We start from the raw sequence: 56,371 nt of genomic DNA on the forward strand, positions 1-56,371 counted from the left end.
CCTGCCATGGTTATGGCATTCAAGAATAAGCAGTGATATTTCAGGAAGTATTTATGTCTTTCTTCTCTAACTTTTCCACATGCACATAAACTTCTAGTTCCCTGGACAACAAAATGTCCTGCCTAAAGGTTTCTGTCACAGCTGGTAAGTGGAACAAGGGTTTTCAAACCACTGGATGCAAAAGCTCCAAGGTGGCTGCTGAATGGAAAAATTGGCATAAATATGTGTGTGCTGATTGCCCTGACTCTTGTATCTTGTGCCTATTCTTTCCAGATATTTGGCAAGAGAAGGGAATTGATGATGTCTTTGAAATGCGGAGCTAAGAAACGGCACCGCAATCCAGTCGACAGCATCTGCAGGAAGATCAAATCCATCCAAATGATGGACCAAGTCTCCAACCCAGCTTTGCAGATACCAAAATTTCAGTCCCGGAACTTCGACAGCCCACAGAGCAATACCAAAAAAAACCTGGAAGAAATACTGAAAGGGAGAACCTGCAGAAATCGGGAGAGTCCTTGTTCACCCTTGGTCAGCCCTGACAGTGACAGTGTTTTCTCTGCAAACTCACCTTGTCTTGGGGCCACCTCTGACCCCTACTCTGCAAACACCACCTTCTCAATCCTTAAAAGCACTGAGAGATCCAGCAGCCCGTGGATGCCTCCCTATGCCATGGAGAGCTCTTCTCCATACTGCTTTGGATCCAGGGAGGCCAATGCCCAGAACAAACCATGTGCTCTAGCAAATGCTGAACCTAAAAATGTGCAGTCCAAGCAGAAATATCTGACATCAAGTCCAAATTTATATTTCTTCACATCTGAGAAAAAGCCAGAAAGTGCTGTGGTCCAACCTCCTGTGCCGAAGATGTTTCCTTCGAGCGAAAGCGGTAAAAATGCTGAAGAAAAACATCCCCTGATTCAAAATCCTACACATCTGAACACTCAGCCTACATAGACAACATTTATTTACCACTTAAACTGGTAGCAACACATTTTAGTAGCACTCAAATCTTATAAGACTGCAAAAAGAGCTGAGGAAATTCCAAAGATTTCTCTAAAAAATATTAATGTGAATGTAAATAGTAAGGAATTAATAAAGCAAAAACTTTTTCTAATTTGGTAATTAACTTTTGGTTTAAGAGATGGAGATATTTTTAACAGTTTAAAAGATTTAGACTACTAGTAGCTTTGTTTTTATAACCAAATTTTATTTGGCTATTAATTTAAACTATGATTTGGCTATTAATATAGACTAACCTAGAAGATATATGAATTTGGGTGTTGCTCTTAGTTTGGGGGTTTTGTGGGTGTTTTGTTTGTTTGTTTTAGGGACTGCTTTCTTAACAAGTTGACTCAACTATAATGATTTCTCTACAATATATCTGGAGGGGGAGGGAAGAAATACCTGGCCTCTTAAAATGTCCTGTTTCATATGTTTACTCCAGGTGAAAGAATAAAAAAGTTTTTCAAAAATGCATGTTTAAAAGTAGATGCATGAAGTAATTTCCAGCTCAGAGGCTCAAGTTAGGGCCAGTTCTGGTTGTTATTTGGCAGTAAAAGCTCTGTTTTTATTAGAGGGGAAGCTGCTTAGTTGGTTTTGTTGTTTCAGTCATCTGGAATGAAAGTTATCATGAACAAATAAAAATGGGCAATAACAGATTTATTCTTCGCAGGAGGGAGGCAGACACTGGCCTACAAAGCTGAAAACATGTACGATGTGAGCTTGATCTGTGAAGAGGACCTGCTGACCACCATCTTCTGTGCATGTGACATCCATCACACAGGTTTGCCAGGGATTTTTCAGTGCTCTCTTTTGGTCTCCTCTCAACAGATTTCCAAGGTTCAGATCGTGTTATGATTCCTGAGGGATGCCAGTCTCTGACATGCTTAGGTGCTTCTGTTGTGGCAGATGCAGAATAGAAGTATAAAAGAGTCTGTGCCTCTTTTGCATGGTGCCTGACCCTTCCCCTGCTCTTCTTTGCAGTGTTTTAGTGCAGGAGAAATAGAGGAGCAACATGTTTCTAGGAATTACCCTCACTGCAAATGACTGTTTCTTTCTTTCAGCCTTTATGCTGTTAGAAACTTGGGACACTTCAGAGCATGAGACAATTTCTCCCAGTTCCAGCTCAAACATGGTAGAATCATGGAATGGTTTGGGTTGGAAGGGACTTTAAAGATCATCTTGTTCCAAGCCCGTGCCATGGGCAGGGACACTTTCCCCTACCCCAGGTTGCTCAGAGCCCCATCCAGCCTGGCCCTGAGAGAAAGGATTAGTATTGTGTGTCAACTTTTGTTTCTCTTGAACTGAAATCCACAAAATTAGGAATGTAAAAATCAAGTTTACTGTACTAGAAAAAACCCAAAAACCACCACCACCAAAAAAACCCTACAACACAACAAACAAGATCTCTAAACCGTTTTTTTCCAGGACACACTACAATTGCAGGGATCAGTTGCTTGTCTGCAGCTCTTGAGGGCACTTGGATGCAGTGCAGTTCAGTAGTGTGGCCTTTTACAGTTTTTTTTATAATGCCTTGCCTGGCTTTGGAGCCTGACCCCTGTTTCTGCTTTAGGAAAAGTGGCAGTGTCCAAAATAGTTGATTATTTGAGACATACAACCAGTCGGGGATCAGAGGACAGTGGTCTTGAGGAGCTGTGCAACATGCTTGACCCAGAGCACAAAGATATCTCCATGGATCTGGAAACATATCAGGCCATCATGGGAGAGTGGATCGAAGACCGTAAGAGGAAATGGTAACAGCATTTTAATAAATTTCTCTCATAATGCTTCTGTGAAAACAGGAGATATAAACTTCCCCTGTGACTCTGGAAAGAAGGTGTTATTGGGGCACCATGTCCACAATACTGGGTTTGGCTGAAGTTTTGTGTTACAAAGCTGGTAAGCAGCCCAGTGTCCTGCTGATTTTGTGACCCTTGATGCTCCCTTCTTTCAGGGAAGAAGGTGCTACTGAAGAATCATCAGCAAGCATGGAGGACCTGGAATTTCAAGTACCTAGAAACATCTCTGAAGGTGCATGATGTTTTCCTCTGTTTCTGTTCAGGAAAGCTCCACTTTCTTGCTTTATAACCAAAACCCCCACCTCTTTCAGCCAAAAAGACACATGTCCGGATGAATGTTACGTCAGGAAGCCTGGAGGCCTTTGGGGGTGATGTGTCTAAAGGAGACATGTAAGTCCACTTAAGCAATTCCTTCTCAGAATGTAGTATTGAATTACTTACAGAACTTCCTAGAACCTCTGTTTTGGAACACTATCCTGGCAGAGTTTAATGTTCACCTCAGTCTGCAGGAGTTCTTGGTGCTGTCACCTTCTTCCTCACAGCTTCTGCTCAGACTTAAAAACACACCAGTAATTTTCCTACTGAGAGCTTGGTGCTTCTGTGTCCATTTGCCTTTTTAATTCCCTGTGGTCAGAGATTTGCCATGTGTTTCCCTGTTTAAACTGGTTCCTTCCCTTCACCAAATTCTTAGTTGTCTGACAATAAGACATTATGCCCTGAAAAATCTGATCTTGGTTTTGTTTGGGGCTGTTTTTCTTATGATAGGGAGCTTGTTGGGTTTATCGTAGTAGTAGCAGTTATGTCTATGACTTGGACTCCGTTAATAGCAAAGCACTTAACAAAGAGGAGAAGTTTCATTTGCAATTCATGCATAGTCAGAAATCCAAGATCTGCTCTGTAATGCTTGCCTATAATTTCTCAGGATCTCAGAAGAGTGATCCTCATTCAAGTTTTGGTTGAAAGCATAAGTGGGGGATGGCTTGGGGAAAAGAAAGGATCCAGAAATTGCAGAGTGAATACAGAAGCATAGTTAGTGGCCCAAGAGGTGATTAGTTTAAGGCATTTTGATACAGACATCCAGCTATGGCACTTGTCTGGCAGAAAACTTCAGCTGTAGGGAGCAGAAAAAGTGCTTAAAACCAAAACTGTTCTTGGTGTCCATAAAACTGGAGAACTGACCTGAAGATGCTCCACGACCTCTGTGCAGAGCAAATGACTGGACACTGCAGCATCACAAGTCCTCTGTGGGCTCTCCTCTGGCCTCTGATCTGTGCATTAGGATGTTTTAAAAGTCTGCAGTAGATCAAATCACCTTTCTCAGTCTTTCCTGGCTTTCTTACTGGGACAGGGAGACCTCTGACTTGATAGCCTGTGTTGCGGACCTGCAGTACAACAACCAGAAGCTTCAGGAAGAGAACAACAAGCTGAAGCTCACCCTGGAAGCTGTGGATGAGACCAACAACAAGCTCCTGGCAGATAATGAGCATCTACATCAACAATTAAAAAGGTGGGGGACCCTGATGGCACCAGGCCTGCCATGGGCAGAGCTGTGTTCTTCCAGCCTTGCTTTCATGCTTTTCTCCTCACCAGTTCTTCACCACAGTGGCTTTCTTGACTTTATGTAATATCTGTAAGGTTTAGCCCTCTTGTCTGATTGTTCTGCTCTGTCCCTCCTGGTTCTTAGAAAATCATTCATCTCAGAGCCAGGTTTCTGCAGCATGTGGTGGTGTGGGTACACACAGGGAAAAATCTCAGGGTAAAACAAACAAACAAAGTAACAACCAAAAAAAAGGAAAGAAAAGGGAAAAAAAAGGCTTAATATTACCAAGAGAACAGCCAAGCACTGGAAGGCTTCCAATCCTAGACCACACTCTTGTTGCCAAGCAGAGGGGAAATGAGTGTCTGAGAGCTGTTTTGCTACTCATTTGCAGGACTGAGGTGAGTTGTGTCACTTGTTCAGTGTTTCTGTAGCCTGGGGACATATCAATGCCACAAGTACAAGCCTATTTTTCATTGTGTTCATCTGGCCTAATTAATTACACTGTGATATGGCTTGGTCCACTGCCAAACTGCTCCCAGGATTTTTGGGGGAGATTAAGGCAAGAGTTGTGCAGGGTAGCTGGCATGGGACATGTGCCCTTCTGTGGGACCACCTGCTCTGGGATGCTCTGCAGGATAGAGTTAGCTTGGAAAAGGGCCTATTGTGACTTTAATACACATGATTTGGGGTTTATCAGATCAGGGTAAGAAAATGGTGCAGAGCTTATCCCGGAAAACTGAACTGAAATGGTTTCTCCAACTGTAAACTGTGAAGTGTTGTAAAGATGGGTTTGTGCCCAGGTTGCCTGATACATTTAACTGTAACAAGCTAAAATTTTAATATGTTTAACATGGCTTTGTTTGCCTGGGGTTTCATCCCTCACTGTAAGGGTGGAAGGGGGTGATAAATAGGAAGTAGAACCATGAGCCTTTGCTTCCTGGGCAGAAATGATGGGTTTAAACTTGATTGTTGCTCTTCTGTTAAGTCTCTGTGCCAAAAAATAAGTCCTTGGTGGCTTCTAAAAATATTCTATTTCCAGCCTATCTAAACAACCAGCATTAACTGGCTAAAGTTTCTCTGAATTTGCTTCCCCCTGTGCAGCATCCAACACTCTGTGTTGAAAGCCAAATCACTGGAAGAAGAACTAGAGGAAGCAAGAAACAACCTGAACCTGTCAGAAGAGAAGAGAGAGCAGATTCTCTGGCAGAACAAACAGCTTGTAGGTGCTCTTCCTTCTTGGTTTGCCTGGTACAGCACCTCACACCTTGCTGTAACAGTGCTGTGGCCGCTCAGGCTGCTAAAAATCAGAAGTAAGACCTTCTCTGTACCTTCAGTGAGGGTTCATGAGCTGCACCAGCCTCAGCTGTCCCCTTACTGTGTGCTCTCTGAAACAAAGGGATTCAACACCACAGCTCTGGATGTGTTTGTGCTCTGTTCCTTTTTGAATTCCTTTTGAATTTGACATGCTAAAACCAACTATTTTGTTTTTCTCTTTTTCTATTATTTCTTTTCCTTTTTTTTTTCCTCATAAACTTGATCAGGAAAAAGAAAATCAGTCTCTCAACATCAAAGTTACTTCTCTCCAGGAAGAGGTAAAATAAAGTCATGATTTGATGTGCTCTTGCCTAGCTAAAATTTGCCATTAAGAAATTAAATGTTTGTCAGACTTTGAAAACTGGCATGCTAATTAGGTTATCAAAATATGTAACATTTTAAAAGGACGATTTGTCATAAAACTTTGTATCTTGGGGTTGTGCTGTGCTTCAGATTTTCCACTTGCTGGATAAGTAAGGATATGAGGTTAGGGAAGCATAGGGACAAGCTACTTCTCTCCCACCACCACCTTTTTTCCAAGATTTATAGGCAAATTCCATGTATTTCTGGTTCCCACAGCTATAAATACACAAAAGCTATATTGAAACAATCTCTATCCAGCACTTCATTTCATATTCACTTCTGTTTTCCTCCCTTAAGATACAAAGGAGAAACCTTGTATAGAGCTGTAACATTAAGATATGCAGAAAAAAAAAAATGCAGTGGGTGGGTCTCCACTCACAGATGGCTCCACTGACACTGACCAAGGACGTACAGGAGGTTTTTAGGGAATGCAGCTACATTAGCAGTGTATCCCTAAGCTTGTTTTTTGTTATTCAGAGGAAACCTGTTCATTCTTACTCTTTTTTTTTTTTTTTTTTTTTTTTTCCTCATTAGAGCAAATATTTTATAAACCAGTTTTTATCAGGTGATAAAACATTTTAATGCTTGCTTACTGAATGTATTTCAGACTATTCAGGGGGAAATGGAGAAACAGGTTAAATCCAACATAGTAATGAAAAGAAGCACCTTAAGATCAATCTTTCTGCAAAGCTCCTTAGTCCAAATAGCTATTAAACCACATCTTTCTGAAAACAATGCTGCAGGGCATTTTCTTTAGCTTTTGAGGTCTGGCAGTGGTTATAAATCACATTTTGAGGGGTTTTCTCTTTTACCAGTGCTCTGGGTGGGAAAAGGAGCAGAAGCAGTTTTGGTGGGGCAAACACATGCAATGTATGTGCAAAAATGCTGGTAGTGCTCGAGAGTAGGCAGCAGCTTGGGGGTGGAGATGTCAGTTTTTCCTGGTTTCTTCAAGGAGAAGCTGTCAATCCATTCAGCTGTGCCTAAACACTCTCTGTCTTGTTTAGATTATTAGGAACAGCATGGACACCGATGGGCTGCAAAAGAAGATTTTGGAGCTGTCTAAAAATGCAGCACAACTTCAAGTAAGCATTTTGAAGCTGGGAGGAATAAAAAGTCAACCTGTAGTTCATTTGGGTCTAGTGAAGGGGGAGTTTCTGCTGCTGGAAGGCAGACAGCCATGAACCTCTCTACATTGAAGGACTGCAATGAAATAATAGTTTAGATAGTGTGACAGCTTTCAGTAAGGAAATTGCTGTCTGGAGGCTAAAAACTGGGCTGATAGAAACAGTCCAAAGTTTTGTCCTTTCCTCCAAGTTAAGCTTTTTTTGGATACCTTTCCCTCACTATTCAAGAAAGTATATTAAGGTCATGCTTTGGGAGATGTTGCTGGAAATATTGGCCTGGACAGATGAGAGGAAACAAAGGTGTCTGAAAGTTGGGAATGCTTTCATTCTTTGGGTACAAGACTTGTACTTTGAAACAAATACCACACAAGGTACTCAAAGAAAAATTTGATTTTTCTAAGCAAGGAACATTGATACTCTTTTTCCCTTCCTAATAGCAAGTAGGAACAGACTTTTATTATAGTCTGTACTGATGGCTGGGTTTACTTTTGGTCTTTTCGTTCTTCAGATCCAAGCCCATATCTATGAGAGCACTGTGCTGAATAAAGAGGCAACCCTGATCCAGGTTAGTTGCTTTTACTTCATTACTGACTGAAAACCACACAATCACAGAATATTTGGGGTTGGAAGAGACCTTAATGATACCTTGTTCCAACCCCCTGCCATGGGCAGGGACAGCTTCCACTGGCCCAGGTTCCTGGTCTGCACTGATGGGATGATTTGTAAAAAGGCAAGGCAGTAGTATTCACTGTGGCACTCTTATTTCTACTCTTCTCACACTGCAGAACCTGATCCTATAAATGGCTTCAAAGTAGGCGAGCTCTACTTTAGGACCTGGTTATGAGTCAGCATAATTAAAGGTTTCAGGATTTTACTTGCTTTTTCTTTTTTTTTTTTTTTTTTTTTTTTAAATCACAACCTATTAAAACAAACTTGCAAACTTCAGACAAAATGTCCAGAAATTTCTAAAGTCTACTTCCTTCAGCAGGGACCTACAGAAGGTCTTTCCCTTCATGACTTTTACTGAAATTGTTTGTGTCAAATTAGAAATGGTGGCTTGGAGCCCACTGGAAAAGGAAATCTGTCCTTTTATTACAGAGGTGTAATTGCCTAGGCTTTGCTGAGGACTGAACATTTCTTGCATTATAGACAAGAACACAAAGATATAAGACTATACAAACGTGTTGGCTTTCTCTGGATTCATGAATTATGCAAAGAGCCTTCTATGCTAGTGGAGTTTCTACTTAGCAGAACATGGTATAAATCTCCTGATAAAATATTTGACTCTTGGGCTCCCTGCAAAGTGGCTGCAGCTGAATTCAAATAGTAACAAAGAGAACTGAACTCCAGTGTGATTCAGCTGATAACTTTGTAGCTGTTTTAATAGTTTTGGTTTGGTTGATTGTTTTTCCAGAAGCAGCTTAAGGGTACAAATTTATTAAATTCTTTTTTTTTTTTTTTTTTTTTTTAAAGTACCTTTCACTTTCTTGTAGTTGAATGATTCAAAGCTTTTGTGAGCTCTGTAGTATCATTTTATTTCAACAAGACTCTCTTAGTCTATTGACTAAATGGGAATTCTGAAAGTAGACTGCTAAATTACGTGTGGATAAACGTGTGTGGTTGGTGTAATTTTGAAGAAACTGGTGTGGAAAACTGGCTTTACTTGTTGGCATTAGGATAATGTGGTTCTAAAACCTCACTTTTCCTGCTTAGCTTTCTGTGCACTTCATCTCTTTCAAAAACCTCAATGATTTTTAAAGAGAGAGTAGGAAGAACTCATAAAGGTGTGAGAGGACAAGAGCTCCTACTCGAAATTCCTGTTTTCTCTTATAAATTCTCTGCTGTCTATGCAGTGCCTTTTATTTGAATGGCATAACCTGACTGGAGCTCATTGCTAGTTGCTAAGAAAGGTTCTTCTTCTACGAATTCCTCATTTCTACCATGAGGGCTGACTCTTTTTCAGCCCTTCTGTTAGGTCATGTTTAATCTATGGAGTGCTACACTCTAATAATGAAAAACAATTACAGTAAACTTGGAACATTGCAACTTGTTCTCAGGGTCAGTTGGGATTAAAACTCATGCTGGAATATAATATAGATCATGTTTTAGGCTAAAACTAGAGTGCTTCTGTCTAACTCTAATTTGTTGGACCTGAAACTAGGTAAGTAATAAATTAAAGTACAGCACCTGGAAATGAGGGTTTGTCTCCTTAATTCCAGCAGTTAGGTAGAAAAGAACATCTGAGTGCTTTTTATTAGTTAATATGCATGGTAACTCACTGTATTCTTTTAAATTCACAACTATTTTTATGTCATAATCAGATTGCTGCTCAAGCTAAATCATACCTCTCACTGCTGCGATGGAGGATCGAATATAATTTTTTTGTTGTTTTTTTTTCTCCACAATCTCTGCAGAAGGAGCAGAATATCAAGGAACTCAAGTTAACCATTGTGGAGTGTTCCTCGATAATAGAGGTATGGGTTTGGTTTGGGCTGTGTGAGGGAGGGCCTGTGCTGATCCTGTGTGGCAAAGTCAGCCTCTGACGAAACCCCACGGATGTTTTAGACACTGCGGGCTGAAAAGAATAAACTGCTGGAGAACATCCAACACATGCAGCAAGAGCTGATCTCGTGAGTATTGTGACCAAATCCCAGGAAAGGTGGCCCATCAGAAATCCAAAAAAGACTGACACATAATTTTTTCCTGCCCCTTTCAGGAATGGGTTGAGTTTCCCGTTGTTGTGTAAATTTAACAGCAATATTCCTGAAGGGTTGAAATCACTGCACTGTGAACTGGAGCTTGCACAGTCTTCTGAGGTATGAATTAAACCTTAAATTAATCTCTTGGCAGTTGTCTTGCATCAGCAGAGGCATAACAAAGCTCGTTCCCTGTAGATGATTAGACAACTCTGGAATCTGAAGCCGTTAATCCTAGCACGTAAGCACAGAATGAGGAGGTTGCAATATTGTCCCAAGCACCTTGGAGAAAGCCCAAAGAAGAGCAAACAGAACACTTGTAGATATAAAAAATTAGCTCATAGTATCCTAGAATGGCCAGGTTTGGAAAGAACCTTAAAGATCATCCAGTTCCAACCCCCCTCTGCTCTTCAAAGTAAATCTGGAGGAGCTTGGGTCATGCGTTTAGCTGGCAGAAGAACAGACTGATGGGAAAAGATATCAGTTTTCCAATATAAAAAGGCTTTTATGCTGCAGAAAGTAACTGACAGTCTGCTTCTTGTGCTGCCTACACCAGACATGAACAATGATTTTTTCAGTTGTGAAAGAGGAGACTTCTTTTTTCTCTGAAGCCTAATGTAGTGAGAAAGGAAATTCAGCATTAGAGTGAGCATCTTAATAAAGTTGTTGGGTCTTCATCTAATGTATTGTTAAGGGACTCTGATAAGCATCTCTGGCAGTAAACCAAATGTATTTAAATGAATAAAATATGTTATTTATATAAATAGAGGATAATGATTAGACTAAAAGACTTTAATCAGAATTATTTACTTATAACTACTTGTACAGTGCACTAGCTATTAAATCAATAATTTCAAAGCTAGCTTAATAATTATTCAATAGAGTTTGTTGTTACTCACCCATGTTGATGACCATGGGCAAATCTTCTGTTCCGCTTTGAGGAGTAACTTTGAGGGGTGTCCCCACTTGAGGGAGGGATGTCCACACACACCTTGATTGAAGGGGTGTGTCAGAAGCCCCTGACTTTAAAAAGTGGGACTGGGCTTTTATGGTATAAAGTGATCAACTGTCAGACCTTTCCAGGCCAGCTGTGCCAGCTCAGTTGGTTCCCTTGTCAGGAGCTTTACCTTGCCACTTCCTGCCAGTTTCTGTCAGGAAACAGTGTTCTTCACATCCTCAGAACTTTTCATTTTGGGATCGAGGGATCAGGCTGGTCTTGGCATTCTCCAATGCCAACAGCAGCATGATTCCCCTTCTCTATCCACCACTGATAATTTTTGCAGGTAGGGTATTGCTGAAGCTGTTTTACCCCAGTTTAGGTGGAGCATCCTGCTACAATTATGCCTTTGGTTCTGATTTTAAACTGAGCTATCCTGTTCCCATTTCCTTAGACAATCCATGGAGTCTCATCCTTCTCTGTGTGCTGTTTTCCCCTCAGATACAAGCTGTACAGCACAGCTGACAGCAGAGAGATGCTGCTAAGCAATTGCTGCTTATTTTTGTACGAGGTGCATTTGCAGAGTTCACATTTGTAACAACAACCAGAAAAATGTACAAATGGACTAAAACTTCAGGCTTGGGAAGGAGAGGTAGGCTTGGCTAGGCAGCTTTGAAGAGTTTAAGGTATTATCCCAAATCGCAGCTCCCCAGAGCTCCAGTGAGTCACTGTTTGCCCTTCAAACACTGCAGTGAGACACGATTCCACCGAGTCACCTGTAAAGCAAGGAAGGGCTCTGCTTATTCATCACTTGGTAAAGCCTCTTCAGAATCAAGATAACTAATTACTGATTTCCTCTTGCCTACCCTGACATGAATATTTACACTGGATCACTCAGCAGCTTGGCTGGCTTGCCTTTTTTTTGGTTGGTTTTTTTGTTTGTTTTGGGGGGGTTTTTTGGGGTTTTTTTTTGTTTGTTTGTTTGTTTTTGTTGTTGTTGTTGTTGTTTTTTTGAGTCCCCATTGATGTGATGAGTTTGACAAAGCTTTTCCAAGCCTGAAGTTTCAGTAGCACTGACCTTCTGGTAAATACAGAGCAGTGGTACTTTAGGAAAGTCTAAATGTCACTGATGCTGGTTTCTAATAAGGGGATGTCAAAATAAACTAGCTGGGTCTTCCATCTCTTCAAAGATTCTCAGGACTGAATGGACATCCCTGGATGAAACACTGGACCGTGAAGTGCTGCTTTTGCTTCAGGGGCCTGAATATGCAGGAGAAAAATTCAAGACTATCATGCAAAACCTGGTCAGTGGCAAAGCTTACATGGATAACGATGTTGTTTTGATCAGCAATTTAACTGGGAATTTTCCAGGCATTGATAATCAGATTGTTTACTCCTTTTGCAAAAATAAGAATAGTTTGAGAGTAGAGGGGGGCATAGTTTAACAATATCACTTGGCACCTACTCTAACTTATATCCTGGGTAATTCTGGGCAGAGTTGTTCTAGATGAGCACTACAAATGCCAGAGTTTGGGGGGAGTTGTTTTGAGGTTTATTTTGTTTTTCAGCAAGAGGAAGCCTCTGAAGCAGAGGAGCTTGTCACGGCTTCATTAGAATGGGTAAAAGACCCTGATGAGGACATGCAAGAAGCCTGGGAAAGAAAACTTGTGGTGAGTAACTTTCTCTGAAGCCTTTAGTGAAATGGTGGGGCTGTGCAAAAACTCCAGGTGGGTATCTTGCTGCTGCATGATGCGTATGCTAATTGCTGGAGATCAGAGTCTGTGGGTCAGAAATGGAGAGAAATATTTTTGACTGGGTTTTTTTGAGGAAAAGGATGATCACTTACATGCTGTGCTCTTGCTGGCTTGTCTTGGGCAAGAGCTCCCTTTGTTCAAACTGCTTGAAGGAAAGGGCAGATGGAGCAGGTCAATTAGCAGAGGAAAATGAGGTCAGTGGCAACACCGTGTCCTGTGAACAATGAAGCTTTTCTGCCCACTGCCTGTTTGTGTGCCTTGAACCCACTTCCCCCATGCTCTGAATTTGGTGATGGCACTGGATGGTCTCACCATCAAGAGGAGTGATGAGGCTTTATAACCAAATTTCCAGATCAAAACCTTCACAGGGTTTATTTTGTTGTGAAAGGCGAAGAGTTCTGCTTTTACTGGGTATATTCCACAGGAAAACTTTCAACAAAACCTTGTTTTACAATTTAATCTTGCATAATGCACTTCTCCTGTTCCTCATACCTCTTGTGAGGCTTGCAAGTAAGGACTTTTGCTCAAGGTACTGGTAGAAATATCTTCCCCATGTAGTAGCAGGTGCCTGTGGACACAACTAAACACTCTTGTTCCTTCCTCCTCTCCCCTGTAACAGCACAGTTTCTGAAATTTCCATCTTATTGGACGTGGCTTTTTCTCTAACCTGTTTCTTCCTGCTGATCTGTTGTTAGGAATGCTCGAACAACCTCAAGCTGTACTTTAATGCTGTTTTTCAGCTCCGTAATGGATGTCAAACCCCTCAATCCATCTCCCTTGGGTGACAGCAGGTGCCACCAGGGGATGTGCTGCTTGCAGTTGTTGGTTCTTTGGGCAGAAAACTGCCCTTCTCTTTTCTTCTGGTGCTGCAGAATGGTGTAGCTGGGCCTCTTAATGTCTCCTGGGCAGGGCTGCAGCAATCACTGGGAGCCATCCAGTCCAGGAGCCAGGTTTGTTAATAATTTTTCTTTAGGTAAATCCTGAAACCTTCCTCTTAGAGAAGGTGCAATCATCTCAGTATCTTCACCCAGATGTGACTTTGGGTAGACTCAAGGAAACTGCTGGCTCATGAATTGCTGTAGCTTTTTGATCTTGACTGGAAACCTCCTCCTTCAAAGCTGTCAGAGCTGAAAAATGCTTGTGAAGTTACATTCACGTTGGGATCATATTCCTGTTAAACATGTGAAGCTAAAAAACTTTCAGTGTGGGGGTTGGAGTTGATTGTGGCAAGTGAATCCTATTCCGGCTGCTAAAGAGTGATGCATTTGGAAACTGAGCTAACAGAGGATCAAGAAAGAACAAAATCCTTTAAAAATAAAAGGTCTCATCCTTTTATTTGGTGGGGGATGAGAAGTGACTTCATGTCAAAAATTATCTTCAACTAGACAGAAGAAGCCAGATATGTGTGAAATTTTGTGCACGGAGCTGAGCAACAGTGGATCCGATAAAAAAGAGATTCAAAGTAGCTTCTTCCAGCCTTAGAGGAAGCACATGGTCCAAGATTTAATGTTTGACAACAAAAGTTGTCACTAGAAGCCTTGCCCACCATTTCCTGTGAAATACATTGTGGCCATGTTTTATTGGGTTTAGTATTTCCAAGTATGTCTAAAGGATATTAGGCATTAAAGTGAATTTGAAATGTGCTTATGTTTTTGTGCATATATATACATATTTAAGTAGATATAGACAGCGACAGCAAAATATTTTTCACCCTTCTACTGGCAGATAAGACTGGTACACGTGCCCTGATAAGCCTATACCACTTAAGTGTCAAAATCATGGTATTTCTACTAGTGAGTGCTGCCTGCCTTGGCTGAGAAGCAGATCCTCAGGATGTGGGCAGTTGCACATGGTCACATCCCATGTCATCCTAGGAAACCTATCAGCAAAAACCGCTTTTGGTTTTTTGTTCTGGTTTTTTTTTTTAAAGCATGATACTTGATGTGCTATTTTTTTTTTTTTTTGAAGCTCATGAACATCTGACTCCAACTTGCAAGCAGATAACGTGGCCTGTGTTTGTAAGATTGATGTTTTCCCCCTAGAATTGTTGCAAAATCCCAGGAATATAAACTTCATTCTTTCCTGACCTCTGTTTGACTCTCATTAAGCATTCTTTAAAAGCTGAGGACACTCTTTCATGTGTTCAGTTGAGCAAGGTCAGAGAGAGAGTACTGGATTCTTCTCCTCAGTACTTTATACTCCAAGTCGCTGTTCAGAGAAATAGAGGGCTCAGTTTTACCTAATATTTAATTTTTACCCTTTTCTTCTTTTTCTTCCTACAAACCAGAGGTAAATCTAAAAGCCTGTGTTATGGGGATCATCCCTGGAAAAGATCATCTGCTAGGCATGTACGACAAACTGAAATATGATTTTATTGGTTCTTGGTTATTTCATTTATTTTGTTGTAATATGAACTTAATTTGGTACCAGTGGACTTAGTTGTACTTTGAGGAAAGGGCCACAGAAGCCTTAATTATCAATTTTAGGGCTTCCTGCAGGATGGCCATTATTAAAACTTCCTTTTATAAGCTACAGGTTTTGTTGCTGTGTCTGGGCACCTTGCTGGTGGAGCTTTAGCTTTACTGCTGACAGTGTGGGATGTAGGTGATGATATTAATTGCTGCAGCAGGGAACTCAATCCTCACCATGTAAATTGAGGCTCTGGCTCATTCTCTGGCTCTGCTCCTCCTCTAACCACATGGCAACTTCAAAATTCCACAGGCTCTCAAGCAAGAGCTAGGAGAAAAAAGACATCTTTGGACCCAGAAACTCCAGCTCTTGGAAAAATGCAAGGATTCGTTGGACAAGGATTTTATTCGAGTGGCAGGCAACCTGAGGAGAACCAAGACAGAACAGCTTCACCTAAGGAAAGAGCTCTCTGCTAGGTACCCCTTCAAAGCCATGTGTGTCTTTTTTTTTTTTTTTTTTTTTTTTTTGGTGGGGATTGGGTTTTGGTTTTTTGTTTTGTGGGGTTTTTTTGGGTTTTTCACTAGTTGCTTAGCTGTTTAGTATTTTATTTTGGGGGGGTTTGTGGAGCAAAGTCTGCTGAATTCTCAAGAATTTTTCACACAGAGGAAGTGATCTTCTGTTTTGGAGAGTGGATCTGGTTTTAGCACAACGTCTACACTGTGTGGGAGTTAAGGTTTGTGTCTGAACTGATGTACAGTCTTGGAGGTGTCTTTGAAAACACCAGGGAGACCACAGACTGAGAAGTTAAAGCATGAGGGCACTGCCTATTGAGCAGGTGCAGCCATTAAAAAAAACTGGTGGGTTTGTGTGAAGCAGGAGAGCTGTAAAATATATCTGCAGGTATTTTTGCTTTGGGATACAGTTGCTAGGCTCAGGGAAGATGATGTCTCAATTCCCCAAGGGTGTAGCTTAAATGACTTGCCATTAAATATGAAAATGTGACTTTATTGGCATAGGGCTCTTTCTATGAGTTGTCATCTTAGAAACAAGATCATAAAATGGCCTGGGCTGGAAAGGACCTTAAAGATCATCTAGTTCCAAGCCCCTGCCATGTGCAGGGACACCTTCCACTATCCCAGGTTGCTCAGAGCCCCATTCCTGTATTTGGGATGTCCCTAGGGCCTGGCAGCCCCAAGAGCTGATGCAGAGCAGTTGTACCACACTGACTTTTGCTGACTTACCTTCCACTGAACCACCTCCCACATGCTCTCCCTCCGCTTGTAAAAGAGCTGATAAAATACTGATGGCTTGGTTTCTTAAAGCTGTCTCTGTGTCAAAATTGCTTGTGATGATAGCAACCAAAAAAAAAAAAAAAGTGAAAGTGAATTAGAGGGGAAATGGGCAAAGGTTTCTGCAGTGGGAAAGAAGGGTTTCACTGAAAGCTGTCCTCTTCAGCACCGGTTCTGATGGTATCTGCTTGCAGTCAAGTGAAGTTCCCTCCAGAACACTAAGAAATCAAACCAGTGAAGCAGAAGTAGCCCCAGGGTACCTTTTTCTAGGATGACTGACTGTATCCAACCACTATTTCTCCCAAACCCTGAGAAAAACACATTCTTTTGTCCATTGCAAAAGCTTGCCCCACTGAGCTCTTGCTCCTTGTGAGTTCTCTGGTGATTCCTCTGTGGTACCCAGACACATCACAGAAAGCCTTCATCCCTTTCCTGCTGTAGAAAAACCATGTCTGATTCCCTGGTTCTGGATCCTGGGGAGCTGCAGTGTGTAACAGCTGACTTTTGGTGCGTGTCCCAGTAACCAGAGTGTCACCTCCTGGGCCAGCCTGCTCCAAGACGTCACTAACGGGCTGTGGTTTGTGCTCTCTCCCCTGCAGGCAACACGAGTTGGAAACTGTCAAACAGCTACAAGAAGAAACTGCTGGCCAGGCAGAAGCCCTGGGTTTAGAGCTGCAAAAAGCCACCAAGAAGCTGGAGGATGCCAGCAAACATGTAAGGGGCAGCCCAGTTCCCTCTGTGCGGGGCACCAGGAGATGCAAAGGGCCACGACCAGCGCACGGCTGCCCTTGGGGAAGGGAATCGCGTATTCGGAATGGTGTGCCTCCCTGCAAAAGTGGAACCAGCAGAGGAAGTAAAATTTGAGGGGGTGGTGACAACAGTTTGCTGATGAAAGAGGCAGCATTGCATATTTGTGGTGGCTTAAAAAAAAAAAAGAGAGAAAAGAGAAAAAAAAGCCCGAAAATAGCCTCCATACACAGTCCACCCCAGCGTAAAAATGCAGAAGTTCAGAGGGAGCTTTATCACTTCCTGAGAAAGAACAGATGCAGTTTAGTTTCATTTACATGAACTGTAGAGGCTCCTTGTGCTAGCCAGGCTGCTTTATTTTATTTTTTTTTTAATTCCTTTCTTTTTTCCCTAAATATTGTTTTGTGCTTAGGCGGAGGATCAAGTTGAAGCATTTCACTCTGCCTGTGAGGAAGCAGCATCCTTGAAGAGCAAGTTGGAGGAAGCCATTTCTGAGCAGCAGAAGCTCAGGGATGTGAATACAGCTTTAGGAAGCACTTGCCAGTTCCTTCAAGAAAAGGTGGAAGACCAGAGAAGTGAGTAACTCTTGGCAATGTGCCAGCATTCACTTTTTGCATGGGCAAGTACTTTAGGGTTTAGTTACATCAAGGGAGAGCAGGATCGATCTGTAGGTCATCCAGTAAAATGCTCTGTGGAGTCTTGCTTTTTGTTTTGGGGCTTTTTTCCTTTTTTTCTACTTTTCCTTCTCCTTGAAGAGATCTGCCACCATCTGAGTTGAGAAGCAGGTGGGATCCCAAGGGAGTGGATGTTGGGATCCACCAAAGCTTCAGAAGCTCCCGATGAAACCCCTAGTCCTAGGAGGGAAGATCAGTAACTCCATGGGTGGCAGAGGTACTCCTTTACCAAAGGTGTTGTTCCCCACCTTATCCCTAACAAAGCCATCCCTCTTTCTTAAGCTTCCTGAACCAAATAGACCTGATTCTTGTACACTCTGTGTCCTGCTTGTGTTTGCTCTGTGTTTTTGAATGACTGCGTGGTGTTAGGCTGCTCTGTTTAGTGGAAAGCAATCCTGTCACTGCCTCGTACACGTGCAACTTCTGCCAGAGCCATGGAAACTTCATATTGCCTCTTTCTTACTCACTTCCTGACATCAGCACCTCAGTAGCCTGGGCAATTAAATAATGCAGTGGTCTGAGTCCAGAACACGCAGCTTTTTCTTTCCTAACCCTGGAGTCTGATCACTTTCTTATAGAAAAGAGATTTGACTGATTGAAACCCTCTGAATGTTTTGGCCTCAGGCATGCACTTACCATATATGCCCAACATATATATGTGCATAGCAAACAACTCCATGTGAAACCACGGTTTGTCTTGCATGAAAAATTCCCTGGGACCCTTTGCTTTAGCTGTAAGGCACGACTTTGCACTGATGTGGCAGAAACAGCCCCAGACTCTGCTTGCCCCACTCTGATCAGTGTTTTGGTGTTGTTCATGTGTATGTGCTCAGGTTGCTTTCATGCTTCCCTCAAACTGTGCAGCTGCTTCAGTTTGCTCTTAGCAAGAGGCATGACAGTGGAAATAGTTTGTCATTTTCCAGCTCTGAATAGATGAAGTTCTTCTGTAAAGTAAGCTTGAGTAGATTGAGAGAGAACCCCAGATATGTGAGACTGGTGCCACTGTGACTAAAAAAAACTCAACAAAAAAAATCAAACCCCAAAGAGACCCCCAAAAAAACCCCACAACCCTTAAAATGGCTAAGACCTTGGCTTTAAATGACTCCAGTTAATTTGCAGAAATCTCTTTCTGTAGATAAATAAACTGGGAGAAGTGTAGAAAAGTTGCAAAGTGTTATGATGAACAGAGCTGACAAACAGGGCTAGCACTGAAGGAAAGAATAAAAATGCTTTATATTGGTTCCTGCAGAAAGCCAGACAGGTCTGGTGCCTCTTCTGACTGAAGGGCTGGGCTGTGGTCTCCTCCCCACCTACCCACTCCAATCCTCTACTTCCTCTCACCTGCATGGTAAGAGGGGAAAATGCTTCTAAATATAAAGCCCATGGGCTTTAAAATGCCTGTACAGGATGTCAGCTTGAAAGGCCAAATACTTCTCTTCCCCTAAGCCGTAAGTGAGGGATCTGTTTCCACAGGGAACTGTGGCATCCTAACACTAATGATGGGGGAAAGCATTGCCTGTGATTTGCAGGGGAAGAAGTCCAGTGTTTTCTCTTTCCTGTGAAAAACTGTTGCAGGCTTAACCAGACTAATGCAAACTGCAATGAATTTTGATAACGAGTAGTTAGAGATGCTGTAACATCGTTATCAAGTTGTAAGGAACCCTGTTAGACTTGTAAATGTCTCTTCATAGTAACTGCTAATGCACTGAGATGGGAACTGCTGCAGAGGCGGCTCTGTGAATTGCTGTGCCAGGTATGGTGCCCTTTGCTGGGAGCAGGAAAGATGGGCTTGCACAGGAGGGGCTCTGGTGGAAGGACAACCCAGCTGAGACCAGCTGCAAACAATTTGGCAGCACCTGGTATCTTCTTTTCTAACACGTACATAAGCTGCATGTACAAATCTGCACATTATTTTCCTTATTCAGCCTTCTGGGAAAAATGTTGTCAAGACTCTACAGGTGTGGTGTTGGTCTTCACTGTGAGCAATTCTTTGGTGACCGTATCAAAAGCTGCTGAGGGAAACCTTCCCTGATGCATTGGTGGGATTTTTGTCCCACAACCAGCCCTCACTTCTGCAGGCTGGCTTGAAAACAAATGTTTAAAATCCCATAATGTAAGATTTTTTTTCAGTACCCAGGAATAGACAATGAAAGAGTTATTAACTTTGTGGCCCTCTATGGAGAAATACGTTGGAAATTACATAACTCCGGAGTGCTTTGCTTTGAATAAAATTATTTGCTTCAACTTTGGGAGGGGGTGGAGGGGGAGACATTGTGGAAAGACTTTTTTCCCAACTGACTCTAGTAAGGAATGCTATAGCTTAGGATCTGAGAACTCTGGAGTCAACACAGAACAGCAAGGTATTTATAACAGCAAACAGAAGATCCCGAAATGTTCCCTAGGCTGTGACAGGGGCATCAGAGGAGCAGAGTCAAAACTGGGCCAGCTGCACATGAATAAAACTTATATTTGTGAGTTAGGGTCTGCAGAATTAAAGGCTGAGAGTCACAAGGGGAAACAACTGCAGAGTTTTGCAGTTGCAGTTTTGCAACTGGTAGCTGCAAGTTGTTCCGTTTGAAAGATAAAGTTGCATTTTGCTCAGGCTTGGTGGCAGTGCTCCTTCTCATTTTTTCATCTTTGGTTTTTTTTTTTTTTCCTTATCTTACCTGCCTGCCTTAAACTCTCTCTCTATTGCAACAGTGCTGTGCAGAGTTAGAATCTGACTACGCTCTGCTGTCCACATCAGCTGAACACGTAAAAGGGAAGGTAAGTGTTCTTCCTGTGACCGCTGCTGAGCCTGTTAAAATGGGATGCTGGGTTAATTTGGGGTTTTTTTTCTTCATCACCTCAGGGAAATAAATAACTTTCCTCGTGAGAAACTTTGCCGAGTTAAACATTCACTAAAAATAAATTTGAGATCAATATCTGTGTGTATGTGCATGCAGGTGTTTACATGCATACAAAAAGCATATTCCAAACCCTATTGCAATGCCAGGTTCCCATTGCCTCTGAAGCATAACACAGCTGTGTGGCAAATTGCTTTTTGAGAAGGATCAGAGGCTGAAGATAGCAATTCTTCCAATTTCTTTTCCATTTTTCATTGTTTAAGCAATGCTAGGTCAAATACAGCTATGTACATGTTGCTTCAGAAGTTTTCCCAGATGCCTTCTTCAGATGACACCTCTTGGCTTGGCTGAAATAGTGTGTTTTGGATTTTTTTTTTTTTCTTTTTACCCCCTTCACAGGGTTTCAGTGGCTTCTTTGGTTCTCCCGTTGTGCTCATCTTTCCTGGTTTTGTAGTATTTATTTCCAGACCTAGCTTGAACCAACACTTTTGTTGCAAGTGTAAAGTTTAAGTATCCTATCTCTTCCTGTAGCTGTTCTGCCCATTACAGATACATCTTCTGTGGCTTTGTTGTCTAGAAACGCAGAAGAACTTGTATTTGTGTAACTGTTGGTGTTACTTTATGCAGATGCCTGTGTGTGGGGGGAGTTGGTGGCATTAATGTATTCAGTGTGGTGGAACAGCAGCAGTTCTTTTTTTTTTTTTTTTTTTTTTTCAATTAGCAGCTCCATTGCTCCAAACAACCGTGGAGTGAAGGACCCACCTGGTACTCTGACTTTCCCTGGGCACTGCCCTCACGTGTTTCACACTGGCACAGCTCCCCTCTGCTAGGTAAGACTTGGTAGTGTTGGACATTTCTGTCTTTCAGCTGAAATATAGAAAGAGTCGACAGAACAGTCTAAATAGTGCTGAATGTGCTCGTAGAGTGTGGAAAATCTGTTGTGGGCTTTAACCTATTTCTGCGTGTAATCCAGGAATCTGAACCATGATTACAGTGCTTGCAGTGAAAGGCCTGAAAAGGTGGCTGTCTGTCAACCTGACAGACAGTTCCCAAAACCTTAAGACTATTGGTATAAATCATACATCCAAGTATATTCCTGACAGGATGCTTGTCAGTCTGGATCTAGAGGGCATGGGTTATGTTCTTCCCATTCCCTCTGACTGGCACACCTTGAGGTGTCCTGCTCCTTGGCTGCTGAGCTGAGGGCAATCCTGGTTTAACAACCTGAACAGTAAGAGAGCTACTGAGAATAAAATCATAGACAGAATGGTTTGGGTTGGAAGGGACCTTAAAGATCAGCTAATTCCATCCCCCTGCCATGGGCAGGGACACCTTCCACTATCCCAGCTTGCTCAGAGCCCCATCTGGCCTGGCCTTGGACACTGCCAGGGATGGGGCAGCCACAGCTTCTCTGGGCACCCTGTGCCAGTGTCCATTCAGCCTTCTCTTCTCCAGGCTGAACTGCCCCACCTTTCACAGCAGATTGTATTTGCTACTGTCTCCTGCATTCCTGAGTTGTTTGAACTTCCCTGCAGTTCTCAAGCCTTGCAAGGATTGAAAGCAGCCACTGACAGCTGTGCACTGCAGGGCTGCAGGGCGCTGCACTTGGGGTTTCACACACAAGCATTTCTCCCAGCAGTGAGCTGGTACCACGCAAAGGCTCTTCTCACACAGACTATAAATGTTCAAGTGTAATTCCAGGCCATAGTGATGGGAATGGAAGTAGATCTTGTTTTGCTGTATGTACTCCTTATCAGAGCAGTCTGCTACTCTGAAAGTGCTGTTTCAGTTTGTCAAACTCTCCATCTACAAAACAAGTGGAAGCCACACAACCAAACCCCTTCTTAGCAAGATGGAAGTTGCCTTATTATAAATCTTTGCTTGGTTGGTCTGCTTGATTATTTTAGAGTTAAAATTTTAGCTGAAAAATTGACTTGTAACTAAATCAAACTTTGCCAAGGACTACCTCTCTTCACGCTTGTCCTTCTTAACAGATGCTCTGACCTTGGAGATCTCCTGCCCAAATAACCCTCCTGGGCACAGCTGGGACCAGCCTTGCAGGCAGAGCTCTGGCAGCTGCATCTTGGACAGGTGTGATGCAGGACAAGTGTCCACCTCAGATGTGACATCAGGAGAATGCAGGTAAGGTGGCAGAATAACCTCTTTGGGGTGAAGGGGGGAAGAGTCCACAAGGTCTAGCAGATTCCATGTGCTGAGTTCAGCTGCAGGAGCCTCCCTTAGAGGGAATACTGGACACCTGGTGATCAGCTCATGGTAAACCAGGGCAACACTTTGCTTCTATTCACAAATACCAAAACTCTTTAATGGAGCTGCTGTAACCAGCCAAATATAGTGATGGTGTTTCTATTTCATACTGGAGAACTGAGATGTGATTTAGGTATTCTTGTCTATTTTTCATGTTTAACTCACAATTGACATTCCCATTAGATGCCAAAATCCTATTGGCTTTGAGGAGTCACTTTTTTTTTTTTTGCAGAGCTTAGAGCAGGAATTCTGAGGTCTTTGCCTATCAAGCTGCCTCCTTAGATCTTTAAAATAGAGACTGAACTGCCTGAGATTATGAAAGCTGTAGTGAATTGCAGTGAATATTTTAAAAGATAAGGATGTTCCTGAAGGTGCAGAAGCAGGCAGTCTGCAGCAAGAGACTACTCAGCAGCTCTCAAAGCTTTTGACACTGGTTTTCTGTAGAATTGTGCAGTGTGGAGGAGGTTGGGAAAAGGACTGGTGGTGGTTCTTGCTGCTCGGGGGAGGAGGGATTGATGTTGGTGATGAATTTGTCTTTCCCTGAGAGACCAGCTGACTGACTACACAGAGAGTGGTGACTTCAGTTGTTATGTGCTTAAGGAAAATGGGCACTCTATCTCTCTGTTGTTTGGGCAATATGCAAATAAAGCCTGTGTTGCCAGGTGGAAAATATGCTCTGCTGATGACTACACTGATGCAGACCTTCCTGTTTCCATTACAATGATGGACTCTTCACTTGCTGAGGTGAGTGCTGGCTCTGATGCCCGAGATGTGGTTTTGAACAGGCTCAAGCAGTTCATGCCTTGCTCAGACCCAGGTCCAGATGGCTCAGCTATAAATCAGCACTGCTCCACGGTGGATGGAGCTGGCATCAGTCAGCAGGGTGCTGTGGGGGGTGTTCCCTTCTGTTTAGGCATGTTTCTGCAATACCTTGGTTATAAATCTAAATGTCTCAATGTTCACGTGCAACTGGGTCATGCTTTTAGCTGTGGAGTGTTTTAAATGTGGTTTCAAGGCTGGAGACAGTGCTGGTTCTGCAGTGACAGTTGGTTCTGCCAGGGAAGAACTGAGTGTTTTCGCTCTTTTTCTCCACCTGCAAGAAGCCACAGAATGCTTTAGCTGGGAGTACTGCCTTTCTTTACACTTTCTCCCACGGGCACCATGTAACAGCTGAAAAATGCCATCTTTGCTGTATGGGAGCTTTCCTTCAGCTGATGTACTCAGCTATGCCTTCACTGCTGCCCTGAATCCTGCATCTACTGCTTGAGCTTCAGTTTTCTTGTGGCAACAGCAAGAGAAACTGCAGCTCAGCACACCTAAGCTGTGCCTCAATCCTCACTATTGAAATCTACACCTCAGCTCCACCACACAGGGCTTCTAATGGGCTTTACAAACTCCAGTATTAGTGGGGATGGTGGAAGAATATTGGTCAGTGGTTTCTGTGAACCTGGAAATAACCTTTGGGACTAAAGAGCAGCCAACCTCAGGGTGATCCTGGCTGGTGTGTGGTACCTGTGAGTGCAGCAGTGGTCTGGTTGTAGTGGTAAATCAAAGCAGAAAATGCAGTGAGGGTAGAAAGTAAGAGTGCTGGGGACTCTCTGTGGTTTTAGCACACTGGGGTAGAGCAGGTGAAGAACTCCCAGCTTGTGCTGCTACTACTGATCAAAGAGGATCATCTCAAGGGTTCTTACTTTACCGGGTCCTTCTGGAAAGTCACGTCTGTGCAAAGGTGTGTGAAACATCTGTGCTTTGTTGCTCTGGAGCTTTCTATAATTCCAGCTGGGCTCAGAAAAGTAATTTTCTATTCTTATCATTTTTTAGTATAAGCTTTGCACATGAATGTTCTGAAGGGGGAAAATGAAAATGTTAGTTTGCCCCGGAGAAAAGGCAAAGGGACTGTGTCCGGTATTTGTTCTAAACACTGGCATGCAGGAGAATTCGTATATCCTTGCTCAGTAGAAAAAGTCCCTCTAGTTTTCTTTGGAGCTTTATTTCACTGCAGTTGCAGATGTAGTTGAGCAGATCAGCATGTAAGTAACTCAAATTATTTGTGTCAAATCATTGTCACCATAGAAGTTTAGGGGCTACTTAATAAAGGAGAACTTGCAAGACCCAAGTGAAGCTTGGGGGCTTTGTTCTTGTTTTGACTTATAAATGTGGAAGCCATACCCCAGTCTGAGAGCCAGATGAGAGGTCTTCCAAATGTTAGTAATTGTTTCGGATGAGTTGTACCAGACCGTGGCCAGAATTCGTGTGCTGTGATAGAGAACCCTTGGATTATTATGCTGCTCAGAGGGATGCAAGTGGGGGAAGTGATCGGGGATGGACCACAGGATCTTCTTTGGCCATTCTTCCTCATAAAAGGACTGTGCTATTCTCTAAAATCCTGGGCAAACAGATTTTACTGTGGGGGTGCTGAGGCCCTGGCACAGGTTGCCCAGAGAAGCTGTGGCTGCCCCATCCCTGGCAGTGTCCAAGGCCAGGTTGGATGGGACTTGGAGCAAGCTGGGATAGTGGAAGGTGTCCCTGCCCCTGGCAGGGGGTTGGCACTTTGATCTTTAAGGTCCCTTCCAACCCAAACCATTGTATAATTCTATTTTATTAAGAAATCTAGAATGTGGTGTTTCTCTTTTATTGGGTTGGGGATTTTTTTCCCTTTAAGTGGAATCCATGGGAGTGTACAATCCTGGTGGTCAGCTTGGGGTTTTAAAAACTGAATTCAGGGTTGGCCTTCATTGCAAACAGAAACCACTGACCACGTGCCCACCTGGGCAGGGACAGATCATGTAGCAAAATATATAATTTCAGTGAGTTCTAGATGATGCAAGGGCTTCTCTGTTTACTTGGGTGCTGTGTGTTAGTTTTAAAAGCCCTTTAGATTTCTTTTCTTTCCAGCATGATGTTATTCTCCCTCCCCAATACTCCTGCAGACCCAATGGCCTAACAAGGCAAATGCAGTGCTGCACTTCCTCAATCTTATGAGAGAATTCAAATACTAATAATAAAAATAACCTGAATTTGCATTAGAGGAAACATCCACCTGACTGGGGCAGGGCTATGCAAGAGCAGCCCAGCTCTGATGGGGCAGGGAGGAGGGAAAAGGCACTTACTGATGCTGGGAGAAGTTAGTCACTCTTAAGAATGACCAGGGCCCTTGGACAGCTCCTGCTCTCATTTGCTGGGTTTCCTGTGTCCTCTGAGGGCATTTGAGGGGGGAAGAAAGATACCAGAATGCAGGCAATCACTTGCTGATGTGGTTTTTCTGTTGTTTCTCCACACGTACTTCAACAGCGCTCTTGGGTGCTTGATGTGTAGTGAGCTGTCCGGCCTTGTTCCTCCTCTTCTTGGAGAGACAATTGGGTTTGGGGTGGTTTTGTTTTCTATTCAGCACTTCTCTTCAACAGTGGGTGTAATTCAGCAAAAGTCATTACCAGCTTAACCCTTTAAACCTCAGTTCCCCCCTGTATTTTTACCCATAAAGAGAGACCAACCTAACAACTGAATGAGTGAGCTGCAGCTTTCCAGGATGAAATGAGGAAGAGGGATAGTGCACATATAGCACTTCCCTTGACATTAAAAGCCTCAAGAGGATATTGGTTTTGTCTGTGATGTGATAAGACTCGGGTCCAAAACCGCACTGTGGTAGCTCAAGAAACATGAGCAAAACTGCCAGCTTCTAATTGCTTTGCTCCTCTGCTGTTTGCACACCATGGAGGCCTGAGGCCTCTGAAGAGGCTGGGTAATTGTTATATGTAATATTTTAAAACTGGATCCCTTGAAAGGCAGTCACTAAGACGTACAACGCAGCACACAAGTTTTCTGTGTTCTGAACCATCTGCTTGCTCATTGATGTGACTATTAACACTTTTATTTACCTAATGAATCTGATCCCTACATCCAAGTGGAGCTCTGTGCACCTCACTTGTAGGGTTTGAGGTCCAGACTTTGCAAGTGGATCTCTCCTAACGCACAGAGTTAAGATGGAACAGTGGTGCTGCAGTAACTCGTTTGTTGGTCATTGAAAATGTCTGTTAGGAGCAAACCATGGAGTCAGGAACCAAACACATCTGAGTATGACATTCCTGAGATGGCTTCAGACTAGTGGGTGAATCTCTGCACTTACCAGCTAGTTCTTCACTGCTGGAATAGTTTTTGACATACAAGTTTTATACTGGCGCTTATCACTCTGATACTAACTCTTCTCTCTCTCTTTGTGAAGATTGACTGTGGGGAGTCAACACTACCAGCCACTCTGATCCCATCCAGGTCAGGTCTTGTGCAAGATTTAAAAGCCTTTATCAAGATCTGTATCACGTGGATGAGTATCTGAAAGGGTTTTGTTTTGGCAGTGATCACTTAACGTCAGCCCGAGAAGCTCTTGCATCCTCAGTGGAAAGCACAGCGCCGGCACTGAGTGAGTCCTTAACTTGGGGCACTGAAAGTCCTGGATGTGCCCAAGTCTGTGTGTTTACTGAGCAATAAAAACCGTGTTTTCTGCTGTCTGATGTTGCAGGCTGCTTTGTTATGGAGGAAAGATCACCCAAGGGTTTACATGAGAGAGGGGAAGATGTGCCAACTTCTGCAGCAACGGAGACAAACAGCGATAAGGACCCAGCTGCTCCTGTGTCAGGTACAGTGGCTGCTGCACTGCCTGGCACTCACCCACTGAGGAAATGGTTTGCTTCCAGCACATCTTTGAAGTGAGGAAGCTGAGTAAGAGCAACAACTTGAGAATTTCTATTTTTGAAAGTATTTTCACTCACCAGTGCTCTCAAGCCTCCCTGAAGCTGAGTAGGAATAAAGTTTTTTACCCACCTTACAGACAGCACTGCAGACAGGGAGCATGAAAGAACTTGGTGAGATCTTGGGGCTTGCTCAGCTGGCAAAACCCTGAGTGGGTACAAAATCCTAGACAATTCTGACAAGAGTAAAAAAAATGTTTTTATGGGTTTAAAAAGTTATTTAGTTCAGCAGTGCCACTAAACACTTTCCTCTCTTTTAAGGCTGTTGCACAAGAAGCTGGGATGGTTCAAGAGGAGAGATGAGGGGAGAGGCATTTGTGTATGGTTCTGTCTTTTGCGAGAGCCATTAACACCCACCAGATTCTTACTAGATCTGATGGTTTTCTTCCACTGAAAAACCATAAAACCAAACCAAAACTGGAGTGTGTGTACACACTGTATTTAAGCTGGTTTTGTAAAGCTGATCTGAATAAGCAGCACAGAATAGCTGTGCATGCTTGTTTGTAATTTTTTTTTAATCTTTACCTCAATATAAGACTATAGTTTCTTGTTTGGTTTTGTTTCTTTCCTCAGTACTATCTTCTAATTATCTAATTAGAAGATAGTATATAGATAATTATCTAATCTAATTATGTCCCTTCATTTAAAAGCATTTTCTTTCTACTAACTTCCCTCTACTGTTAATTTTCATATGTGGTCCAGGTGCATTTGGCAAAGAGAAAACAGATATGCAGAACAGATCAAAAAGAGCCCCAAGAGCTTTACAGTCTGAGAATCCAGTTGCTTGTTGCACATATCTGAAAAGAAAGTGTTTCTAGTATTAGAGCTGATAAATCTCCCCTTGCAGGCTTCAAACCTGAAGCTGGAGTTTTGGTTGGCTTTTGTTTTCTTTTTTGTTTTTCCCTGTGCCATTTCTTTGTCTCACACCTGTGTGTGACTGCATAAACAGACGAGAAAACAAAATATTCCAGATCTTCTTAAAGGTATAAATATTAATTATAAGCTGCCTCTTTAAACAGAAAACATAACAACAACAAAAAAACCTCCATGCTGGTAGCAAGATAATAAAATTTATTCATCCGAGGGAATATTACTGCAACTCTTGCAACTTCAGCTACAGGAAGTACATGATATTCTCAGCTGTAGACATATAACACTTCTTACTGGGATTTTTTCCAATCATAGTTATCATCACACTTCTTCCTATGTGTATTTGTAGTGTTCTTTGCTGCTGCCTCTCTTTCTTGGTGGTCTTTCCTGGCATTTGGTGCAGTTTTTCAGCCCTGTTGGCCCATGGCTAAAACAGTGCGTGTTGGAAGATTGGTGTGTCTTTTTAATTGTTACATTTGGGTTTGGGAATGTTTCTCCACAGGACGAAGTCAGATCAAGAAGGAATCCTGCCTGGTGATGGAAGAACACAAGCCTGTGTTTCAAAATATTTTGAAGCAAGACCTGGTAAGAGTCCTGGTGACAGTGAAAAGCCAAACTGGGTTGGCTGAGCATTGACAAAGGAGGGGACAGGCCCTTCCAGGGATGGTATGGCTGCTCTCTCGCTGTAACTGCTCTGATGTGCCTTTAGGAGGTGGACCAGGGAAAGAAAAATAATAAAGAGCGGAGTGAGGAAGCACCAGCTGTGGTTCCCAGCAGGAAAGGTAAGAAGGTTTTGCTGAACAAATTAACATTACTGGAGTAATGAGCCTTGGTCAGCTGAGTTCAGAGCTATGTAGAAAGATGCAGAGAGCTGCCTGTCCCACACCAAACATGACCGGGGCTTTTTTGTTTTAAGGCTTAGTAGCTGCAATTGGAGGTGAAAATGAAGAGCAGGACAGTGGTGTCATGAAAATCTGCTCCTCTGATTTCTGCAGACACTCATCTAACCAGCTCTATGTTCCTCTAGACAGGAGGAAAATTCTTAGCTGCAGAGGAGTTTGAGATATTTGAAACAGTTCTGGCACTCCTGCTCTCCCCAGAGATTTGTAAAAGAAGCATCTCTGTGTGCTATAGATGATATAAAAAGGCAGGATTTTGTTTCTCCTTAGACATCTCCACTTTTCAAATCACCTCCTCTTTTCCCTTTGGAGCTCACTAAAAGCTAATGAAGGTAGTAAGTCCTACCTACATAACATCCTGAAGCCAAAACCTGCAATTAACCATTTCTGTGCTAGTAAGATGCCAGCTGAAGTCCCCTGAACAACTGACTTTTTGGGTTTTGTACAAGTGGCAGTGCTGTGGTGTCTCGCAATGAGCAGAACCTGAGGCACATGAGTTGTTTTCAGTGGCAAGAGCTCAACACTGGAAATCTTGAACAGGGGCTTCTGTGGAAGCTTAAAAGACTCTCACAGATTGGTTTGGAGAGGCTGTTTTTTCACATTGGTCTGAAAACCTTTTTTTTGGTCTCTTCTCAGGGAGTTCACCCACTGCAGGTGGCATTAAAGGAGATAAAACCAAGCAAAATGAGCCGTAAGTGTTTTGACTTTCAGCGATCACCTGCAGGTATGAATTTAAAGCCACAGTCTGCTCCATGGTTCTTTTTCTTCTCCTACAGTGACTCCCCAAATGAGAAGGAAGTGGAGGTAAGCTGCTTGTACCCTGAAGTGTCTCGGACAACAGATTTTGTAGCTAAACCCTGATTAATATCTCCTCCTGTGTAAAAGAATGTTCCAGATTAAACTGGATGTATTTCTGTAGGTTAACTTGTGAAATCTTTCTTTCCAAGCCTAATGAAAATTTTTGCAAGAGATGGGATGGAGAAAGGTGGAAATCTGTAAAACTGAACAAAGACTTGTCACTACTGTGACATTTGTTTGCAAGCTTCAAGGAGCATAGCTGTGACCTCCTCCCAGGCAGAATGTGCTGATTTAAGACAGTTTTGTCAAAAGGCACAGATGGCACAGTGTGCTGCCAGGATGTCACCTCTTCTGGCTGCAGAACATTCCCCCCATCACTACAGATGGGAAGACCTTCTTTGAGGAAGTGGGTCATGTTCACTTACTCTTCTGCATCTCCCCTAAACTTTGTTCCTAGGGTATAGTCCCAAATGTTATGTCAGTGTCCAAATCTACTTAAACTTCTGCATCATTTGGATTACCCAGAAATCTTTTCCTCTCCCACAACAGGCTGAATTTCTGAGGCTGTCTTTAGGTTTTAAGTGTGATTTGTTTACCTTGGACAAGAGAGTGAAGCTCGAAGAGAGGTCTCGAGACTTGGCTGAAGAAAATTTGAAAAAGGAGATCACAAATGCTGTGAAGATGTTAGAGGTCAGTATTGGTCAGGGCTGGTAGGGTGGATGGGATAAGTAGATGTGAGTGTCTCTCTTGAAACACTCCCCCGGTATAACAGCTCTTTAAAGGGGGTGTGTGTGCATGGGATACATGACCAGCAAATCTGAATGAAGTTCGGGAGCAATGCAGTTGAAATATGAGAGATTGAGGGATAACCTTGATCCAAGTACATTCCCTGCTCAGGCAGCAGGGAATTTTTCTCTTGCACAAACATTTGACCCCTGCTTCAGCTGATTTAATGCTCCAGACTCTGCCCACTGGAGCTCTCTATCTCAGTTACACTGATTGAGGATGTTGATGTGGGCCTGAACACAACTCCTCAGTGCCATCAGCTCAACCCTTCATTCTCTGTTAGTAACTCACACCAGTTTTCTTACCACTGTGTGCTCTTAGGCATTAGCTCCTTTGTGTGAAGAAGATAACCAAGCACAGGAGATCATTAAGAAGCTGCAGAAAAGCCTGCAGTTCCTTAGCCAATATGCAGCCCGAGTCGCCAGCAGAGCAGAGATGTTGGGAGCTATTAATCAGGTAACACTTTCCATCTAAAAGTACTTTGTACAAAACTAAAATCTTCCAGATGTAAAGGGATAGCCACATCTTGCTTTCTGGGCTTCTGGTTCCAGGATTAGATTTGGGAATCTGATGTAGGTAGTGTACTCTTCTCACTCTGTGTTATTATAAGGAATCCCAGGCACTGAGAGCAGCTATGCTGCACTAGAATTGTGCAAAAACCCACAGCAGAAATAAGGTTCTGGTTGAAAAAAACAAAAGATTTGGCAAGTGGGATGTACAAAATAGCAAGCAGTGGGTAACAATTGCCTTGATGCTGCAAAAGTTGTTCTGTGCCTTATGGAAAGGGCAGTAATCAGCTAAATCTATGGAAAATTACAAAGCCCTGCTCAAATGTTAGGTGTAGTTGTGTATAATACCCCAGAGCAGCATGAAAATGTGACTTGGCAATACCAGCAAATGCATGGTGGCAGCTGAGACTGTAGATCAGAGGAGATGAGGATGATGACAAGTTGTAAGGGCTTGGAAAACTGAAGACTAATTTATTTATTTTACAACAAGAGTGATCCCTGGCAAAAAGAAAGCTGTGTATGTATTGGGTTGTGGGTTGTAGTGAAGCTTTGAAAGGGAGGACAGAAGTGAGAGGCTCTTGTACCATGGTGATACCAGAGGAGAGCAGATGCTTGAGGGGGAAATCTCCAAACATGAGGCAGTTCCTGAGAGCTGCTCCTTTCCCTGCTCCCTCAGGAGAGCCGGGTGAGCAAGGCCGTGGAGGTGATGATCCAGCACGTGGAGAACCTGAAGCGCATGTATGCCAAAGAACATGCGGAGCTCGAGGAGCTCAAGCAGGTCCTGCTCCAGAACGAGAGGTCCTTCAGCTCTCTTGGAGACAGAGGTAATCAGGAAAAGCCTCTTTTTCTCCTTGCTAGCACCTGCCAGCCAGGCCCTTACAGCTGCAGAATAATTATATAATCCCTCCACATCTTAGGTGGTGGGATTATATGGTTGTTTTATCCCCTCTTCTAAAAATGGGGGGAAATTGTAATTTATTAACAGTATTAAAAGCAGCTCTCTGAAATTGAACTTGTACCTAAACTGTCAGGGATCTGAGAGTGTGGGGGGGGGGGGGGGGGGGGGACCATTGCAAATACACAGGAATGTTCTGGCTCTCAGAAAAGTGCATGGCATGTGTTGGTGATAATCTTATTCCTTGTGAGCAGTAAATTTGGGTTCTTGTTTGCGCTGGAGTATTCACAGTAGCTATTTCTAGGTAGCTGAGCTTTGGCTGCTCTCTACAGATGCACCCTGCCCTTTTCAAAATGGGAATTACAAACCCCTCAAGTGCAGGGGGTGTCTATTTCCCCCTCTAAGCAGCCAGGTTTGCAGACAATGCTGTGCACTTGTGGTTTTGCCAGAGAAGTATTAAATTCTTCGGAAAAATAGGAGGACGTGTCCTGTAAAAACCAAAAAGGAAGTCTTGCACACCAGTAAAATCCTTGCAGGAGCCTTTTGAATCACAGTCCTGACTGTGAAAGTCTTATAACAGGACATTGCCTCAATAATAGAATACATTTGATGATAGTGACAGAAGTAGATGCTTGCAGAGGATGGGTAATGTGTGAATGCTATGAATGTCAGGAAGCTTTTCACTGAGGTCTCATTTCTGCTTTCTGAAAGTGCTCTTTGCTTAAACACTGCAGAAAGTCAGACCTTAAGCTGCAAATTAAACTCACTGCACTCCTGTAAGCAGCAAACTCCTCCTGTAATGCTCTGATGTTTGATATCTTTGCAGATGAATCTACGAATAAAAAACTACCAAGTCCTTTTAACTTTAAGGTAATGGCCCTTATATGAAATTTCAAAATTTTTTAAAGTGTGTGTGTGTGTGTTTTTCTTTGCTTTGTCATGTGCTGGTGCTCTGCTGCATGCTTGATGTGGTGCTTTTCTGTCACAAATATGGGCTGATGTAATCAAACATGAAGGTTTACTTTTCAGTCACCCCACTAACTTTCTAAGTGGTCCCCCTTAGAAGATGAAGCTGAAATGGTCGAGCTCTCACTCACTGGTTAAGAAAAACTGTTCATGTGGGATTCTCTTGGGGTTAAAGGAGGGCTTAGCACAGAAATATGAGAAAAATAGATGGGAGTAGTTCAAACTGAGTGTAGGAATTCCTGTAAGCAAGATTAGGGGAATTTAGAGACATTCAATTTTGGTATTTTGCTGGAAGCTGTGTGCAGCCAGCTTCACTCAGGTGGGCAGAAAGCACTTGGTGTGGAAAGATGCTGCTTTCAAAATATTATTTCATCTGCACTTGAGATTGGATTCTTTGTGTGTCATCTCAAGCTAAGCATCAACATCTCTTTTTTTAATATAGCTTGTGTAAAACAGATGGTACTTTGTGTGGTCAGTGGGTAACCCAGTTGTGCCCTGCTAAGAGCCAGTAATGCCTCTTATTTGTATAGCCCTCGTCAGCCCTGCGGAGAGTTAGCATTGCAACAGTGCCCAGGAGTGCTGGGAATGCAGGGATTGGGGTGCCACTGGTAAGTAGGGGCTGCTGGAGGGATGCTGAGGTGCTTCACCTCCCCAAAACTGGCTGGGATGAAGCATCAGAATGGCAGTGCAGTAAATGTGGCAAATTTCTCCTCCAGGCCCAGTTCCACGAGCCTGATGGAGATGAACGGACTGACAGATTCAGCAGGAGATCAAGCAGTTGGTAAAGTCACCTGGGCTTGTCTTTGAATAGGGGGAAATATTTTTCAACTCTAACTGTGCCTGTATTAAGCAGTTGATGGAGCATCTTGAGGTATAATGATGTTTAGGCTACACCTTTCACATTAGTTTTATGTGCTATAATAGGTAAATGAGGCTCATGAGCTCTCCTATTTTATTTATTGAGCATTGAGAGCTTTAAAAAAAAAAATCCCCTCAACTTTCTTGCTTTAGAACTAGAATGTGAAATCTAAGTATGTGCCATTGATGAATCTGTAGTTTTGTTTGGTTTTTTTTTTTTTTTTTAATACTCCTAATTTCAAGCAATTAAATTTGAAAGTTATTTGTCTGAGCTCAACCAAATGAGTAGGCTGCTGCTAAATTTCTCATTTCCTGCTCTCTATCTGCTGGGGAAATTTAAACAAACTATTTTAACATATGGCAGGGGCAGACTAGGGGTGAAGCAGAATGAGAAGCGTCCTTCGCTGCAGAGGTTCCTCAGCACCTATTCCTGGGCAGAGTATGAAGAGGAGCATTTTGAAACCAAGTAAGTTCAGCAGCAGCCTCCTCCCAGATATGCTGCTTTGTTTTTTGAGGAGCTTTTAATTCACCACCTGGTCAGGGCTCTAAAGCCAAGCTGTTGTGAATTTGGCAAAGCTTTGGAACTGTTGATTGTTGTTCACAGAAATGAGCAGTCAGAATTGCCTGCTGAAGTACAGGAACAACCAACCAGGAAGGAAAGTGTCTCTGAAAAAGGAAAATATCCATCCAAATGGACCTTGGAGTCAGTGTAAGTGTTTTTCACAAGTTAAAGCCGTGTTTGGTAGGTGCATGGGGGAAGAGGGTTCAAACTAAAGGCCAGGACTTTTAGTGCTTTCTACAAGCAAGATTTCTTGCTGCTCTTGCAAGGCAGCTTTTGTGAATCCTCTTCAGAAGCAGTGTGAGGTACAGGGAGCGGGGGTGGACTGCTGAGCTGGGTCAGCTTATCAAGGATTTGCTTCCTTGACCATGTCTTAAAGCCAGAACCGAAGCTCCCTGCACAGCTCCCAGAACAGTAACAACCTGTCACTTGTGAGGATGTTTGTTTGTGGGATCTCGTTTGTTTTAAGGCTTTTTGGGGTGGGGTGGGAAGAGCTGCACATTTTGAAGAAACACTGAAGGGTTCTGTGCTTTCCTGTCCTGCTCAGGTACAATTTGGTGTCAGCGTGGGCATCCCACTTCAAGGCTTCCTTTTCCAACGCGAACAAAACCCTCTGGGTGTCCGTGTCCATCCTGGTCCTGCTGGCTGCTCTCACGAGCTTCCTCACGGGGCTGTCCCTGCAGAGACCGGCAGATGCAGCCCCCGTAGGCACCGGGGACTCCTGGACGTCGCTGCAGCAGCTGCTGTGGCCCTACACGGGACTGCAACACAACGGCCCTCCCCCGGTATAACCCCGGCTCCCCTGCTGGAGCTGCGCTGCCGCCGCTGCAGACAGGAGCTGAAGCTGAGATTTATTTAAGGTTACACGTTTCGATTCGTTTTGTTGGGTTGGGGGTAGTTTTTGGGGCGGAGATGAACTTTTTTTCTTTAAAGCATGACTTGAAATGAAAAAAATATATATATTTTTTTCCCCATTCTGACAAAAGTCATCTTTAAAAGTAGCTAAAAGGGCCTCAGTTCTGTTGAGGTTTACAACAGAACAGCAGTTTTGAACATAGCTAACAATAAACATGTCTAGGTGGTCTAGCCACAAGAGAATAAAGAATTTATTTTGCTTGAACAAAGATAAAATGTTTGCATTTTAGAACCTGTTTCAATGATTTGAATAGAAAAGGATGAAATGTAACTTTATTGAAAGCTTTTGATAATAAAGTTTTAAAGGAAAGCATACAGTATCTAAGAGAATGCTAAAACTCTGGTAGCAAGGAGCAGCTGATACACAGAATCAATAAACAGGCTGCCAGCTCTTTCCACTTTATCCATGGCTTCCTTGCTGGCAAGATCCTTGAGCATATGGTAGAGTGTGGAGTGAAATTCAGACTCTTCTTCCAGCTCTTCTGAAAAAGCTTCACTGGTTTCAGTGAGCTCAAGGGTTTGTACTTTCTCACCATTAAACATATAAAGAGACCAGTGGTTGTCTTTGGCAGAATCTGCTTTCAGATGCTCACTTACCTAGGGCAGGAGACAATGCACTGTGAGGTGAAGCCTGTGCCATTGACAGAGCACAAATTGTAATATTTGTGGCACATGCATTGAACCTGAGAGTGAGAAAGCTGCTCCAGCTTTCAGCAGCGTGGTGTTACCTATCTCCAGCCACACCTGGGAGTGTTTGGCTGGCTGGGAGAAGTTTTAACTGTGTGTTTAAGTTCACAGCTGGAGACAAATCAGCTCTGAGGCTGCTTAGTCCCTCCTTTGCAGTAGGGAGCAGAAGAAACCCTACAGCCAGGAAGAGATTTCCAGCTGTTCTCTAAAAAGCTGGCAGAGCAGATTGCTGACTTCCAAGGGGCCTCTGAAGAGCATGAAGCTCTGTCACCCCAGCTCTGGCTAAAGCCTCCCTTGGTGACTTATCAGTTCCATTTCCTGCCACCTTAGCAAGTGTCTCCGTTGCTGAGCCTTGTGTCCCCTGAGAGCTGTCTCAAGTGCAGTCTGTGACACTGAACTGAGGCAGGGGCTGAAGCCAACATGGCTGAGTTAATTGTTTGTCTAACTGGGGAGGGGTGAGTGCTGGTCTGCTCTGGAGGTTTGGTCTGACTCCACAAACCTTGAACACGACTTGCTCTGGCCCTGCTTCTCCATTCCACTTGCTGTGAGCAAAAGCAAAAGCAGCTCAAGCAGAGCCATCTGTTCATAGGCCTTCCCTTCTGCCAGGGCAGCCTGCAGAGCAGAAGGACAAGTTAGACAAAGTAGATCTCACTCTCTTTCCCTGGGTTACAGCAATGCTTTACTCAGTCCCCTGGCTCAGCTGGCAGCACAGCAGGCCCCAGTGCAGGAAAGGGTGACCTGAGTGAAAAACGGGGAAAAGCCAACAGGAAACTCTTTGGCACTCACCTTCCTGGGCACAGGGACATACTTGTGAGAGTGCTCTGCTGGGAAAATGTTCACTCCAGCTCTTTTCAAAGCTTCTCTGAGGGCAAAAGGACTCATCCATTGTCCTGTGATGTGGGAAAGCACCTCCTCCTCTTCCACCACTACTGAAGACAACATACACTGATTATCCTGTTGTACAAAGCAGTGAAAGCAACTTACTGGTCATGGAAGCCGTTTTCTGCTTTAGGCTTCAAATACCTTTGCTATGCTGGCTGTCAGCTACATCATGTGCTACTCTGGGCTTTGACCTTTCATTTACAGACCCTGAAGGAGCCAGCTTTGTGTAGGAATTCAGAAGTGACACTGGTGTACTGATAATCATGTGTAGCTTGAACTTTTAGAAGAAACAAGGAGCATTAGTAGCAGGGTGCTAGGAATGCTTTAATTTCTCTTGTTAAAATTGGGAGGGGAGAGGAACAATTTTCAAGTCTAACAGGTGGAACAGGCTTGAATGCAGCAAGGCACCACCAACAGCAAAACACTGACTGGAACTGTTCAGAGCAAATGCACAGATGCTGTCTCATAGGAAATAACTGAAATTAAATAACCAGTACAGTGCTTGGAAAGGAAAAGACAGAGATTCAAACTGCTCTTGTGGAAGCATCCCAACTTCCTAATCAGGGACACTGTAATAATTATGGGAGGTTTTAATTGCAAATGGCTGATAAAAAAAATATTTACAGTACCTTAATTTGTATCTGAATGGTTGCAAAGACTGCAGTGACTGTGAAGAGCCCTTCATCCACACCAGTAGGCTGCAATTCCCAGGCCTGATAGGGCAGGTTCAGGTGAGCATCCTGGAGAAGGGCTACTGTATAAAAGGCACCCATCCCAAAGGTGATGCTCCTTTCCTGTGCTTCATAGGTTATGTTGCTGATGCCATCAGTTCTCCACTGCTGGCCTGGACAAAAAGGATGCAAAAATACAAAGAGGCATGTGGAAGGCTTCTGGCAGTAATGCAGAAGTAAAATAAAACCAAAAAAGTAATAATAATAAAAAAAAATAAAAAATCCCCAAATCAATTAACATTGAAGTCCCCCAGTTACTTCTGGGCTCCAAACTGGCCCTTATCTTTACAGCTGCATTGTGACAATAGTCCAACTCAGGCATAAATTCCACTGTTGAATTTATTTTAAATTTGATGTCCTGAGTTCATACCTGCAGGATCCCATCGGGCTACCACGGGCACTTCAAAATAAATCACATTGTCAGGGAGCCTGAGGGTTATCTGTACTGCTGCCTGTGTGCCATCTTCAGCCTCTCCTGGGGAATATGGATACCCCTCCAATCCAACATCCAGCAACTTTGGAAAGAGAGAGAAAAGGACAGATAAGGGGTTTATCAGAAAATACAGGTGTTTTTCTTTGAGCTCATCCAACCACTGCAAAGTTTTTTAGTACACTATTTAAAAGGGTTTGCTAATGTTGCACATTTCCAACTACAGCTTTGAAGGCAGTAGAAGAGCAGCTACCACGGGGCCTTGGAACCCTTCCTGTGCTGCTGAAGGCACCCTCAAGGCAGTGCCACACAGTGGGCACAGCCATTTTTCCACAGATCCACAGCCTCAGAAAACCAGGAGCACCTGGGAGGCAAAAGAGGTGTAATTCCCCTCTGGCTGCAGAGTGTCAGAGGGAAGGAGAGGCCACAGGTGGCTGGGAATGAAGAGCTCATCCCTCCTGGCCTGCCCACAGTCCTGCTTGCTGAGTGTGGCTGGGAATTTTGCTCATTAAAGGTTTCCAGCTCCACAGTGCCAGCTGTGGGGTAGGTCAGCACTGCAGAGGACACCAGAGCACAGGGACTGCAGTCCTCAGCCACCGTGAAGAGCCTGGAGCTGGACCGGCGGGGATTTTTGTTACCACTCTGCTTTCACCTTTCCCAGAGGAAAAAGGGACGATTTGCAAACCTTGCCTCGTTCCTTTGCTGCTCAGGATGTCGTGTCCAGTGCAGGTGACAGCGGTGACAAACCTCAGGAGCAGCTCCTCGGGCTGCCAGGGCGTGAGGGGCCGATCCCCTCCTCACTCACCTCCACCATGCTCCAGCCCCTGACGTCCTGGGCCTGAGGTGGCAGCTGCAGAGCATCGATGTGGTACACACCCCCCACGGGCACCAGCTGCTGCGGATCAACAACTTCTGCTGCCTCTTCTCTGCCGCCCGGCTCCTCCTGCAGCACTGCGCCCTCTTCTAAAAAATGCACCAGACAGCAGCAGTTCACCTGGGGCTCAATCCCAGCCACATTTCCCACCTCTCGATTTTCACTGCGTGCTGGAGCGCTTCCCACCGTGCAGCATTTCAGCCCCATCTACTGGTGTTCTTTGTAATCACTGACACGTGGGGAAAGGCAGAGAGCTGGGCAACGAAAAGCACTTCTTGATGCGGTGCTGAGCTTTTGCGTTTGTAGCCAGTTCCAAATGCTTTCTACAGGAATAAGGATTTACTGACACAATGAGTCCCATCACTACCCACAGAAGAATTTCATAAGCACAATAATACAAGAGATTCTGGACAGATTTAGCAAGATTGTATTGATATGAAAAGAAACAAGGCAAGTAAAATAGTAGATCAAAATAAATAAAAATAAAGCACCAAAAGATTATGGGCTGAAGGTGAAAGACGTATGATAATTATGAGGAGCAAGAAGGGTTGAACATGAAACACAATTTTCAGATAACAGATAATTATGCATAGAAAAAAAAAAAGAATTATGTATATACCACATAAAGGTTTAATTACTTGGAAAACGTTAGTAAAAGGCAGAAACACTGTGGACATAAATGGCCATAAGTATTTTCTTTTAAAAAACAAAACCAGCAAAAAATCCCCCACATAAAATGTCACATGGGATGGTACAGGGGGAGAGAAGTTACTGTGACAGGAATCTAGAAAAAAGTGTTCAATACTGTAAAAACAGCTACTGTAATTGTTATGAAATTTGCTTTGAGACAATGACACCACATCAAAAATGACAACTCTGAAAGGCTGTGGAGCTAAATCGTGCCAACAATTTGCAGTTGTTTTATTTAAGTCAGTACTACAAGAAAACTCACTCCTATTAAACCAAAGGACAACACCACACCACTGGAGAAATTTGTAACTCATGTGGGACACACAAAGAGTTTTATTTCCTACAATTAGGCCCTCTTTTAACAAGGTGTAAGAGCAGGGATCTCACTTTAAGCACTATTTAGGCAATACTCAGTAACACCCCACACTACACCAATGCCTACCACGATATGCATTTGAGTTATCATTTTCTGAGGAAGTAAAGCTCCCCAGAGCCTGGCAGATTCATAAAGATTGTGTGTCTCACCCATAAAGACAGGTATAACAACACACATATCTACAGAAACGTGATAAACACGTACATAAAAATAAATAATAAATAAATAAAAATAACTGTGGGGACAAACTCCATTTTCCTATCTGTCCTGGTATCTCCCCACATTTAACAACCGTTAACAGAAATGTCAACAAAACTCAAATGTTATCAAAACATCCCTATATTTGTAAACTTCGCTCCATTCACATGGAGACATTGCAGTGTTTCCATAGATCATAGAATGGCCTGGGCTGGAAGGGACCTTCAAGTCCTGTTCCGGTGTCACAGGCTGGCGGCCGCCCCACGGCACGGGGCAGCGTGTCCCGGGATGGTGCCACGGGTCCCGCTCGGGCTCCGCTTCGCTCCTGCGCTCGGGGCACTGCCAGGGGCTGTCTCATCCCTTCCCTACGGCGCCGCTGCTGCCCCTGGGAGGCTGGAGCGCCGGGATCCCAACCTGCGCTCACGGACCCATCCAGCGGTGCGATGGGAGCACCAGGGAAAGACGAAGAGAGGCAGAAAGAGGGAGTGGGAGCAGAGGGGACACAGGAAGAGAAAGAAGAATGAGGTGCAGGATGGAGATAAAAAGAAACAACCTGGGAGGGACAGCACGACAGAGAGGGATTAAAAAGGAATAGGGACAGGGAACGGGACAGAAGGATCCAGTGAGAAACGATGGAACAGAGAGCAGGACAGAGCAACAGAGAATAAAAAGCAACACGGGTGAGGCATGGAGAAGGACAGATAAAGACAGAGTGGTAATCACACAGGAAGGACAGAGGGACACAAAGAGGGAAACAAGGACAGAGAGAGGAAATGACCACGGCAGGTGGGTGTGGGGGGAAGATGGGCAAGGCACAGCAGAGGGATGGAGAAAGAGAGGGACGGGCAGCAGGACAGAGGGTTATAAAGAGAAGAGTGCAGTGAGGGAGAGGGACTGAGCAGCAGATCCAGACAGGTACAGGCAAAAGGACAGTGAGAGGGACAAAGAAATACAGTCACGGTGCAGGGCAAAGGAACAAGGAGAGGAAGAAAGAAGGAAAGATAAAGATGCAGGCCTCTCCACCTGTGAAACATACCTTGGTGATTCCTGTACATCATGGCCATCCTGAGTAACCCAGCTTCACATGACAGCATTTCTCTTTTTTTTTTTTTTTTGAGAGAGAGATTCAGAAAGAAAATTTACTCTGCACCATTCAAGTAAATCCGTGTGATCTGGAGGCAAAAGATGGATCTTTTCTTCTGTAGAAACTGACACACGCCCGTAACTCTGATAACACACATACATTCTAAATGTGCCCCACAAGGAAATGCAGTTTTGCCTGCTTTTAGTTTGTTTGTTTGTTTGTGTTGGGGTTTTAGTTTAGTCTTAGTTTTTTTTCCTGTTAAAGGAATTTTCTCCCATATGCATGTTGCTAGGGGACAAATAGCTGTACTTAAGAAAGACAAAAAGGGGAGTGGGGCGGGCCTGGCTACTCCTTTGTCTACACCTGGGTGTGGGGTCAGTTCGCTCTGAGCATCCGGAGAGAGAAGCTGCAGAGAAAGGAGCTGCTGCTTCTTTCTTTTTGGCCGTTCTTTCTTCCTGCTGGAAACAACGCCGGGACCCCAAAAGCCGCTTTCCCTGGCCTGCTGGAGACCGGGCTGTGGCTGCCCTGCCCCGCTGCTGCTTCGAGCTTTCGCTACGCTGTAGCCCTGCTCGCCCTGCCTGCCTGGGCCTCCGTGGGGTTCTCCCATCTGGATACATCTCGCCTGCCACCCGGGATTTGCGTCCGTCCCTGCCGTTCCAGCCTGCCGTTTCAGCCTGCTGTTCCTGAGAGCCCGGGATCAGCTGCCCAGCGGTTTGTGAAGCCTTTGTTCCATCCTTCCCGGGATCCCAGGGCACCAGAGCCGCGGGTTTCCCGAGCTCGCTCCGGAGCGCCCCCTGCAGCCGCGGGGGAACCATCGCACCTGCCCTGCTCACCGGGAGCCGCCAGCGCCCCTGCCGGCTGCGAGCGGAACTGCACCCGAGGGGAAAGGGCCTGACAGCCGAGAAGGCTGGCACTGGGTTTGTGATTGCTGTTACTGCCATGGTTGTTGTTGTTTTGTTTGACTGGTTATATACATATATATATATAGTAAAGAACTGTTATTCCTATTTCCCACATCTTTGCCTAAAGGCTCTTGATTTCAAAATATAATAACTTGGAGGGAAAAGGGGTTATATCTGCCACTTCAAGGGGGGCCTCTGCCTTCCTTAGCAGACACCTGTCTTTCAAAACCGAGACAGATCTTGGCGCCCAACGTGGGGCCTCAGGGCATTAAGAGATAGAGGTGAAAAAGGAATAACAGTTCCTCGATAACTTTATTTTGTGTGCTGGATATTGGAACCTTGTTAGGCAGCACTATGTGGTCTAGTTTACCCTGGTTTGGGTGGCACGTAGCCGTGGCTATATTCTTCCCCTTTGCAGCTCCTTACTTGAATATGGGTCCTCTGACTAAGGCTACCATTGCTGTTATCCAGCTTGCGTTATGGGTCGAGAAGGTGAGGAATTCATGGGTTTTTAACTTCCTCCGGAATGTGGGCACATGGATAAACAGCTATCACACACTGAGCACATGTTTTTGGGGTTATGTTAACAATGGTACCTTCTGTGAGGAAATGACACCAGGGGAAGTTTTCTCCCAACCCCTCAACCAGTTCTTTGGGCCCACCCCATCAATTTTCGAAGGGTTTAAATTCCCTCTGAATACTAACCATCTGCTGCTGATAGGCCTACTCTATTTAGCATTCAAGGATAAGTTGAGATTGGCTTGGATATCTACCCGGACACCAGCCCCAGAGACTAGAGATCCTGCCCCAGAACCTGACATGGCCCCAGAGAGTAGAGTTCCTACCCCAGAGCCTGATCCTGCCCCAGAACCTGACACGGCCCCAGACACTAGAGATCCTACCCCAGAGCCAGAGCCTGCCACAGCCCCAGACACTAGAGATCCCGCCCCACAGACTGATACTGCCCAACAGTCCACCTCAGAAATGGACTACCCAAACTGGGTGGGGGTACTGGAAAAAGGGATGCAGGAGATATGCCAGGAGATGGGCCAGGTGCGCAAGGAGATGTGCCAGGAGATGGGCCAGGTGCGCCAGGAGATATGCCAATTGCTAAGGGAATACACCTCCTCAGCTAGTGAAAAACCCTCTCCCTGCCCCAAAGAGGGTGAGTCCGATGGTGCAGCAGTGGAACCCACGGATGTTACAACCATCCAGGCTTCAGCTGAACCACAAGGACAACCACAGCCAGCAGCAGTCGCCCCTGTGCAAAGGAGGAAGTATAAGACCAAATCAGTACGACCAGTTAATGATGATGGGCAACCAGGGCCCTCACAACCAGCAGGAGAGCCAGAGCCAGAAGTCATCACTGAGTCCCTGTCGCACGACAGTCTCCGTGCTATGCGAAACGACATTGTGCGAAGGGGGCGTGAGCCTTATACCACCTGGCTGCTTCGGGTTTGGGACCTTATGGGCACAAGTGTGCAACTCGATAGTGGTGAGGCAAGGTATCTGGGATCGTTGACCCAGGACCCAGGTGTGGACCAGATATTTGTGAGGGAGCCAGGGCCTCTCTCTCTTTGGGAGCGGCTCTTAATGAGTGAGAGAGAAAGGTTCATTCACAAAGAAAGAATGCAGGAGTATCATCATAGAATGCAGTGGAAGACACTCGAGCAAGGGATCCAACAGCTAAGAGAGGTGGCAATATTAGAGGTACTCTTTGGGAAGGATGGACAGCATGATAATGACCCCGATAAGGTCAGGTGCACAGGACAGATGATGTGGAACCTGGCAAGGCTAGGGCCATCACAATACACCACCTTCATTGCAACGATTGATGCTGACAATACCCGAGAAACAGTGGGCTCTGTTGCCAACAAGCTCAGGAATTATGACAGCATGATCAATGGCCCGCTGAAAGCTCATGTCTCTGCTGTGGTCCAGGACCTCAAAGAGGAGATGAAGGAGATGAGGGAGGAGATGAGGGAGGAGATGAGGAGGGTCAGTGTGGCACCAGTGCGAGTCACAGGCCCCCAAGTCAGAGCCCGTCGTCCCCCTGCTAGAGAGAGAGGGTACACCCCACGAGCTGAGCTGTGGTTTTTCCTGTGTGAGCATGGGGAAGACATGAGAAGGTGGGATGGGAAACCCACCTCTGCCCTGGCAGCGCGGGTGCATGAACTCAAGGAGGGAGGCACTAACCGAGGGGGTTCCACTAAGGTGAAGGTAGCCTCAGCCTCTCGTGACCGAGCTGCCAGGCATTACAGAAGGGAGGATGATATGTCGGATCCCCTTGAAGGTACCTCGAGCATGTACGCCCAGGGAAAGAATGATAACCAGGGCTAGAGGGGCCCTGCCTCCAGCCAGGAAGAGGCACGGGAGAACCGAGTTTTCTGGACGGTGTGGATCCGATGGCCTGGCACATCAGAGCCACAAAAATATGATGCATTGGTTGATACTGGGGCACAGTGTACTTTAATGCCATCGGGACATGTGGGGGCAGAACCTGTATCCATCGCTGGGGTGACCGGGGGATCACAGCAGTTGACCCTTTTGGAAGCTGAGGTGAGCCTGACTGGGAAGGAGTGGCAAAAGCATCCGATTGTGACCGGCCCAGAGGCCCCGTGTATTCTGGGCATAGACTTCCTCCGGAATGGCTACTACAAAGACCCAAAAGGACTCAGGTGGGCATTTGGGATTGCTGCTGTGGAGGCAGAGGGCATTAGGCAATTGAACACCCTGCCTGGACTATCAGAGAATCCTTCTGCAGTTGGGCTCCTGAAAGTGGAAGAGCAACGAGTGCCAATTGCCACCTCGACAGTGCACCGCCGGCAGTATCGGACAAATCGAGATGCTGTGATCCCCATCCACAAGATGATCTGCGAGCTGGAGAGTCAAGGGGTGGTCAGCAAGACCCACTCACCCTTCAACAGCCCCGTCTGGCCTGTGCGCAAGTCTGACGGGGAATGGAGATTGACTGTGGACTATTGTGCCTTGAATGAAGTGACTCCACCGCTGAGCGCTGCCGTGCCAGACATGTTGGAGCTCCAGTACGAGCTGGAGTCCAAAGCAGCGAAGTGGTACGCCACTATTGACATTGCCAATGCATTCTTCTCCATTCCTCTGGCAGCAGAGTGCAGGCCTCAGTTTGCCTTCACCTGGAGGAGCGTGCAGTACACCTGGAACCGACTGCCCCAGGGGTGGAAGCACAGTCCCACCATCTGTCATGGACTGATCCAGACTGCACTAGAAAAGAGTGAGGCTCCAGAACATCTGCAGTACATTGATGACATCATTGTGTGGGGGAACACCGCAACCGAAGTGTGTAGCGGGTTGAGTTTGAAACCGGGCGGAAACACCAATTAAGTGTAGTGGTTTTGATTCAAAATATTCATTATTTACTTATTTTCCTTCTGTGAGATAAGAATTAGGAGAAAAGCAAAGCAGGCCACAAACCTTAAACAGTTGCAGTACAATGAAAGAGCTTTATTACTAACAGAATTAAAGTAAAGAGAAAACAACAAAACAAAATTAAAGTAAATTCCCCCCCCCCCCTCTTTCCAGCACTTCTCTCCTTTTATCCAGCTCACACAAGGGATAACAGAACATGGGATGTTAGTCAGTGTTGCAGTTCTTGAAAAGTCTCTCTCTTATGCTTAAGGAAAAAAGGGTTTTCCTTCAGTTGCACGTGGTTCCCAAACTGCCACCAATAGCAGACCCGCCCGGAAACAAACAGTCTGCTGTGTGTAGAACATCTCTCCCATGAAGAATTTCACAGTTCTTTCACACTACAGAACATGGGCCATCACATGGGGTTATTCATCTTTTTAAGGATAAGTTATTTTGGCCTGCACACAGAGGCTTTTCTTCGCCACAAGTCTCTAACAGCCTCTTACTACTTCTATATAGCCTGGCATAGGCACTCTTCACAAACTTCATAGGCACACGTTGATTCTCCACCCCCCCCCCCATGTTCTTCAAATGGATTAAAGAGACAAACAGTTTGTGGTATTACAGTTTCTTACCACGGCATGCAAGAAGGTTTTTTTTAAGCTGCGCGCCAGAATCGCGGCACCGCCCTCTTTTCTCCTGTCGCCATGCTCAGCTCCGTCCCACGTGACTCAGCTCCGACCAAAAGGGGAAGTCCCGCCTTTCCGTGCGGTTTAAATATGTAAATTGTGAGAAGCGTAATTGGTCTTAAAGACTGTCCATCAACTCAGGGTCAACCCAACACACCGAAGTGTTTGAGAAAGGAGAGAGAATAATTCAAATTCTCCTGCAAGCTGGTTTTGCCATCAAGAAGAGCAAGGTCAAGGGACCTGCCCGAGAGATCCAGTTTCTGGGAGTAAAGTGGCAAGATGGACGACGTCAGATTCCCACTGAGGTCATCAATAAGATCACAGCAATGTCTCCACCGACCAACAAGAAGGAAACACAAGCTTTCCTAGGCGCTATAGGTTTCTGGAGGATGCACATTCCCGAGTACAGCCAGATCGTGAGTCCTCTCTACCTGGTTACCCGCAAGAAGAATGATTTCCACTGGGGCCCTGAACAGCAGCAAGCCTTCACCCAGATCAAACAGGAAATTGCTCACGCCGTAGCCCTTGGCCCAGTCAGGACAGGACCAGAGGTGAAGAACGTGCTCTACTCTGCAGCCGGGAACAATGGTCTGTCCTGGAGCCTCTGGCAGAAGGTGCCTGGTGAGACTCGGGGCCGACCACTGGGATTCTGGAGCCGAAGCTACAGAGGGTCTGAAGCCAACTACACTCCCACAGAGAAGGAAATCCTGGCAGCTTATGAAGGAGTCCAGGCTGCCTCAGAAGTAATCGGCACAGAGGCACAACTCCTCCTGGCACCCCGACTACCGGTGCTGGGGTGGATGTTCAGAGGAAAGGTTCCCTCCACGCATCACGCCACCGATGCTACTTGGAGCAAATGGATTGCCCTCATCACGCAGCGCGCCCGAATTGGAAACCCAAGTCGCTCTGGGATCTTGGAAATAATTACAAACTGGCCGGAAGGTGAGACTTTTGGGTTGTCTTCTGAAGAAGAAGAGGAGCAGGTGACACGTGCCGAAGAAGCCCCACCATATAACGAGCTACCAGAGAGTGAAAGACAATACGCCCTCTTCACTGATGGTTCCTGCCGAATTGTAGGCGCTAGCCGGAAATGGAAAGCCGCTGTATGGAGCCCCACACGACAAGTTGCACAGGCCACTGAAGGAGAAGGTGGATCGAGCCAATTTGCTGAGCTCAAAGCTGTCCAATTAGCTCTGGACATAGCTGAAAGAGAGAAGTGGCCAAAGCTCTACCTCTACACTGATTCATGGATGGTAGCCAATGCTCTGTGGGGTTGGCTGGAAAGGTGGAATAAGGCAAACTGGCAGCGCAGAGGAAAACCAATCTGGGCTGCTGAAGAGTGGAAAGACATTGCCACTCGGGTAGAGAAGCTATCCGTGAAGGTCCGTCATGTAGATGCTCACATCCCCAAGAGCCGGGCTAATGAAGAACATCGTAACAACAAACAGGTAGATCAGGCTGCGAAAATAGAGGTGTCCCAGATAGACTTGGATTGGCAACATAAAGGAGAACTGTTCCTAGCTCGATGGGCCCATGATGCCTCAGGCCATCAGGGCAGAGATGCCACCTATAAGTGGGCACGAGACCAAGGGGTGGATCTAACCATGGACAGTATCTCCCAGGTTATCCATGATTGTGAGACATGCGCTGCGATCAAGCAGGCCAAGCGGGTGAAGCCTCTGTGGTATGGTGGGCGATGGTCCAAATACAAGTATGGGGAGGCCTGGCAGATTGATTACATCACACTGCCTCAAACCCGCCAAGGCAAGCGCTATGTGCTCACAATGGTAGAAGCCACCACTGGATGGCTGGAGACCTACCCTGTGCCTCACGCTACTGCCCGGAACACCATCCTGGGCCTGGAAAAGCAAGTCCTTTGGAGGCATGGCACCCCTGAGAGAATCGAGTCTGACAATGGGACTCATTTCAAGAACAGCCTTATAAACACCTGGGCTAGAGAACATGGCATTGAGTGGGTGTACCACATCCCTTACCATGCACCAGCAGCTGGGAAGGTTGAGCGGTGTAATGGACTGCTTAAAACCACCTTGAAGGCACTGGGTGGGGGGACTTTCAAAAACTGGGAGATGCATTTAGCAAGAGCCACCTGGTTAGTTAACACTCGAGGTTCCACCAGCCGAGCAGGCCCTGCCCAATCTGAACCCCTACAAACAACAGACGGGGATAAGGTTCCAGTGGTGCACATGAGAGGTATGCTTGGAAAAACTGTTTGGGTAAAGTCTGCCTTGAGCAAAGACAAACCCATCCGTGGGGTTGTTTTTGCTCAGGGACCAGGTTGCACCTGGTGGGTGATGCAAAAGGATGGAGAGACCCGATGCTTACCTCAAGGGGACCTTGTTTTAGGGTGAACTACCCATGGCTCTGTACTTGTATCAGTATCAGCATGTATATTTGTATATAATTTGGGTAATGCATAGATTTATATGGTTAAAAAAGTTAAGTTTCATGTAACATGTTAGTATGGGAAAAAATTCGGGGTGGATAATGTTGGGGTTTTAGTTTAGTCTTAGTTTTTTTTCCTGTTAAAGGAATTTTCTCCCATATGCATGTTGCTAGGGGACAAATAGCTGTACTTAAGAAAGACAAAAAGGGGAGTGGGGCGGGCCTGGCTACTCTTTTGTCTACACCTGGGTGTGGGGTCAGTTCGCTCTGAGCGTCCGGAGAGAGAAGCTGCAGAGAAAGGAGCTGCTGCTTCTTTCTTTTTGGCCGTTCTTTCTTCCTGCTGGAAACAACGCCGGGACCCCAAAAGCCGCTTTCCCTGGCCTGCTGGAGACCGGGCTGTGGCTGCCCTGCCCCGCTGCTGCTTCGAGCTTTCGCTACGCTGTAGCCCTGCTCGCCCTGCCTGCCTGGGCCTCCGTGGGGTTCTCCCATCTGGATACATCTCGCCTGCCACCCGGGATTTGCGTCCGTCCCTGCCGTTCCAGCCTGCCGTTTCAGCCTGCTGTTCCTGAGAGCCCGGGATCAGCTGCCCAGCGGTTTGTGAAGCCTTTGTTCCATCCTTCCCGGGATCCCAGGGCACCAGAGCCGCGGGTTTCCCGAGCTCGCTCCGGAGCGCCCCCTGCAGCCGCGGGGGAACCATCGCACCTGCCCTGCTCACCGGGAGCCGCCAGCGCCCCTGCCGGCTGCGAGCGGAACTGCACCCGAGGGGAAAGGGCCTGACAGCCGAGAAGGCTGGCACTGGGTTTGTGATTGCTGTTACTGCCATGGTTGTTGTTGTTTTGTTTGACTGGTTATATACATATATATATATAGTAAAGAACTGTTATTCCTATTTCCCACATCTTTGCCTAAAGGCTCTTGATTTCAAAATATAATAACTTGGAGGGAAAAGGGGTTATATCTGCCACTTCAAGGGGGGCCTCTGCCTTCCTTAGCAGACACCTGTCTTTCAAAACCGAGACAGTTTGTTTGTTTGTTTTAAAAGAAAAATTAGCTGCAATTAAAGACTAAAATGAAGTAAGATCCAAGGAGGCTCTCTTTTGAAAGAGCACAGCAGGAGAAGCACTGGACACACTCAGTGACAACTCTTCCCTGCCCCCCTGCATCTTCCTGCATCCAGCTGTACATTGAGCCTGGACCAAGTTCATTTGCAGAAAAAGAGAAGGTGGAACTTCATACAAGATCCTGCAGAAAGACTCTTCTGTCATTTCATCACCCAGCAGAAATACAAAGTGCTGGATGTTCCTATGGAAAGTGCAGTGTTTTGCCAGAAAGAACAAAGACTTCAGCTGCTCAAATCTGACACCTAACTACAGGTCAGCAGAACAGAACATGGATCCCAGGGAGATGGATGGGCTTTGGGCACTGGAATTGCTTGTAATCACTTCTCCTCTTCCTAACTGTAGACAACTGAACACCACGGAGTAAATCCTTTCTTCTAAATTTCAACATCCTCCTTCTTTCAGTCCACAAAGGGCTGCATCTGAACAGTCAGTCCGAAGCATATGAAGGAGATGCAGGCCTGGTTTTAGAAGATGATGACGACTGTTTTGTTATTCTTCAGTTGAAGGTACTGGAGAATACTCTGGACGAGCAGTACAAAATACAGAGGACAAGAAAACCCAAACCAAAACACAAACATGAGGACATCCATATTACAGAACTCTGCTGCCTGCTTAAACTTCAAAACTGTCGGGGAACATTTCTCCCACCTCTCCTCTCTGCTACCTGCTTTATGTCCCCCAGCATGGGGTTCATCACTGTTTCTCTGTCATCTGCAAAGTGCCAGATCCCAAGGACCCCAAACCCAATACTGCCCTCCCTCCATTGGACTTGATGATCCATGCGAGTCCCTTCCAGCTGGGAATATTCTATTCTGGGATTCCAGTATGGATCCAGTGGACAAGAAGAGGCTGTGTTGCAACAGGATTTCCTATGCTCCTGGGAATGATGAGGTAAAGCTCCAATGGGAAGGAAACAGAGGATAAACCAGACGGTGGGTATTCTAAACACAACCCCTATTCTACACACTTCCTTTGGGAAGACAGACCTGAGCTGAGAAAGGTCAGCCACGTGCTCTTCGTTTAGTTTCCATGACCATAATAACATCACACCCTGGAGCCACTCTAGGTAGTGCTGCAAAGCGAATGGTATCCATTAGTTTACAAATAGAGAGCCTGAAACCGCTTTGGAGACACAGATATGTACATATCTCCCTATCTGAAGAGAATGTTTAATTTTCCATGAACAAATTTAGGAAGCCTGTAACGAGAGCTGGCCTGAACTCGCTCAATGGATTGTTCCTTTCCAAAGGCAAAGGCAGTATTTTGTTCAGTGGGTTAGATCCAAACAGTGAATAATAACCTGAACTGCTCAGCTGAGGGGAAGGGTTTCACTTCTTGTGAGAAACTTCTTTGAAATGACCCTATTTTGTGTCAAAAATATACACCCTTGTGAGCCTTATATGGTTTTCTGGAGCATATTTGGGCAAGGGACTTAGCAGGAGCCTGGTCCTGTGAGGGACTGGTTTGAGTGCTGCCCCCAAAACTGGCTTAATTTGGAAGGATCATGGAATCACAGAATGGTTTGGGTTGGAAGGGACTTTAAAGATCCCAGTGGCCCCTCCTGGGGCCAAAGCACAGAGGCGGGGCAAGAGACACTCCACTGCCTTGCAGCCTCTCCTTATTTGTTTGGATTGTGACAACATGATTTACTTTATCTATAAATATCCCTCTGGCACAGGGAATAGTGCACTGGATGATATTTTCCAGATGGTCTCATGTTCCTGGGTGAGGTGATCTCCTGGCATCATTAGGAGAGGGAAGAAAATGGGATCTGCAAGCCCACACATCATTGTGCAATGACCTTAAAATAATTCCTGCTTTCAGGACAATGCAGAAGAGCCAATTCCTTGCGTTTTGTTGTGATTCCCAGGCTGAGACCCAGTTCCACTCAAAATCCACATCCTGCAAAACAACTCTCAGGCATACAGGACTCAGTGACTTTTCTTTTCTGCCTTTTGCCCCTCAGCCTTTCCTTCATTTTTCTTTGGAAAAAATGCTTTTTCTTAGCAGTGGGGGAGGGATTTCAGGATTAAGAAACTGAAAGCTTTGCTGCTGTTCCTGATTATGTTGGGGTTCTGTTTCGGTTTTTTAAACTTCTCACACTTGCTTCTCCACAAAGAGCTCTGCAAGGCAGGCATTTGAAGTCACCACTGCCATTCCAAAAGCCCTGTGTTTTTCCAAGGCCCTTGGAAGGGGCAGCCTGACCAGGCAGCCAGTGGACCATGCCATCATTAGCTGCCATTAAGTCATGCAGATGAAGTGGTCTGCCTCCTGTGGCAGGACAGGCAGGATCACCTGGAATGTGCCATGGAACTCCTGGCTGCCTTCCCCAGGAGCCCCGTGACATTCCTGCGGGGTGGGACAGAGGTGACAGCTGGAGCTGCAGAGCTGGGAGCTGTAGGAAGGGCTGAGGGGCAGCGTCCTGTGCAGGACCAAGATGTGTGCAAGGAGATGTCCTGTCCCTGCACCTGGGATACCCTCTGGACACACAGGGATGCTAAGGAGGTGCTCTTGCAGGGATCAGTGGGGTACGGAGCAACCGAATCAACTCCCTGAGCCAACTCCTATGGCTGGTGCTACCCCACAGAACCCTGTCGGAGCAGTGAGGAGAGCTGGGTTCTGGAGTGGAAAAGAACAAGCAGAATTAGCCAGGTGCATCATGCACGTGTGCAGCAGCTTTGTGCTGACCACAGGAACTCAGGGCACACAGGCGAAACCCTGGCCAGATTATCCAAATATGTGCAAATCCAAGCACATATTCTTTTGTACTGCAGTAATCCTATTGATTTACTGGGGAGGGGGAGGGAAACAGAAGGTGAGCCACTAGAGGGAAACAAGTAAATGCCGCTGGGGGGCTGAGATCACACCTCTAGACCTCCAGCCAGGACACAAACCTGCATCCGGTACTGAGCTATTGGCACCTAAGAGAAATCCCTAGTGTCCAAAATTCAGAAGCTAACAGCTGGGAACCAAAGATGTTGCAGGCATCCTCAAGGCCCCAGGAGGGCAGGAGGGGTCTCCACTGTTATTGTTACAGAATAGTGGAGCATGTGTAGTGGTTTGGTCCAAAATACTCATTACTGTTTATCTGCTGTGAGATAAGAATTAGGAGAAATGCAAAACAGGCACCAAACTTGAAAGAATATAAAGAAGTTTATTAACAGACCTAAAAGAAGAAGGAAAAAAAAATTATACCACCTTCAGAACTCTCCTCCTCCCCCCACCTTCCTCCCTTCTCCCACTGACAATGTGAAAAGACAACCCTTGAGATGTTCAGTCTGTTTACCACTTCCATAATAACCTTGTTCAGTCCATTTAGAAAGAGAAGTCTCTTCTTGCTCATGCTATGAAAACATTATCACAACGAGACAGCCTCCCACTTCCAAATATTGTTCAGTCCATTTAGGAAGAGGAGTCTCTCTGCCTGCGTGTGAGTCCTTTCCCCCGACTTGCAGCTTTTCCCGCAACTGCTTTCGAGGGTCCACTCTTGAAGTTTTTTGGGGTACAATTTTAAGGTTGAGCCGTTCAGAAACAAAAACAGAGGCCCTTCTCCTTCCCTGGGAACAAAGGGTCTTCATCATCTTCATCGTTAGGACTATCTCTGGGAGCATCTCTAGGAACTGAGGTTTTCTCCTTTCCCGTTTGGAGCAAAAGTCCTCATCTGGTTCATCTCTCCCTGTCCAAACTTCTCATGAAATTACAGCTGCGTCAGCATCTGCCTATCTCAGTGCAGGTGCTTTTGTTCACAAGTTGAACACTCCACCCCCCATATCTTCATGAAATTACAACAGGATACTCTGATATATCATAGCTTCACAACAGAATTTCAGCTTTAAGCATCTCCTCTCTCTCTTCCCTCAGGTTTTCAGCTCTTCACAGCATTAAAAGGGTTACTCTCACCTCGGCCTTGCAGCTTTGCAGCTGGAATGTTGAATGTTTCTTATCGCAGTGGAGAGGGGGGAGAGCCGAGCCGCTCCGGCTGCCCACGGCAAGGCAGTGGGGGGGGTTCCACGGCTGGAACAGGTCCATCGGCTCCAGGATGGCCGTGGCCCGGCCCGGCCTGGCCCGAGCAGGGCCTGGGCCCGCTGGCCCCCACACGGGGCCCGCAGCCACCTGTGCCAGCGCCGGAAACGAGAGAGAGCTTGGAGGGGGAGTTTGCCTATTCTTAAATGTGGATCACAGAGGTGATCACAACTTTAAGTGGCTTAGAGAATTGTCCATATTCAAACTGGCCAGCTGATAGGTTCTATCAGTTCCCAGAGGAAACTGTAAGCACCCCTTAGCAAGGACGTCCCTTCCGGGACTATGCTTGCTAACCTATGACAGCATGTAAGGGCATCTCTGGGCTCAGTGACTGTGACAGCTGAGAGCACTGGCTCCTGCTCCTGACATGCTGGCAGCCACTCCAGGGAGAGCACTGGGAAGCCCCTTTGGAGCTGTCATGGTTCACAGCCTGGCATGCTGAGAGGCTGCCCCAGGTCAGATCCTGTTTGCTTTAATTCCCTGCTTTTTTGGGAGCTGCTTCCCAGGAGTCTGCGGCTCCCCACAGGGTGAACAGAAGGGGCTGGCAGCAGGTAACCTGGGTGTGAGGGCAGCTGCTGGGGGCAGCTCCTGGACCCTGCGCCCTGCCCTCGGCAAAGCCTCACTTCCCTGCGGGTCTCTGTGCCATTGTTTATCCTGGTGCTCTTGTGGAGCAGCAGCACGGTGGTTTTTGGATGGTTCTCCCACCCCAGGGGTGCTGGCGGGGCCATTTCCAGCTGTGGGAGCATTGGGGTGTCTGTACCCTGGGCAGGAGCACCAGCCCTGGACAGCAAGCAGTGCCTGGCCACAGTGCTGGCCCTGGAGCTAGACAGAGCAGAAGAGCTGCAAAACACAGGAGAGGCTTTGCCCAGTGCCTGCGGCATTTCTGGTTGGAAAATAGCGGCCCTGGAAGTGTTTAGGGTGCAGGGAGGGCAGGGGAGGATGCGCTAGGAGCGACCAGGCTGGCCATGCTGCAGCTGCCTGCTATCCACACCGGGAGTATTCCCAGCCCAGCCACTCTGGAAGGAGCTGGAGCTGCCTTTTTTAGGTCCTGTGCCTTTACTCACAGAGCACAAGGGCTGGAAAAAGACTGTCACAGGAGCTCTGCCCTCAGCAAGAGATGGCTCCAGGGGGTAGCTCTTGGCTGTCAGTGCTGATGCATTGCAGGGAAGTCCCCATTGTCGCTGCTCCTAGGGCCAGGTGTTGCATCAGAGACAAAATCAGAGCTGTGACCCCTGCTCATCCTGGCATTTGCCTCCTTAGACTCATTTGATGAAAACCTGGGGAGGGTATGAGTTTCTGTGCTTCCCTTGGAAATGGAAACCACAGCTTGGGAAAGATCCTTTGGACTTCACCTGCTCACAATACTCATGTTATAATCGTATATTATAATATTGGCTTCTCGCAAGTATAAAGGTAGATATTATATAATGTTAGAAATGCTTTTTGCTGTGTGGATGTAGTTTTCTCTCTTTTTAGCAAGAATGTTAGCAAGTGTGAGCGAGTAAGATAACCTCCAAGCAAGCAGAGGATGAGGCCCGAGAAGCTGCTAATCAACACTTTGTCCAGGGAACAAAAGGGCCCAAAGGCTGCTCCGCCCGGAGAACGGGCAGCCAGGAGAGCCCAAGAGCCACTATCACCGCTCTGCCTGGAGAGACGAAGAGGCCCAAAGCTGCAATCAGCCCTGACTGTCTGGAGAATTAAGAGATCCACCCTACCATCAACTCTTACCTAGCGAGCCCAACCCCAAGAATCAAAAGAAATAAAACCACAAGGCAGAAGACTACGCATGCTCTAAAAAGGAGGAACCAAGGAGTGGCCATGCAGAACAGCTCCAGGAAAAGTTTTAATATGAATAGAGAACAGACAGTAAAAATGGTATAAAAAGGACTCACCTCGAGCATCAGGGATGCTCTTGGCAGAGCGCCAAGGCACCCAGCCATTACCTCTTTGCTTTATTTTATGTGTCTCTTATTGTCTTTATATTGAACCCTTTAAATTCTCACAGGAGACTGAACCTCGTTTTTCACACTCACGAGAGTGGCCTCTCCCACTGACCATCCCCAAAACACCACTACCACTGTGCACAGCTCTGCTGCTTTTAGTTTCACTTAATTTTAGGTTCATTTTATTTTGGTTAACCTACTCCAGATTGGCTGTTATTTTCACTCTGGAGCCAGGGAAAGCAAAACTGTGCAACTCTGATGGAGGCTCCCGACTGCCGCAGCTCTCGGCGGAGCCGCCTGCGGTGGGCGAGCCCTGAGCAGCTTCAGGGAAAGCGTGGTCACTGCAGTGTCACAGGGCAGGGCACGGCCACGAGTCCCCTCAGCACGAGTCTCCTCTGCCAGCC

At 45.5% G+C, this 56,371-nt stretch overlaps 2 protein-coding genes across 2 annotated transcripts; one reads left to right on the forward strand and one right to left on the reverse strand.

The window, feature by feature from the left end:
• Nucleotides 1-222: 222 nt before the first annotated feature.
• On the forward strand, nucleotides 223-35,722 carry IRAG2 (inositol 1,4,5-triphosphate receptor associated 2). The gene is made up of 39 exons (XM_048300641.1): nucleotides 223-883; nucleotides 1,670-1,780; nucleotides 2,570-2,750; nucleotides 2,951-3,027; nucleotides 3,107-3,185; nucleotides 4,144-4,302; nucleotides 5,437-5,554; nucleotides 5,877-5,927; nucleotides 7,017-7,094; nucleotides 7,645-7,701; nucleotides 9,551-9,610; nucleotides 9,702-9,766; nucleotides 9,853-9,952; nucleotides 11,960-12,073; nucleotides 12,338-12,439; nucleotides 15,245-15,408; nucleotides 16,821-16,935; nucleotides 17,381-17,543; nucleotides 19,334-19,395; nucleotides 20,343-20,408; nucleotides 21,210-21,318; nucleotides 22,483-22,630; nucleotides 23,416-23,497; nucleotides 26,973-27,019; nucleotides 27,103-27,167; nucleotides 27,267-27,383; nucleotides 28,868-28,950; nucleotides 29,075-29,147; nucleotides 29,901-29,955; nucleotides 30,041-30,068; nucleotides 30,612-30,752; nucleotides 31,170-31,304; nucleotides 32,034-32,181; nucleotides 33,079-33,122; nucleotides 33,749-33,826; nucleotides 33,935-33,999; nucleotides 34,441-34,542; nucleotides 34,681-34,785; nucleotides 35,183-35,722. The coding sequence occupies exons 1-39, from the start codon at nucleotides 223-225 to the stop codon at nucleotides 35,424-35,426; spliced, it is 4,452 nt and encodes a 1,483-aa protein (XP_048156598.1). The 3' UTR covers nucleotides 35,427-35,722.
• An 84-nt stretch (nucleotides 35,723-35,806) lies between these two features.
• Nucleotides 35,807-39,695, reverse strand: LOC125325176 (dynein axonemal intermediate chain 7-like). The gene is given in 7 exon segments (XM_048301958.1): nucleotides 35,807-36,147; nucleotides 36,737-36,804; nucleotides 36,807-36,849; nucleotides 37,024-37,191; nucleotides 37,749-37,963; nucleotides 38,221-38,365; nucleotides 39,086-39,695. Coding segments are annotated over 7 exon segments (1,191 nt in total). The 5' UTR covers nucleotides 39,362-39,695; the 3' UTR covers nucleotides 35,807-35,871.
• Nucleotides 39,696-56,371: the final 16,676 nt, after the last annotated feature.

Source organism: Corvus hawaiiensis, chromosome 4 (genome assembly GCF_020740725.1).
Source record: "Corvus hawaiiensis isolate bCorHaw1 chromosome 4, bCorHaw1.pri.cur, whole genome shotgun sequence".
Taxonomy (NCBI): Eukaryota; Metazoa; Chordata; class Aves; order Passeriformes; family Corvidae; genus Corvus; species Corvus hawaiiensis.

Coding starts and splice junctions, on each gene's coding strand:
- IRAG2 (XM_048300641.1), top strand. CDS start 223: ATGTGTGTGCTGATTGCCCTGACTCTTGTATCTTGTGCCTATTCTTTC. Junction 21,319..22,482: donor GCACAGCTCCCCTCTGCTAG/GTAAGACTTGGT, acceptor CCTTCTTAACAG/ATGCTCTGACCTTGGAGATC. Junction 34,786..35,182: donor AAATGGACCTTGGAGTCAGT/GTAAGTGTTTTT, acceptor TGTCCTGCTCAG/GTACAATTTGGTGTCAGCGT.